Source organism: Vigna unguiculata, chromosome 2, assembly GCF_004118075.2.
Source record: "Vigna unguiculata cultivar IT97K-499-35 chromosome 2, ASM411807v1, whole genome shotgun sequence".
Taxonomy (NCBI): domain Eukaryota; kingdom Viridiplantae; phylum Streptophyta; class Magnoliopsida; order Fabales; family Fabaceae; genus Vigna; species Vigna unguiculata.
The window spans coordinates 15,895,228-15,955,730 of record NC_040280.1 but is presented as its reverse complement, the minus strand read 5'-3'; the positions used below and the strand labels follow the sequence as shown (position 1 = coordinate 15,955,730).

At 37.1% G+C, this 60,503-nt stretch overlaps 2 protein-coding genes and 1 non-coding gene across 3 annotated transcripts; 2 read left to right on the top strand and 1 right to left on the bottom strand.

Annotated features, from left to right (window-relative positions):
• Window positions 1-2,278: 2,278 nt before the first annotated feature.
• Window positions 2,279-2,761, top strand: LOC114174517 (uncharacterized mitochondrial protein AtMg00860-like). Its single transcript, XM_028059353.1, has one exon. The coding sequence runs from the start codon at window positions 2,279-2,281 to the stop codon at window positions 2,759-2,761; it is 483 nt and encodes a 160-aa protein (XP_027915154.1).
• Window positions 2,762-19,448: 16,687 nt separating this feature from the next.
• LOC114174347 (putative pectinesterase 63) lies at window positions 19,449-21,152 on the bottom strand. The gene is made up of 4 exons (XM_028059184.1): window positions 20,636-21,152; window positions 20,356-20,562; window positions 20,022-20,263; window positions 19,449-19,902 (listed from the first exon to the last, which is right to left on the bottom strand). Exons 1-4 carry the CDS (start codon window positions 21,125-21,127, stop codon window positions 19,743-19,745), a joined length of 1,101 nt encoding a protein of 366 aa, XP_027914985.1. The 5' UTR covers window positions 21,128-21,152; the 3' UTR covers window positions 19,449-19,742.
• A 12,468-nt stretch (window positions 21,153-33,620) lies between these two features.
• On the top strand, window positions 33,621-33,729 carry LOC114174771. Its single transcript, XR_003602733.1, has one exon. It is a non-coding gene; the product is annotated as a small nucleolar RNA R71 (small nucleolar RNA).
• The last annotated feature ends 26,774 nt before the right edge of the window (window positions 33,730-60,503 follow it).

The following is a 60,503-nucleotide window of genomic DNA, read 5'->3' as shown; positions in this document are numbered from 1 at the left end:
CTTTTCAAAATTTTATTGTAAAGTTGCATTTTGATTAGAACAACCATCACCGCTGTAACATCCCTAAGGAATATTACTTTGAAAATATCACAAACAATTAAATAAATGAGACTAAATACGATAATATAAAAATTTTCCTCATTTATTTAATTGTTTGTGATATTTTCAAAGTAATATTCCTTAGGGATGTTACAGTTGGTATCAGAGCAAAAGTTTCGAAAATGTTTTGAAAAACATGTTTTGGGGCTTTTGGGGAGTGAGCTTGCTATGTGTGTGCATGTTATTATGTGTGTTTAAATCTAAGGAGGTAAGATTGTGTTAAACTAATGGAATGATGTTTAACAGTTGAATATGTGGCGTATCCAAGCAATGGCAGCTAACAGAAGAAGAAGGAATGTTGGCGGTGCTGATGACATTGCAGAAGCCATTCATCGCATGGTAGATGCAATGCAATAACCTATTCCAACACAGCCGAGAGTGGCCCTAGCACCAGCAAGAGCGCCAACAATAGAGGATTTTCTATGCCATAAGCCCGCAGAATTCACGGGTGGGGCCACCCCAGACGAAGCTGATGCCTGGCTTCGCAAGTGCGAAAAGATCTTTGGAGTGATGAATTGTGCTGACGAGTAGAAGCTGGCCTTTGCTGTGTACCTGCTGAATAATGACGCCGAGTACTGGTGGGCAGGCATGAAACAACAGATGCTGGTTAGGGAGGAGCCAGTAACCTGGGAGAATTTCCGAACCCGCTTTTTAGAAAAATATTTCCCAGATACTGTTAAACAGGACAAGGAAGCAGAGTTCCTGGCTCTACAACAGGGAAACATGTCGGTGCAAGAATATGTTAACAGATTTGAGCAATTGGCAAGGTATTATTCCCAGGCAATTACTGAAGAGTGGAGATGCCTTAAATTCGAGCGGGGGCTCAAACATGAGTTAAAGAAGGTGGTCACGCCTCTGAGAGAAAGAAGGTTTCCAATCTTGGTGTAACAAGCCAAGAGTGCAGAGTACCTAGAGAGAGGGTCGAACCCAGCAAGTCGACATCAGAAGAGTATTGCAAAGACAAGACAGGTGAAGAAACCATATAGTCGACCCCAGACTTCTCAGAGCCCTACGTGTTACTAGTGCGGTGGGCCCCATTTAAAGAGGAATTGCCCTCAGATAACCGGTGGGGTAGGAGGGTCAGGAGATCGTCGCAAATGCTTCATATGCGACAAGCCGGGCCACTTTGCCAATAACTGCCCGGAGAAGAAGAGTATCGGGGTGAAAAAGCCAACAACGTCCCCAACTGAGAGAGCTAGAGCAGCGGGAAGAGTGTTCGCTATGACTTCCACTGAGGCTACCCAGTCAGGTAACCTTATTCTTGAGCCCTGTTCGTTAATTGGCCAGTTAGTTTTGGTGTTGTTTGACTCTGGAGCAACACATTCCTTCATTTCTAATGCTTGTGTGGGGAGACTGAATTTGGTGAAACGTGATTTGGGATGTGAGTTGCTGGTGTCAACTCCTTCCTCAGGTCAGGTAGCAACCAGTTCAGTCTGCGTGGGGTGTGTGATGGAAGTGGCAGGTCGCAGATTCAAGGTGAACTTGGTGTGCTTGCCTCTGGAGGGACTGGACGTAATATTGGGAATGGATTGGTTGTCCAATAATCACGTCATAATTGATCGTGGACGACGCAGTTTGGTATTCCCAGAACATGAAGGGTTAGAATTGATCTCAACTCGAGAAGCCGTGAGAGCGCTGCAAGAAGGGGCCACTTGTTTTATGGTATGGCTAAACCAGAAAAGAAAAGCACATTGGAGACGATTCATAATATTCCTATTGTCAATGAGTACGCAGATGTATTTCCAGATGAAGTACCGGGACTGCCCCCAAGTCGAGACATAGATTTCGCTATCGACTTAGTTCCTGGTGCAGGTCCGGTATCCATGACGCCGTACAGAATGGCACCTGCCGAATTGACAGAACTCAAGAAGCAAATAGAGGATCTACTTAAGAAGAAATTTATTCGGCCTAGTGCGTCGCCGTGGGGAGCTCCGATATTACTAGTGAAGAAGAAGGATGGGAGCTCAAGACTTTGCGTTGATTACCGGCAGCTAAACAAATTAACAATCAAGAATAAGTATCCGCTACCGAGGATTGACGATCTACTAGATCAGTTGAAGGGGGCAGGAATATTCTCTAAGATAGACCTGCGATCCGGGTATCATCAGATTTTGGTGAAGCCGGAAGATGTACAAAAGACGGCTTTCAGGTCGAGGTATGCCACTACGAATATGTAGTGATGCCATTCGGAGTAACGAATGCACCGGCCATATTCATGGATTACATGAATAGAATCTTTCGACCTTGGTTAGATAAGTTTGTTGTCGTCTTCATAGATGACATACTTATTTACTCAAAGACTAGAGAAGAGCATGCTGATCATTTGAGGGTTGTATTGAAGATACTCAGAGATCATCAGTTGTATGGGAAGTTGTCCAAGTGCGAGTTTTGGCTGGACGAGGTACAATTTCTTGGGCATGTCATATCGGCCAAAGGCATTGCGTTGGATCCGGCTAAGATCGAGACGGTCCTTAAGTGGGAGAGGCCTAAGACGGTGACCGAGGTGAGGAGTTTCCCAGGTCTGGCAGGATATTACAGGAGGTTTGTGGAAGGGTTCTCAAAGAAAGTGAATCCATTGACACAACTCACAAGAAAAGATCAGCCCTTCTCTTGGACTGGAAAGTGTGAGGAGTGTTTTGAGAACATGAAGAGGTGTTTGTGATGCGTCTTATCAGGGGCTGGGGTGTGTGTTGATGCAAGACAAGAGACCGGTCGCATATGCTTCTTGTCAGTTGAAAGTACACGAAAAAAATTACCCGACTCACGACTTGGAGCTAGCAGCTATTGTATTTGCTCTTAAGTCTTGGAGACACTACCTGTACGGGTCTCAGTTCCAAGTTTTCAGTGATCACAAAAGTCTGAAATACTTGTTTGACTAGAAGGAGCTAAATATGAGACAGCGCAGGTGGATGGAGTACTTGAAAGACTACGACTTTAAATTGCTTTACCACCCAGGCAAGGCAAATGTCGTAGCTGATGCATTGAGTCGTAAGAAGATGCATGTTTCCTGCATGATGGTAAAGGAGTTGGAGCTAATTGAAAAACTCCGAGACATGAACTTGGGAATGCAATTTGGTCAAGGGGTCATACAGTGCAGTATATTGAAAGTTACTAATGACTTCTTGAATGAGATACGAGTGGCTCAGGGGCATGATACGGAGTTACAACAAATTGTAGGATGGCTGGGTACCGATAAAGGAAAGGATTACCAAATGGGAGAAGACGGTATTCTACGTTTCAGAGGTAGGGTGTGCGTGCCTGGAAGACCCGTGTTCAGGAGGGAAATTCTAAAGGAAGGTCATCAAAGTCGTCTTAGCATACATCCTGGTATGACTAAGATGTACAAGGATTTGAAAGAGTCCTTTTGGTGGAACGAAATGAAATCTGACGTGGCCAACTTTGTTGCTCAATGTCTAGTATGTCAAAAGGCCAAAATTGAACATCAAAGGCCGGGAGGTACCCTGCAACCATTGGAAATACCTCAGTGGAAGTGGGACAGTATCTCCATGGATTTTGTGACTCACTTGCCGAAATCGATCAGGGTCATGACTCAGTCTGGGTAATTGTGGACAGATTGACTAAGTGTTCGCACTTTTTACCTATAAATCAGAAATGGTCGATGGATAAACTAGCAGAAACTTATGTACGAGAAGTAGTGAGATTACATGGGGTGCCAGAAAGCATAGTGTCGGATCGAGATCCGAGGTTCACCTCACGGTTTTGGCAATCCTTGCAAGCAGCCCTGGGAACCCAATTAAGGATGAGTTCAGCGTATCATCCCCAGACGGATGGTCAGTCTGAGCGTACTATACAATCATTGGAAGATTTGTTACGGTCATATGTGCTAGCTCATCTGGGAAACTGGAACGATGTGTTACCTTTGGTGGAATGATGCCGAAGCCTTTCTTTCGCCTCCTTCCCTGCTGCTTAGTCTGTTGATTAAGATGTGGGCAGATGATGATTTTGATTGAACTTATACTTATACGCCCACCAACTTCCACCTTAGCTTTCACCAACTAAACGAAAGGGAACTGCTGGCACAAGTCTATCCTCTTTCCTGCAGTCCTAAGCTAAGTCCCTGTCCTTATCTATGGGCTGGAGATATGAGAGTTTTGGATTATGAAACAAGAGCATTCTAGACTTCTCTGTCTATAGCTCTCTCCTTTGTCTATTATATTAATGTCTCACATATAATAACAACTATCATGTTAGTATTGGAATGGCACCGTACGAAGCATTATATGGTCGTAGGTGTAGAACACCGCTGTGTTGGTATCAGGATGGGGAAGCCCTTGTGCTTGGTCCCGAGTTTCTACAGCAGACAACTAGAAAAGTTAAATTAATCTAGGATCGGATGAGAGCCACGCAGAGTCGGCAAAAGTCCTATGCTGATAAAAGAAGGCGGCCATTGGAGTTTGACGAAGGTAATCATGTGTTTCTATGGATTACCCCAACCACGGGAGTTGGAAGGGTTCTAAAATCGAGGAAGTTGACACCGCGGTTTATAGGACCTTATCAGATTACGCGAAGAATTAGGCCGGCAGCCTACGAAATTGCCTTGCCACCTCATCTAGCGAACTTGCACAACGTATTCCATGTTTCTCAGTTGAGGAAATACGTTGCAAGTCCAGACCATGTATTAGAGGATGATGATGTACAAGTGCGGGAAGATTTGACCATACCAACTGGACCGGTTCGCATCCTTAACTCTCAAGTCAAACATTTGCGGGGTAAGGAGATAAAGACGGTTAAGGTGCTTTGGGATGAGGCAACTCAGGAGATGACCTGGGAGAATGAGGATCGCATGAAGTTATCCTATCCACATCTGTTTCCTGGTAAGTTTTGTTTTCGAGGACGAAAACTTTTGAAGGTGGGGGGAATGTAAAACCCGGGAAAAATTAAATAATTAATTAAGTAATTAATTGGATACATGTGGGTAAGGAGAGTACTTCGATTGTGTGAGAGGACTTGGGTTCGAGTCCTATGTATGTTATTTTTGTGTGTTATTAAATTTGTATTATTTTTGTGTATATTAAAACGTGTTGGGGGTTTTATGATTATTGAATTGTATTGGGTAGTATGAAATACGAATTAGTTGCATTGGTTAGGCATTGAGTTGGCATGTGCATGGGTGTGGGTTCAAACCTTGGGAGACCAAAGGAAACTTCATTTTTGTCATTTTTGGTTTTGATTTGAAGTTCAAGGGTTAAGGAAAAGCCCTAGCAGAAGTATCAGTTAGGGGTAGCTGGAAAGCAAGCCAATTAGTGAGCTTGAAAGGTCATTTCCCCTTCTTAATGCAGTTTTTCGTTTAAGGTTTTAACTCACCATTAAAACACCACTAAAGAGCCTAATTGTGTGGGAAGGGAAAGTTTTCTGCAGAGGGTATTGTGAGGTAGACAGAGAGTGCGAAATTCAGTGAGGAACTAAGAGTGTGGGTGGATCAGTGGGGGCTGAATTGAGAGAAGGCAAGGGAGATCAATTGGAGTTCAAGGAAAGAAGTAGAAGAATATCGGAGAAAGCTTTAATCCAGGTTAGGGGAGTTGTTTTGCTTGTATATATATATATATATATGTATATGTCGTTCATGCTTTTCTGGACCAAATGGAATGTGTAAACTGATGATTCACTGTTCTTTTCTGCGTTTTCTGGAAAAATTCCAGAAATCGCTTGGCGGGGTTGAAGGACCGCCAGGCTGCTCATGCCACCAGCGCTTGTTTTCTGGGTTTTGATATGCACCGCCTGGCGGCTAAGGGTAGCCCACCAGGCGACACGAACTGGGTTACCCAGTTTCTTCTGATTCTTGTTATTTTTTTGATGTGCGAGGTTCGGGGAGAATCTGGTGATTTGAATATAACTGATTTGATGGATTGTTGATTGTAAAATTTATAATTGGTGGATTAATACATGAATTATAATGGAATTGGGAAATTAGGGTTCATGAGGAATTAGAATTGGAAAACATGGTTGATCGCGATAGGGAGTTTTGTTGATTGAAAATAGACATTAATGTGATTAGGATATGAATGTTGATTGTTGTGTGGAGGTGGAGATATGTTAGAATTAATGCTAAAGGAATTTGGGTTAGTAGTGAATACTATGAATGCTGGAAAATGTGGCAGTGTGCGAAACTGGTATGAACCGCCTGGCGGTCACCCAAGTTTGGTGATGTTGCTAAAAAAATGTGTTATGGAGAGTCACAGGGGCGGATTTCTGGAAGATTTGGGTTAAAAGTCAGTAAATCTCTTTTCATGAATTAAGTGAACATACTAACATAGGAGGACTAAGGATTTATTTGTGGTATGACTTAGATGTAAGTGCAATTAGAGAAGAGTACTGCAAACTGTACTTTGTATTGTGGTGAGTGATGAGCCTACTAGTTACACCATAGGGCATGTTCTTGTACTGTATTATGCGAGGCATATCGAGATGAGAGGATTGAGATTCGGGTCTATCTAATTGTACTTACTACATTCTGGTTTGATGTTATGTCTTGTAAAGTTATGAATGAATGAGTGATGGAAATATTATGTAAATGTGGGTCTATTAAGACCTGTAAAAAAGTGCCAAAAAACCAGTAGCATTGCGCTACTGGTATAGCGCCTGGCGGCGCGAGGTGAACCGCCTGACGGTAGAGTGAAAGACAAGTGGCAGTGGTCACTTGTGACCGCCAGGCAGTTTTCTGCCAGTATCTGCCTAGCGGTGTCTAGGCGGTACCAGGCGGTTTGTGTGGCTGTATAATTATCTTCTTTTGCTTGATTAGTGAACTCAAAGGACTAAGTTCGCTTCTTTTATGCTTGGGTTGATGGACTAAGTCCAATAGAGTTCTGGGACGTGCTTGAGTGGTGGAACGCATGATGGGGATGGAACTAGATGAGTTCCCGTCGGCTACTATTGGACGAGGAGTCCTTAGTATGGTGATTGCATGCGTTGTGCGCACGATGGGCAAGGAACTGTGATGTTCCCGTCGGCTACTATCGGGCGAGGAGTCCATAGTATGGTGATTGCGTGCGTGCTAGAGTCCAAGTTGTGTAAGCTTGGATGTGTTACTACAGGCGAGGAGTCTGTAGGGTTGGACTATGAGCAGGATTGGCTCGTAGGGTTGGACCACGAAAGGGATAGTTTCGTGGAAGCATAGTGAAAGTCCCAGGACCTAGTTTCATGCAGGGGACTCAGGAAGGAATCTGGGATCAGGGTGAATAACTTGTAATTAAAATGTATCTGTAAATTTTTATTAGGATGGGTATCATATTTAATTTGTTTAATATGCATAACTCACCTTATCTATGTGTGCATGGCGATGATCGGATGATTCGTTATCCGGGAGCAGATGACTTGACAGGTGAGCCAAGAGACGCTTGAGACCAGAGAGAGGGATGATTTGGGCTTTTTGAAGATTTAAACTTTTTGATGTATTTATGTTTTGGACATTAGCCGTTTTGGCTTTATGAGTTGTAATGTTTTTGAATTGTGAACGGTTACAATGTTTTGATAATACGACTTTAATTTCCCGCGTTTTGGGAATCTGCATATATAAATGAGGAAAATTTTTATATTATCGTATTTAGTCTCATTTATTTAATTGTTTGTGATATTTTCAAAGTAATATTCCTTAGGGATGTTACAACCGTCGCTGTAAAAAAATTTACCACTGCCTTCATCCTGAATCTAGAGTGCACTTGCAACAATTGGATTGTTCTTGTCCTCCTTAATCAGGGACCAACCGTAGACACCCTGCGATAAATAAATAACATATTCAAATCAGTTCAAAAAAATCAAAGACAATGAAAGAAATCAAAATAGCAAACAACATTATTGTCAACTTTTCAAAAATGGACTCAATGGTAACAGTCCTAATCTTTACCAATGGTTAGTGCAAAATTTGTGGAAAATGATTTTTGCAATGTACATCATTTAACAAAGGTCGACTAGCAACCCATAGGTATGTCAATGGAAAATAGGATATCATATACAAATCATTAATAAAAGAAAACAAATAGCTTTCGAGAGGATAAAATACCTGTACAACTGCAACATAAACAACTACATTAAGGCTACTAGAATTTTGCTTTTCACGTATAACATTACATCCACAATTCAAACCACCAATAAAAAATGTATGAACACACTCTGCCCAATTATAGTCACTCAAGTTATCCAGATTGTCTAAAATTTTTGAAGGCATATTTGAGATCGTCTTAGAGGTCTTACAAAAATAAAAGACACAAAAACATAGTAACAAATAAAGCCTACACACATTGTCCACATCATCATCATCATCCCTAGCCACAAAGATCTTAATCTTCTCACTTATGTCCCGTACTGTAATTGGGTTTGTTATCAAATAGTGAAGCTACTAAGCCACTTACATCACTATCAAACTCAATAGATTTACCAACCATACTTACACCTAAGCAGATACAAACATCATATACTGATAACCGGACCAACTGCTGCCCAGCATGAATGAAGTCCCCATCAAGAACCCACCGATACAAAACTTCCCTAATCAAGGGGTAGTTAATTTCCAACACCTTCCCCAGCTCCAAACATCACCTAAAAAGTGTAACTTGGATTCTTTTACGATGACTGGGTTTGAGTAGATTGTTGGCTTCAACCATATATTTAGTGTCACACATATGCACAATTCGGACCTATATTTACACAAGAAAACAATGTTACTCAAATATAAAAAAGAAACAATTCTATTGAAATTAACACAAGGACTGAAAAATAACTTGTTCATCCTTGTCTTCCTTCTTTGTCTTCTTGCTTTTACTGCACGCTTATGGAGAAAGACTTACTTGGCATGTACGACCCATCTCTAGCAATTGTAAACTTAATCGACAACTTTAATGGCGAATAATTTACTCCGACAAACTCATTGCAAAATATTTACCACAAGTCATCACATAATTATAAAAAACCAACATAATTATGAATATAGCTTAAGTTACAATTCAGGTAAATGACATCAATCATACATTAATTAGAAGTACCCCATATTGACTCAAAAACATGATTGTTCAAAATTACCCCATACCACTATAACATGATTGTTCAAAAACTATAGACAACTCACGTTCTACCAAAAACTACATAACACGTCATCATTTATGTGCACAAACATCATCATATAAAATTAGGCAGATGGAATCACCCTACACATCTTCAATAATGACAAAATGCATTCAACTACATATGTGGTTGCCTTTAATCACTTTGATGTTTTTACTCACTTTGCTGAGTTTACTGAATTTGGGACCATAATCTAAACGCATATCACACTACAACACCACCATAAAAGTCAACAAACAATTTTATAGAGCACACTTGCAATCACATACCATTATGCACACCCAAAAAAATTTAAAAAGAACAGGAATCAATGATTATAACTTTGCAATCAACAAATAAACAACTCAAACCTCAAAAACAATGGTGCAACAACCAAAGGGCGACGAAACAATGGAAGAGACGCTTCGCCTCACAGATTCAACAAAATAACACTTCACCCCTTTTATTTTGCTCCACAAACCCTATTTTCCTCTACAATTCCAACTTTTGAAAGCACTGACCTATGTTCCTTTAGTGAAATGAATGAACACGGAAATTTTAATACAAGGACAAACACAATAACAACTATAGAAACCACAAACATAGAAAGAAAAAAAAATCAAAACTTTCAATGTAAATCCTTATTCTTTTTTATAAAAATGTAAATACTTCGGCTACAATGGTGTGTCCAGGACCCTACAAGTTATAACTTGTTTTTTTAAAGGAAAATGATTTAGTGCACACAAAACTTTACAACTTATTTTACAACATGATGTGGTAGTACTTTTTTATTTTATTTAATTTTGAATTAAAGTACACATTGGGTAAGGGAATGGTTCGAAACCAAAAAGTGTTCGAATAAAAGCGATTTTGAAAAAAGCTTCATAGTTTGAATTGGCCTCCTTTTCTTCTTTTACTTATGGAGAAAGTGTTGAACCCTTTATTTCTTTGAAAATAGTTTCATTCTTTGTTTCCCTTCTTATTTTTTCTATGTTGTTGTTATTGGTCTTAACGGTGTGTGTATACCCATTAGACGAAAGTATCGTCGGTTCGTCGTCCGTAACCATTGGCGTGGAAAGGAGCCGTTTTTTGTTGGAACCCCTGTTGTGCAAAAGTTGTTAAAACCCTGTGGAAGCTCGATTTCCCGGTAAGTTTTGAAATCCCTAAACCTAAATTAAATTTTTTGGGTCTGTTTTGAATTGGGTTTTTTGTCGTTGCTATTTTTGGAGCCATTTTAAAGGTGTTCCACGTGAGTCCTATTTCCCACTTGTTGCGCCTTGACTAAACTATTACATTACTTACTTAAGTTATGCGCTGACCACAATATATGTTAACCCAGGTGTTAATAATTGCCAACCCTTATTATTGAAATTACACTTCTGTGAAGGTTGTGAACAAAGCCCACATACTTTTCCTAGGTGGTGTTTGTTCACATAACTCCTTTTCCTAGGTTTAACAACTTTTCCACAAAAGGGGTTCCAACAAAAAATGACTCATTTCCATGCCAATGGTTACAGACAACGAATCAACAAAACTTTCGTCCAGTGGGCATACACACACTGTTAAGACCAACAATAACAACACAGAAAAAATAAGAAGGGAAACGAAGAATGAAACGGATTTTCAAAGAAAAAAGGGATCAATACTTTCTCCACAAGTTGAAGAAGACGATGACTTAAAGGAAAAGAGGAGGCTCGTTGAAACTACGAAGCTTTCCGCAAAACCGCTTTTGTTTGAATACTTTTTCGTTTCGATCCATTCCCTTACCAATGTGTACTTTAATTCAAAATTAAATTAAATATAAAATTATTGCCACGTCACGTAGTAAGATAAGTTGTAAAGTTTTCTGTCATTATATCATTTTCCTTTTTTAAATGCTAAGTTTCCTTTTCTTTTTGAGGTACTGTGTTGCGTGATGATAGAGGAGGTCTTTTATGCGTGTATGGCTATGAAGACCGGATACATGTACAGACTCGGATACGACACGAATACGGAGATACGATTAAATTAGAAAAATATAATGGACACGGGATACGATATATGTATACATATTAGTTTCAAACTTTAATCTATTGGAAGATACATACCACACAGTTTTCTTAGTACACATATCTTAGTGTTAAGCTAAGTTTAGTTTGGATAGGAAACCTACCATAGTTACTTTGTGGTAGACTTTGTATGTGTTCCTTATTTTTGCATCATGTGACCATAAATGAGAAGTAAGCCATCCATGGACCATTTTATTTGCTTGTTTCTGCATGAAACTTATGCCCACGTTATAGGCCTTCACCACTAAAAATTCTCATATTACATTGAATTTTTCTTGCAAATTTGTTATAAGAATTTACAAGAAAACACTTTTTTCTGCTATTTTTTCTAAGAATCTTAATTGGCCGGTAATTCCTTTATGGATAATTATTTCCTAAAAAATCATAAAATTCGTAATTATTTCCTACAAAAAATTTTGTAAAAAATGTTTATAAAAAACATTTTGCAAAAAAATTGGCAGCAATTTCCTGCAATTTTTTTTCATAACAAAGTTTATAAGTATTTTCTACAAAAAAAAAAGTTTCAAAACATAATTGGTAGGAAATATGAGTTTATTTAGTAGTTCTTATTTTTACAATGATTCATGAAACCATTACCTCATTCTCTTTTGGCTTGTTGTTTCTATTAATTAAATATTAAGCATTGGTTCTTGTGGTGAATAGGAGTTACATGAAAATGGAGTGAGCTAGTGGTCTTAACATGAGAAGCAAATTTTTCGTGAAGAGTTAAGTGAGTTGCATAAGGGGAAGTGGTTTGGAGGCTTGTACCAAGGCTCGCGTTGTTTTTTATTTTTTATTTTATTGGTTTTATCATTATTAGGGCTATCAGGTATAAGTATCGATGAGTAGAGGTAGCTTCTGGTCCTAGTTTTGGGAACTTATGTATGAACTTCACTCCTACATGGGAGTGAGTGTGAAAGGTAAGTCGTTGTAGGGTTCTCCTTCATACCTAGAGAACTAAGGATGACTTTTTCGCCTGTGCAAGTTAGTGGAAAGGATCCTCTTCGCTTGTGTGAGGTAGTGAAAGAGGATGAGTTTGAGTGTTGTACTCTCTCGCCTGTGCGAGGCAGTTGACAGAGGAAAAATGTTTCGCTCTAAGTTCCAGCTAGTTATTGAGTATAGTGCTCGGTGTGTGATTCACCGAAGTTGTTACTCGTAAGTCCTTAAGGAGTAGGGGAGACATGTCTAGTGTTGCGAAGACGAGACGACTCGAACCATAAGGTTTTAGAAGAACAGATCATGTGGTAGGGAACATGTGACAAGAAAGTAGAGTAAGGTAGTGATTATCATGCTGAAGTATTTTTACTTGGTTGGATGTGATGTCTAGTATTACTTGCAATGTCTTTGGAGGTTTGTAGTTTGAGAAATATGTCACGCATTATTGTAGAGTTTTTGGTTTTGTGAGGATAAATTTTGCTTTGGAACTTTGGGGTAAGAATTATGGTTGTGGGTTCTGCTTCTTTGGAATGCATTTGCAGGATTTAGTATGATCATATATGTGTAGTAAGGGAGCTAATCATTATTTATTTATTTTTTTGTTTTTGGTTAACTGCATAGAAATATTTTGAAGTGGGAATATGGAATTGTAAGGTAGGCTATATTTTTCTTTTATAAAATGTTTGAAGTTGGGATGATAAGATGAATTTTCTAGATGATTATAATATTATTTTTGGATGTCTCTTCTATTTTATGGATGAGTTTATGGTGAGATGATGATATCATGTTGTTGACGTAATAATTATGTTGGAAAAATTGGATTCTCTTGTAAGGTGAAATAATAATTTTTCTTTTTTTCTTAGGTGTAATCTTTGGGTGGTAGAATAGGTGATCTAAGAATTTATATTGGTACGGGAAATATTATTGTCGTGGTTAGAAAATATTTTTTTAATGTTAAGTTGATATGATAAGGTATTATGATTGTTGGGATATATGAAAATTTTTGTTATTAATATGTATTTTGATGGCATTTGATAAATATTTTTGTGTGGACAGCAAAACATTTGTTATGAGAAATTGTTGGTTGCAGAGATTGCTTATGATAGGTAAGTTTATTGATTTTGGTTCATGTTCATTTGCAGTTGTGGTAGGGATTCTTGGCATGTGAAATGGTTTGGTATTTTATGATTGAATTTGTTGTTGTGAATATGATGTTGAAGTGAATTGGTGGTAAAATTATGTGCCTAACTTATAAGTGCATAATTATATTTGGTTCATTGTGGTTGTATGAATTGGTAAATGAAATGGATTCTCATAAGAGCATCGTTTACTTGAGGGCAAGTTTAAATTCATTATGTGCATTTTTCAATTCGTAGTTATTTAATTAGTTGATTGAATCTTTGTTGCGGTGATGTGAAATACACCTAGAATGGAAGATTGATAGGCATGGTTCAAAGTTTTATGGGTGGTTAAGTGTGGATTAGTGTGGTACAGTGCTATAGGATGTATTTCCAAGTTGGATGTTTAAAGATTCATAAAATTGCGCAATTTCACATCAGTTTCATACGTTGGGAGAGTGTGTTTTTTTTTTGTCTGCACAACTTTAGTAAAATTAAGTTTCTCGATTAGTTAACCATTAGATTGAGCTAAAATTTTGACAATTGATTTCCAATATGTTTTTCTTCAGTTTGACCAGTGGGATCATCGATTAGAGGTGAAAAGTAGCATAGTTGGTTAGAAACTTCTCATGGGTTATTGGTCAAGGGCTCAATTCTTAGTGTGTGCATTTGGAGCAATTATATTTTTACAAATGTAAGACCCGAGAAAAACATAAAGTAATTCGAGTGAGGTTATAAAGTGACTTATATTTTAATGAGAACTTTTGTTGGTGTAGTGATCAGGGGGCAATAAAGAGAAACACATGAAAAAATTAATTGATTGATTTAAGCTGTTATTTTATTCATTTTAATTAGTTATTTAATTATGGAATGTAACTATATGTGTTTATAATTTTGTGGTGTGCATATTATTATGAGAAAGCATGTGGCTTAATGGTTGGAGGTATGTGTTGGTGTGCAACAATGAAGGGGTTTGAACCCGGCTGACCTAAATAAGGGTGCACTTAATAGGTTGGTTTTATATTTTCTTTTCTTCTCTCCAACTATTGTTACCACTAAAAAGAAGAAAACGACTAAGATGGTTGGCCTAAATATGGATTCACTTAATAGGTTGATTTTTTTTTCTTCTCTCCAACCGTTGTTACCACTAAAAAGAAGCAAACGACTAATATTCTTTTTATTCCGCTTTTATTTTTTTCTAGATGCAAGTAACCACAAAAGCAAAGAAAATAAGTGGCTTTGATTCTAAGGTTTGGAAGGGAGAGTGAGGGATAAGAGGGTAAGGCAATAATGAGGTTAAAGGGCTAACAAGAGAGGGGGACTTGAATGGTGGAGCGTGGAGGTTGAGGTTGGGAACAAAATGTGTCGAGAAGAATTATCAAGTAGGGGAAGTTGACCTTGTTTTTTGATTTTATTTTATGCTTGCCATAGATGCTTGAATGTCATATGTTTCCTTGTTTTGTGTGTTGTTATTCAAAGTTTTATGTGAGCTAAATGGGTTTTGGGAAATTAATCACGTCCTAGTTCCCAAGCAAATGTAATAACGGTTTTGTTTAAAAACTGTGCAACTGGTTTCCGCTATATCATGACCACACCATTTAGGTAACTAAATGAAAATTAGTGATAGAAAACTGTTGACAAAAAGAAGAAGATGGACATCTTCCTCCATTAAGGAGTTTTGATGATGATGATGACTTATGAAGAAGTATGGAGGACTTGATGATGATGCATGGAAAAATATTGAAGACTTAAAAGAATGCTTCGATTCAAGAGATACATTGAAGACTTAGGAGTTTAGTTATTTAGGTCATGTAATATGTGTGTGTTATTTGAAATAGTTAAATTAGTATGTCAAGAGTCAAAAGGCAAAACTCAAGTAGTAGAGCACCAAGAGAATTTTATTTATTTGCAAAACTCACTGGAATAATCGATTATTCTTAGTGATAATCGATTATCTCAATTAAAACTGATTTTTGAGAAAAGCCTCTAGAATAATCGATTATCACTACTGATAATCGATTATCACCTGTTGATAATAGGTTATCCTGACTGATAATAGATTATCACAGCGAGAAAAATATTTTCATAAAAGTTTATCTGATAATCGATTATCAGTTATGATAATCGATTATCTATGGTAGTTGCGACTTAACTTTTCATATTCTTAACCTAATTTCTAAATAGGCTTCTATAAATAGAGTGATAGGCTTTCATTATCAAAATACAGAAGTTAGAGAAGTCTGAGTACTTGAGAACTCTCTGTGGGAAGACTTTAAAAAAGCTAGTGGGGGTAGAGCAATAACTTTCATCAAGTGGGATCTTGAGTGATTGAGTGCTACTACTGTTGCTAGGAGAAGTCGATCATCCTTTGTGTGATTCAAAGGAGGTGTTCATTCCTTGTGTGTTTCAAGGAAGGTGTCTTCATCCCTTGTAGATTTCAAGGGAGGTGTCTTCATCTCTTGTGTGATTCAAGAGAGGTGTTTTCTAAACCCTAATCTTTCTTATCATTGATTGTAAGTTTGGTTTATTTTAGTGATTGAATTAATCTCATTTTTGAGAGATTAACAACTAGACGTAGGGTCTTTTGATCCAAACTCGTATAAATACTTTGTGCAATTTTCTCTTCTCTACTCTCTTTATTTTATTATGTTTATTAAAATAAAGGAAAGAATTTTAATTGATCTTTGATATTAAAAGGGAAAATTTTGAAAGCATAATTTTTATTAAGAACCCATTCACCCTCCCTCCTGGTTTTTGCCCAAACGCCAAACATTCCGCTCCGCGATACCAACAAAAACTAACTCAAACTGGATGGTGAATGCTCAACATCCCAAGCTTGGAAATGTTTGCTTTGTAATTGGTGCGATGGAGGACCTTGGTAAAAATGTCAGCAAGTTGATTGTCTGAACGAATTGGAAGAAGATGAAACAAGTTATGTTGAATCCTTTTGCAAACCACATGACAATCAATGTCAATGTGCTTGGTAGGTTCGTGGAAGGTGCGGTTGTGAGCGATGTGTCTTGCTGATTGACTATCATAGCACAACAAGGAGATTGGTTTGAACTTGTAAGTCCTGGAGGATATAGCTAATCCACTAGATCTCACATGTAGTGGTTGCAAGATCCATATATTCAGCTTCTAAAGAGGACCTAGAGATGGTGCTATGCTTCTTAGTTTTCCAAGAGACCAACGAACCACCTAGAAATATGCAAAACCAGTAACGCTTCTTTCGGTTTTTGGGCATGTAGCCTAGTTAGAGTCATTGAATCCCTTAATCTGGATATCAGTTACAACAAGGAAGAAAATACCATGACCTGGATCAACCTTAATGTATCTGAGGATATGTTAAGCAACTTGGTGATGGTGTATGGTTGGTCCATGCACAAATTGGCTAAGTAAATGTATAGTAAAACTAATATCAGGCCCAGAATGAGTGAGATAGAGAAGCTTCCCTATTAAACGTTGATAAGATTCTGTTTTGCAAGTAGGTTTACTAGTGTCAAAAATGACTTTAGTGTCACCCATAAGAGGGGCCAGACATGGTTTGCTGTTAAGCATTCAAGTTTTGATTAAGATGTCCAAAGCACACTTCCGCTGACATAAGTGAATTCCTTTCCTTGTTCTAGCCACCTCAAAGCCAATGAAAAATTTTAATTTGCCAAGGTCCTTAATTCTAAAAGCTTGATGGAATAAATTCTTACTTTTGTTGATGACTTCCATGGAATTCCCAGTTAAAATCACGTCATCTACATAAATTGGTAAAGTAGTAAAAGTATCACTAGATTTCTAAACAAAAATAGAATGGTTAGATTTTGACTGAAAAAATCCAAGTATTATAAAAGAAGAAGATAGTTTGGTAAACCATTGTCGGCTTGCTTGCTTAAGACCATATAAGGATTTGGTTAAACGACAAACTTGCCCCTGTTTAGATATATTCAACCTAGGTGGGGTGTCATATAAACTTCTTTGTTTAGCTCTCCATGAAGGAAAGCATTATCAACATCAAGTTGATGTAGGTGCCAGTTTTTGGCAAATGCAAGGGCTAGAAGAATTCTTAAAGTGCTTAGTTTAGCAATAGGCGAAAAAGTGTCAAAACTCCTTCAAGGTGAGAATACCCCTTAGTAACTAACCTAGCCTTACACCTCTCTTAGTCCCATCAATAATGTATTTAATTTTAAAAACCCATTTACACCCTATAGGTTTCTTACCACTTAGCATATGAGTTAAGACCTAGGTGATAACGTTGTCGTTGACGCGATCAAATTAATACTACTTATCTATAACAACTTCAGTCTTGTTAAGATAGTAGTCAATAAAATAAAAAGGGTAAAGTAACCTAAAGTCGTCTCCCAACGAACACAAAATTTCTTTTTAACAAATTAGTTCTTATAAAATCTATACAAAAGAGTTAGTCAAAGAAAATAATAAAAATATAAGAGGATTAAGATAAACAAGAAAGAAATAGAAAAGATAAAAGGAGATAAAAACAATAGTAAAGAAAATAGATTGATTCCATTGTTTTTTCAAAATAGATTCATCATCGGTTATCTAAAGATTATTGCTCAATTAATTATTGTTGTAGATTTGCAAATTAATCAATGTAAAGTCTCAAATAATTTGTTGGCGTTCTCACTTTTAACCAAAGTACAGTCTCAATTAAAAGTGAGAACTTTTAGATTATCCATAGTAAATTCAACCAAAGTACAGTCTCAATCAAATTTTACTATGCATAATCATGTCTATTCTTTAATCTCCTCACCAAATAAAAAGCTTAATTAATCAAAGTAAAGTCTCGATTAATTTTAATTAGAGTAAATACCTTTAATCAAAGTAAAGTCTCAATTATTGGTAAAAACTCATTCAATCATATGAAAGTTTCTAAATAAAATCAAAGTAAAGTCTCAATTAAATTTAAAAACCCTTGAACTCATATGATCAACATGCATATAGATTTAAAATCATTACTTTTTACGTGTTTCAAGGATAAAAGACATAGATGAATTAAAACCTCAACAATAATTATTTTAATATGCTTTCCTTCATTTATTTTAATTATTTTATTATTTTTCCATTTAATATTATTTTTCTTACTATTATTTTTCTTTTAAACATTTTATATGTCGAGATGAAATTGGGTGTTGACACTGGGGAAGAGAATGAGTACCCTAGAGAGGAGGACTACCGAATCATAGCAATCAAGAGTGTATAATTGAATCTAGGAGTGTTTGGAGTTGAAGTCTTTATAAATTATATATTTGGCTCTATAAGAACAATAACCAAATTTTGGTGTGTGCAAAAATAAGTTGAGAGGATATATTTTTCTCAACTGATTCCACCAAAATTAATAACAAAATCTTAAGGAAAAAAGATAAAAAATGCCTTTAGAGTAAATAGAAACTTTATTTAAAAATCTAATCGAATACAAATATTTCCTAATTCGTCAACAATTGTGAAATGAGCTCATATTTAAAGGAGGAGAGATATCAGGCAAGAACTTATAGAAAGAAGGTGGAGTGAGAAAAGAAAAAAAAAATAAAAATAAAAGAGACACCGAGAGAGAAAACAATGAAGGAAAGTCTCACACCCAATTTTTGTATTTTCAACATGATTTTATCTATTTTAAATGTTTTATTAAATAATTGTCTAAAATAACGAAGGAAAATCTCAAACCAAATCTTTATATTTTCATCTTAAGTAAATGTACGTAACTGTATGTCTATTGATTTTAATCTTAATTCTTTTATATAATTATAATTGATAAATAATACTTATTTAAGTTTTACTTAAAGAAATATATTAATGGAAATACATTCTAGAGTGACTTTGCGTCTTTAGTTATTGTTGTTTTTAATTTTATTTATTTTGAATTTCTACTCAATAATTTATTTTTAAGCATATAGGTAAAATACTTTTATCCACATATTATTTAAAAGTTACTTCAGATATAACTTATTCTTGTAAATCCTATTCAAAACTTATTTTAGTACCTGAATTTGATAACTGAATTTCAAGCACCTTATTTAGGTAGTTAAATTCAGTAGCTTAGTAACGTATTTCTTATAATGTTGATGCAATAATTTTACAATATTGAGAAGGATTTATTGTACGTGCAACTTACTTTGTTGATGTTCACCATCTTCAATTTCAATTTGATTATGTATTTAATTAATTACAAATATAATCACAATAGGGCTTCAAATTAAAATATAATTCATATTATAATCGTAATTACAAGGGCATAATAACTAATTTAAAAGTATTATGCAATAAGAACGAGAAGGTTTCTTGAGTGATGAATTTTCTGAAGGGTGTTAAGACTATGCATGCACTAGGTGGCTATGGACTAATCATAATATACAATGATCTCACCTATAATTTGAAAATACTAAGCTAGACGAAATAAATTATAGGACACCACAATCGGAGAAGGTGACCAATATTCCAGCAATTCATGATGCACTAGAATGTGTTGAGTAGTAGTAATTAATCATACTTTGGGAGGAGGAAGTAACCATTTTGAGCCTTCTATCATACCAAGACCAAGGTAATGCTTAACCTCTGCGTATTTAAGTTTCCTTGTCAAATGAGAACGCCCTGTGGCATCTGCACCAGGTCCTGTGTTCATATACTCTCCAAAATAAAGAGTTCTGCAGTTGATCAAGTATGAAAACGAAATATTGTTTAGAAGTTTATAATTAAAACAAAGAAATAGGAAGTATTATGCATCACAAAACCATTGTCATGAAAAATTAAATTAGAAAGTTACTTGTCATATTCCTTGTGATTATTGTTACTCCACCCTGCCTTGTTGAAAATGTTGCCCATGTTACAGTAAGAAAAGATCACTGTGGAATAACCAAACCATGCTCTTCCCAAGTAAGCACCTGTTCCAGTTCCAGTAAGTTCACAATGGACAAATGAGAAGCCATTGTCCTCTTTCTTACTTTTTCTTGCTTGTGCGGTTATAAAAGTAAGCCCTGAATCACCTAGCGTTCTTATTTCACAATTCTGCATCAGAAAATAAAACCTCAATATTTATTGAAACTATATTTTGAGCACCATATATTAAATGTAAATGGAGTTTAGGAATTTTTATATACCACATATAATGACTTTCCACTTCCAAAAATGTAATCAACAGTTCCTTGAATGTAGCAGTCTTTGAAAAAATGTCTATTTGCATCATCCAATAATGTGTCTTGGTAACTATAAATCTGGCAATTATAAAATGTGGCTTTGTCTCCAGAAATTCGTAATGCAACTGCTTGACCTTTTACCGTGTTTAGACCAGGTCTTGGTGCGGAGTTCTAAAACATCAAATTCGTAAACCACATAAGAAATTTTTTAACAGAAATGTTGAGGCATTCATAGTATACTAACCCGGATTATTATGTTTGCCCCCACAAAATAGTCTGATAAAACAGACAATGTCCCACTTTCAACAGTGCCATATTGTTTTGCCGTGCCTCCATAGGTCAATGTTGGCATTTGCCCTGGGGTCCCATAGAAGGTGATGAAAGGTTTGTTATTTGGAACAACGATTTTCTCTTTGTAAGTTCCAGGTCCAATATGCAAAATTACACGCTTCTTGTTCCCGTTAGGTATGCTTTTAAGGGCATCGGTGATGGTCTTGAATTGCCCTTTGCCATCTTGCCTTACCTTAATCACCGTCTGACCTTGTTCAGCAGCTACTAATTGACTGTCTAGAGTACCCTTTCTGTTATTTAAAGGCTTTACATTATTTGAAAACCATTGTCCTAATTGAGTCTTATCAGAAGGCATTGGTGTATCGGCAGACAACACAACCTGGGTTGTCAGAAAAACTACCATCAGAGTCAGCTGAATGCTAAATCTTGTAGGTTTTGAGGCCATATTTGAAGTTATTTTCTTTTTTATGTTTTTTTTTTTTTTTTTGTTTTGATGAATACACAATTGCAACTCAATTTATAAGAGGTACAGAACATTAGGGACTCTAAGTTTGAAACATTGCATATATCTAGGAGAGTTATTTTCATTCAATGGCCCTTCTCGTTTGAAGCTAAAATTAACTCGGAAGTTAAAAGTTGAGGCAACTGAATTGTTACAGTAGATCATACACGTATATAAATTGAAACAGAAAATATTTTCTCCACACATAAAATAGCACAATATTTTTGTGCAATAACAATAGGTCATAAAGAAATTAGGAAATATTAGAAGGTAGATTTTTATACATCATTAGGTAATGGAAACTTAATATATTTTGCTATTCCTTATGATTCTTTTTTTTTATTAAAAATGCTAGAAGGATCATAGTTAGCTATAGCTCCTGTAAAATCCCAGAAAATGGTATTTTAGAAGTGATAGTGGTTTAAAAATAGTGAGACTCGATTATTTTAATATTAAAAAGGTTTTAGTATAAATAGAATTGTTATAAACGAGTTTCATTATTTTAAAACACATCATCTCTCTAGAAACCACTTTTCTAGAGCTCTCTGACTTCTCTCTAAAAGTTCTGTCTTTCCGGTCGTCTGATTGAAGAACCGAGACCGTAGGATTGATCCTCTCGGCAAGCTCTTCAATTTGGACCGATCAGTTTCTCCGTTCGTGTAAGTTAAGTTTCCGCTGTCTTTTTGGTCTTTTCTGTTTTCTATGGCATGTAAACCCTCTTTCGCTTGCATGTGCTGTTTTATTTATCAATATGAGTCTCTGCTGATCAGTGATCATAATGATATGTCCTGATCGTTCTTGTGATGTTTCTATATGTAGATAGAGCATCTTGTGGAGTTAGAGACGTTTGACGTTTATAGAGTTGTTTAAGCAGGAAACCAGGTAAGGGAAGCTAATGTCTATTATGTCTCACAAACCTGTTAAGAATGTTATTATATGATTATTCTGTAATTGACTGATATATGCTTGTTTGTAGTTGTAGATATATCAATATTATGTGGTTTAAGAAAATTCTTTAAAAGTCATTAGCTTACCCTTCTTCTGTGTTTTTGTCTTGTGTTGTATGTTTTCCTTTTGCGATGATCACCTATTCGGTGGGAGCAGTGGTGGATGCTGTTTCAGAGGCACCTCTGGAGGTTGAGGAGTCATCTTTTAGGTCGGAAGGAGGTCTCAATGAGAAGTTGTTGTAAGTTGTTAGCTTGTGTTTAGGATTAGAAAGGTTTGGTATGTATAACTGATATATTTATATAGTCTGATCATTTGTAAGACTGTATTAATATACTTTATACATTTGTTTATTTGTTTTGAATACTAAGGTGGAATATCCTATTTTATTAGTTTTAAGCTGCTAAAATTGGGATGTCACATTTTGGTATCAGAGCAGTTCGTCCTTAGGATGACTTGAGGGTTGTGGGTTCGTCATGTCTTGTAGGTTTAAGTACTCGGGTTTAGTAGAATTCGTTTGTGAAACTAGAAGTATTAACAACAGAAAACATCTTGATATAGTAGTGAGGGTGCACACTCATGACTAGATCAGAGGTAGTTTTCCTTTCTTAATTCTAATGGTTTGGGGATATAAGAGTGATAGACCAAAGGTTTTGGCTGTTAGTAGACGTTAGAGTTTTGTTTTTTATGTTATGGTTTGTCTTCATTGCACTTCTGTGCCTTGTGTTTAGTGTCTATAGTGATAAAGAGATGCAGATTCAAGGTCAACTTGACCTACTAACCTTTATGAAGGTTGGAAGGGATCTCTGAAACAACTTCTTGCCTCAAAGATATGAAGTTGTTGTATGATGCTTATCGATGAGTGAGGGAAAGCTATGTTTTTGGTGTGTAGACTAAGATGTTGGAGTTGAGCAACAACGTGTGGAATGAAAGAGGTTTAAGACAAGTTCTTGGGATCAGATACCACAAGCTTTACAAAAGGAGTTAAGTCTAGAGGTTAGCATAGGGGAAGATATCAGTGTGTGCCAGTGAAACAATGTTTGAGAAAATTAACTTGGTTTTACCTTCGGGTAGTGTTCAGGTTCAGAGATATGTAAATATAAGAGGTTCGAGGAGAAATGTCATTTGATATAGTCATATGACCATATCCATTGATTTTCTTGGATTGGTAAAAGAGAAGCAGATGGAAGATCCTAGGTCGCAGGATAATGAGGTTGTATGGCACAGAGAGAGCTAAGAAAAGCAGGAGACACCGAATGTGTGTAAAGACGACAAATCTCTTGTGGGAGGTTAAGATGGAGTAGAGTTTGAGGATCAATCAGGTAGGCTAATGTTTCCTAAGTAGATGGAGAAACAAATTGTGGATGATATTGAGGTGGCATAAAAGTTTTATGCTAGGTTAAAAAAAATCAGAAAAAGATGATTAGATCTTTTCAGTTGGTAGCAGCGTCAAAGTCGAGTATAGTAGGGATGTTGCAAAGAAAGTAGTTCACATGAGAAGAAAAAAAAAATTGACCTTGGTATGAGGAAGAGGAATTCAAGTATTGAAAGATGAAGCGCATTGTTGAGTTTAATCTTGTGAGAATGGCATAAACTAGTAAAGAAAGAGCACAGTCAAGGAGAAGAAAAGTCAGGAGTGGTCGAGATGGTGTTCATTGTAGTTGTTGCTGGAACAGTGAGCGCAAATGATTAGATTCAAGGATACAAGGTATAAAGGTGGTGGCTGGACTAAAGGTTTGAGTTTCGCTTAGGCTAGGATATTTTTTACTGTCGTTGATATGGTAAATGAGTCATGGTTAACTACAAGAGGGGAGTTAGATTTTAAGTTAGTGGTTTTGTTACAGTTGCAGACAAGTGAAGTTTTCTTGGGTGTGTGGTTTGTCTCGTGGTGATCAAAGGATTCAAACTGAAAGTCAACGTAAATTGTTTCCTTAGCAAAGTTTGGAGTATAATCTCCAGGGTAATTGGGTTTCTTTCCAAGCTCATTCTTGAGGATTGTGATGTCAAAGGAAGTCATGTTCCTTATTTCAAGAAGGTGAGTAAGTGGATGTGCATCAAGTATGGTATAATGTTGAAAAGAGAAAACAAAGTGTTACATTTATGAGTGTTTATCTAGAAAAGGCCATTGAAGAACAGACATGAGAGATCTTTGTGTTGGAGAAACTTTTTTGGGTATGTTCTGAAGCAGATACTAGATCTAACCTTGAAGTAGTGAGGTTGTTATTGCATTGGAGTTTGAAGCAGAATCAATGTCAACAGTTCCTTACTTGAGGGTTTGTTCTAAAAGCGTGGAGTAGAGACGATAGGTGGAGTAGTTAGTGGTTCAGTTGTAGTGTGTCACCTTAAGGATTACAACATAACAATTTGGAAAGAGAAGTGGTGGTACGTTAAGATATACAAGCGTAAGTGTGTTTAAAAGAGGTGAATCTTCTATGATGGATGATTAGAAGGAGCGGAAACATGCGGAAGGAAAGGAAGTTCTAAGAGTGACTCCAAGCAAGGTTTTTTCAAGTAGGTTGTTGTTGTTATCAAGGTTTTGTGGCAAGTTTCTCATGTATGAAGAGTTTCGTCAAGATGTTGAAGAAGAGCAGAATTGGCGTTTCAAAGTTGATCATTCTTGGTACAAGTAAGTCTTTGAGGTCTTTAGTGACTAAACAACTAGATGTGAGAATGCTTGTTGATCAGAGTCGCGCAGTGGAATGATGATAGGGCATGCTTATCAATAGTGGGAGTACATGACTAAACCACTTTTCTAGAGCTCTCTGACTTTTCTCTAAAAGTTCTGTCTTTCCGGTCGTCTGATTGAAGAACCGAGACCGTAGCCCAAACAAAACGTGATGTCCAACCCAGGCAGACTATGCAGCGCAATCATCTCTTCCTGGTTGACCTCGAGTGCCTCTCGCATCTGCTCACATTAACAAGTTGATGATCATCAAAAAAGAAGAATGACCACATACAAGACAATCAAACAAGCAAACAGGGTAAGCTAGAGTAGATACCATACATCAAGTAATCACATGATATTACACGATCCAAGCAGTACATATATCATCCAATCATGTTATGACTTCTCAAGCAATACACTAGACTCTGACTGGACTCATCCGGATATGTATAATCTAGTCAGATTCAGTGGATGCTTGCACTTGTGGTGGATACCTCTGCTCACCCCTGAGCTGTTCACCCCTGAGCTAAGTGTTACAATTGTTATAATGTTTCAATCCTCCACACACAAGGTTAGCCCTTAATGAGTTTCAGGCCTCCTACTACTCTCACCACAAGAGTCAGTTCGTTCTAAGTGAGACTAACTGACTCCTTAGAGTGTTAGAATGCAACCTTACCTTGAATCCTTACCAAATTATACGGATGGGGCACCACCATGAACACCCACTAACAGGAGTCATGGAATTACGTCCCGATCACTGAAGCACGATCCTAAAATCTCACCTAGAGATTTCAAGGAATTACGCACTGACACATAACAAATATATTCAAACAATCAAATAACAATAATCAAGCATTCAAACCTCATGTCAACCATTGTAACCACTTCCCATTCGTATTCCATGTTGAATCCATACCATCTCATTCTTCCCAATTCACACATATAGAATTTCATCTCATATAAGATCACATGCATCATACGACTCATGCATAATCATTCTCCTCATGCTTTTAATATAACAAATCAGCTCAAAATAGTTGCCAATCATCAAAGAATAGAGAAAACAACAAACATTCCAGTACCCTCGCCCAGCTCCTCGCTCAGGCCCAAAGCTCTCGCTTAGGCGAGAGGGACTCTCGCTCAGGCGAGCTCCCTTTGCCCAGGCGAGAGCTCGACAATTTGGAATAGGGGCCAATCGCACTAGCTCGCTTAGGCGAGTGATAGAGGCCGTACCCCACCAAATTAAAACATATTAAATGCAGTACATGAAAGTGAACCAAGTCGTCTCCCAACGACCAATATTTTCATTCAAAGCGAATTTTCCAGATGAACACAACAATAAAACACAGAGGGGGAGGTTGGCAGACAGATTCGGAATGCTAATCAATAGATTAATTTAAATGCTACAGTGACTAAAACCGTATTGACATCCCTGATTCAAACGCAATTTCACTTATCATAGGCCACCAAATTAACACCAACCCTGCCTTGTCTCAATCCACTAGATAATAATTCACTAAGCGAAAATTACAATCTAGCTTCATTGTGCAATTAAGCAATGCACACATCCTTAAATTCGTGACAGCCAAGCTACATACATTAAGCATGAACGTATCTTAAACAAAACACATGCAAGTACTCTGTAAATTAAGCATTGACAGATTCACCACATGCATTCCACGAATTCAGAACAAAAACATGGCAGATTTCATAAAACAAGCACAACCTCAAAGCTTCATTGCATTTTTCATCAAGGAGTCAATACACGAATTTAGCTAGACATGGAAATGAGTAATTAAACACTTCAAAACTGAAATCACAAAAATCAGAACCAAGAACCCTAACTTATCAAATCTGAAAACGCAATTTAAGAGCAAAAATTGAGATTTCAAAGCTAAAATGGAATGCAAAACAGTGATATCATATATAAATGCGAAAACCCCATGAATGGGTATTGTTCCAAGTCAATAAAACCCAAAAACGAACTGCCCAAGCAAGAAAACGAATTTCAACGTAAAACCCTCAATGGGTGCTGTCAAATATGCATAAAAGCGGTAAAAATGAGCCAAAAACGTGAAAAACTGCAAGGGGGGCGTCCATGGAAGCTTGGAGAACGAAAATGGAGGTTTTGAAGAGAGGTTGAAGATGATGGGGCGGCTGCCTCCTTCTCATGCAGACCTAATTCGTGGTCATATCACCCATGCCACTCAGAATTACAAAACTGCCATTATGAGCCGCAGAGTTACAAAAATGCCATTCTAGGCCTCAAATGTTGACCCATTGACTTTGCTGACGTGGAAATGACATGGAAATGATGTGGCAATGATGTGGAAAGTTTCTTCAACTAAATATTAATGTCCAAGCTCCAAAATTGCTTCACCCAAATACCTAAAAAATAATTAAAAACAAAAATTAGGCCAAATAATGTGAAATTAGTCCAAATTCGGAACAGTGGCCCAATAAAGCCCAACAGATGAAAACACTCTAATGATGAACAATTAAGCACTAATCAACTGTCTAATGGGTACACAAAGGCTAGTGAAATGGAAGAAAATAATGACTCATCAAAATCGACCACACTTACCCTTTTGCACTCCTGGGCAAAATTAAAGAGTAAAGCAAAGCAAGGACATCACAAACATAACAAGAGAGACAAAAAGACACAAGACAAACAGACACATGACAAACGGACTCGACACAGACAAATGGAAACACATCTAACACAGAAGGATTCAAAGCTGCAAGGTATCCGTGAACATCATCCAAGCAGTTCAAAACATGTCAAGTACTCAGTTCAGCTTAAGGAGAGAATTGAAAGCAACATAACCTCACGAAATATGCACTGTATCACTCAAATCTCTAGGCTACTGTTTACTCTCAAAGCACCCTTGAAAAACAAACATCAAACAGACTTGGCAAGCCTCTAGAACGAACAACCAAACCAGAAACACATGCAGGTCAAGATCAGAAGGACTTTTCAAGGTTGTAATGGGGCTGAGGACAAGGTGTGGAACATATGGATAAGTAGCTAAGCAACCAAGGAAATAGAGGAGCAGTGGGGAATAAGTCTCAATCAATCATGAAAGTAATCCCAAAAACTAACACTTCCAACTTCGGTTCTCACACAATGCTCAAATCCAAACTCCTTTTTATTTCTTTTCTTTATTCTCTTCTTTTTTTTTCTATACAGAGAACATGCAGAGAAACAACAATTTTGAAATCCCACTTTGGTGTACAAATGAGCAATTCCAAGAACCAACAACAAGTGCGCGCACAACCACACTTGTTGTGCGCGACCACACTTAATTGAGCACCCATTCCCAAAACAATTCCAAAGCTCCAAAATTTCCTAAGGTAGGAATAATCATGGTTTTTCAGGCTAAGGGCTTGTAATGAGCTGTAAAACAATGAAAGGGTATGCAGGCTCAAAAAGGGGTATCAACGGAAACAGTTCAAGGTAGGCTCATCTGGTTGTAGGCTCACAGAACAAAATTGCCTAAATCATATCCCAACATGCATGTGAATCAGAAAGGCATTTAGAAAGAGTCAAGCCAAGGCCACTGTGCAAGCATTCAAGAGGCATATATCACACAATCAAAGAACAGAGAGTGGCTCAAATTCTTACACAGGGTAAACTAATTCCAAAAGCAAGTTGACATGCAAAGACAAAGCAAGGATAACAGTTCACAGAATAACCAACAACTCATCCTCCAAAGTGAAGTGAATGTCCCAAACAGAAACAAAAACATCACACTAATTAACACAAATTAACAATAATGAAACAAACAAACAGAAACAACAACAGATAGACAGACCTGGACAAGTGCAATAAAAGTAAAGAAGAAGGGGAAAGAAAACTCCCTAAATCATGGTGAAACAGCAGTGGGGTCAAGCAGGGAAGTTTCCTCCACAACAGTATCCACCAAGGCAGGATTGTTGAGGAATGGCTTAAGACGATGCCCATTCACTTTGAAGCTCTTATCTGTGGACTGGCTTTTGATTTCAACTGCACCATAAGGATAAACATTAGTGACAACAAAAGGACCAATCCACTTTGATCTCAACTTACCCCCCATGAGTCCAAGTCTGGAGTTATACAGTAAAACTTGCTGACCAACAACAAATTCCTTTCTAGCAATGGAGCTATCATGGAATCTCTTGGTCTTCTCCTTGTAGAACATAGAGTTCTGATATGCCTCCAAACGGATCTCATCCAACTCGTTCAACTGCAACTTCCTTTCCTCCCCAGCTTGATCAAGAGAGAAGTTGCATGACTTGACAGCCCAGTAGGCTCGATGCTCTATCTCCACTGGAAGGTGGCATGGCTTACCAAAGACAACCCGATAAGGAGACATCCCTATAGGTGCCTTGTAAGCAGTCCTGTGAGCCCATAGAGCGTCCTCAAGTCTATTGCTCCAATCCTTCCTGTTGGGCTGCACAATCTTCTCCAAGATCCTCTTGATTTCTCTGTTTGAGATCTCAGCTTGCCCATTAGTTTGAGGGTGATATGGTGTAGAAAGTTTGTGCACAACCCCATACTTTTGAAGCAAAACCCCCAAGGATCTGTTGCAAAAATGGGTGCCTTGGTCACTAATAATAGCTCGAGGAACTCCAAACCTGCAAAATATGTGAGACCTAACAAAATCCACAACAACTCGAGCATCATTAGTTCTAGTGGCTTTGGCTTCCACCCATTTTGAAACATAATCAACAGCAAGCAAGATGTAAGTGAAACCAAAAGAGACAAGGAAAGGGCCCATGAAATCTATACCCCAAACGTCAAACACCTCACAAAATAGCATGGGTTGTTGAGGCATCTATTGTCTCCAAGAAATGGCTCCTATTGCTCGTTGGCATTCCTCACATGTGCTACAAATCCTCCATGCATCTTTGAAGATGGTGGGCCAATAAAATCCGCAATCTAGCACCTTACGAGCTGTCCTTTGTGTGCCAAGGTGACCACCAGGTGCAGATGAATGACAAAATTTGAGGACCGAGTCAATCTCATGGTCCGGAATGCATCTTCTGGTAACCTGATCACTGCACATTTTCCACAGATAGGGTTCATCCCAAATGTAATACCTAGCATCGCTCTTGAGTTTATCACATTGAGCTCTGGATGCTAGGGGAGGAAAAACAGAAGCAGCAAGATAATTAACAATGTTAGCAAACCAAGGTGAGGAAGAAGTAGAGAGTGTCAACAAACTTTCATCGGGAAAGTCATCCCGGATCGGTGTAGCATCATCAGTAGACCTCTCAATCCTGCTTAGGTGGTCTACAACCAGGTTTTGTGCTCCGCTCCTATCACGGATCTCAAAATCATTGGAGCCAGAGCATCCATCTTATCAGCCGAGGTTCTGATTCTGCCTTCTTCAACAGGTACTTAAGAGCTGCATGGTCAGTAAACACAACAACAGGAGAACCAAGCAGATAAGATCGAAACTTTTCAAGTGCAAAAACTACCGCAAGGAGCTCTTTTTCTGTTGTGGTGTAATTTGATTGGGCAGCATCTAATGTCCTGGAGGCGTAGTAGATTACCCTCGGCTGCTTATCAATCCTTTGAGCTAGAACAGCCCCTAATGCATAGTTGGATGCATCACACATAAGCTCAAATGGGGTTGTCCAGTCGGGCGCCTGAATGATTGGAGTTGTGGTCAGGGCCTTCTTGAGGCAATCAAAAGCCTCTTTGCATCCTTCATCAAAGATGAAATCAACATCCTTTTGCAATAGGTTGGACAGTGGGAGGGCCTTCTTACTGAAGTCTTGAATGAAGCGCCTGTAAAACCCTGCATGGCCAAGAAAAGAACGAACCTCTCGCACAGAAGAGGGGTAAGGTAACTGTGAAATAATTGAGATCTTGGCAGGGTCAACTTCAATGCCTTTTTTTGAAATTATGTGCCCCAATACTATGCCTTGTTCTACCATGAAATGACATTTCTCAAAATTGAGAACAAGGTTAGATTGGATGCACCTGTTTAAAACTCTGTCTAAACTATCCAAACATGCATCAAATGAGGACCCATATACAGTAAAGTCGTCCATAAACACCTCTATGCATTTTTCAAGAAAATCACTAAAAATGCTTAGCATGCACCGCTAGAATGTGCCAGGGGCATTGCATAGGCCAAACGGCATTCTCCTATAGGCAAAAGTGCCAAAGGGGCAGGTGAATGTGGTTTTCTCTTGGTCCTCAGGTGCAATGTGAATTTGAAAATAACCAGAAAACCCATCAAGAAAGCAATAGTGGGACTTACCTGCCAAGCGCTCAAGCATCTGATCAATAAAAGGCAGGGGGAAATGGTCTTTTCTGGTTTCTTGGTTTAGCCTTCTGTAGTCAATGCAAACCCTCCAACTGTTTTGCACTCTTGTTGGAATTAGCTTCTCTTTTTCGTTCTTGACTACAGTGAGGCCAGTCTTCTTTGGAACAACATGGATGGGGCTAACCCACTGACTATCAGAAATGGGGTAGATGATCCCAGCTTGTAGAAGCTTGGTCACCTCCTTCTTTACAACATCCGAGATGGCAGGGTTGAGTCGCCTCTGTGGCTGTCTCACTGGCTTTGCTCTATCTTCCAACAATATCCTATGCATACATGTTGATGGGCTAATACCAGGGATGTCAGCCAATGTCTATCCAATTGCCTTCTTATGCTTCTTAAGAACTTGCAACAACCTCTGCTCTTGTTCAGCAGTGAGAGAGGTGGAAATGATGACAGGCAGTTTGTTCTCCTCCTCTAAGTAGACGTACTTGAGGTTGTCTGGCAGTGGTTTCAACTCTAGAGTACTGGATGCTGGCTGAATATCAGGAACCAGAAGGGAGGGAGAAATGGGTTCCACAGCCTGTACCTGAGCATAACAATCAGATGCATATGTACTTCCTGCAACATGGTTAGTGCAACCTGATTGTATAACATCAAAGTGAATAGGTACAACATCCAGAGAGTCAAACTCTGTACATTCAACATTATCCACATCATATTCAGCATCATCAGAATCAGAATCAGAATTAGAATCAAGAACATCAATGCATGCAAATTCAGATAACTCAGACACGGATGAATGTTTTAATGTATGCAAAGAGTGGAAATCAGAAATCAATCCATCAACAGCATCATCAATAATATCCACGTGAAAAACAGAATGATCCTCAGAAGGATGTTTCATGGCATCCAGAATGTTGAATCGCACAACAATATCATCAAACTCCATGGACAAAGTACCTGCATGGACATCAATTTTGGTTCGTGCAGTTTTCAAAAATGGTCTGCCTAAAATGATTGGTGCAGAACCATGTGAAAATCCCTCTTCCATGGCAAGAATGTAAAAATCAGCAGGGAAAATCAATTCACCAACACGAACCAAAACATCATCAACCAAACCTGCGGGGTGGGCAACACTTCTATTTGCCAACTAAATCACCACACCCGTAGGTTGCAGGGGTCCAAGAGAAAGAGATTTAAAAATAGATAGAGGCATTACATTTATTGAAGCACCAAGATTAAGCATTGCATTTTCAAATTTATTGTTACCTATGATGCAAGGTACACAAAATGTACCTGGGTCCTTGCACTTCTCAGGAATCTGAGGAACAGATTTACCTATCAATGCTGACACATTTCTGCCCATGCTGATCTTTTCGTTTCCCTTCAGCCTCCTTTTGTGCGTGCATAGCTCCTTCAAGAACTTTGCATATCTAGGAATCTGTTTAATGGCATCCAACAGAGGTATGTTGACCTCCACCTTCCTGAAAGTTTCCAAGATCTCCCTGTCAACCTCTTCCATCTTTTTGCTTGGAATGGCTCTTGGAGGGAAAGGAAGAGGTATGGAAGGTGCAGCAGTAGAGGTGGAAGGTGTAGAAGTCGATGTGGAAGGACCAGCTGCATGAGCATGACGCTTTCTCTGAAGTGTGGCAGGGTCGGCTTCCTTTGGAGGTGTAGGCTCGAAAGTGGGAACTTCAATGTTCTTCCCAGATCTCAAAGTAATGGCACTCACATTCCTAGGATTTTCCACCGTCTGTGATGGAAGCTTGTCAGAATTCTGAGCCTGTGCCTGGTTTAGCTGAGTGGCCATTTGCCCCATTTGATTTGTCAAACTTTGGATTGAGGCCCTAGTCTCCTGCTGAAATTGCATATTTTGAAGGGTCATCATCCTGACTAACTCCTCCAACGAAGTAGAAGAAGAAGGTGCAGGTGCTGCAGCAGGAGCTGGTGTGGGTACAGGTGGAACATGAGCAGCTTGTGGTGCAGGTGCAACTCTTTGTTGTGGAGGTGGTTGCACATTTTGAAATTGTTGGGGCTGCTGGTTACCCTGGTTTCCCCATCTCAAATTAGGGTGATTCCTCCATCCTGGATTATATCTGTTGGTTGACAAATCATGGTGGTTTTGTTGTTGCTGTTGGGGCCTATTGTTGTTGAAAATATTTGCTGCATAGGCCTGAGGGGTATCCACCGGTGTAGAAGAAGAAGGCTGTTGTTGCAATGTTGGGCAAGAGTCTGTAAAATGATCAACAGATGTACAAAGGCCACAAACTCTTGCAGCTGGAGCTCTCTGATTGGAAGCAAGTTGATTGACCAGTGTAGTAAGAGCATCAATCTTACTTTCCAACTTCTTTGTGTACCCGGCTGCTCCTACATCATGAACACCTCTAACAACTGTGGCATCACTCCTTGTGCCAAATTGTTGAGAATTTGAAGCCATGTTCTCTATCAGTTGTCTGGCTGCAGCTGGGGTTATGTTACCAAGGGCACCACCACTTGCGGCATCAATCATATTTCGATCCATGTGGTGTAAGCCTTCATAAAAATACTGCAGGAGGAGATGTTCAGAAATCTGATGGTGTGGACAGCTTGAACAGAGATTCTTGAACCTCTCCCAGTACTCATAAAGGGTCTCCCCAGATTGCTGCTTGATGCCAGAAATCTCCTTCCGTATGGCTGTTGTCCTTGAAGCAGGAAAGAACTTGGCAAGGAACAATCTCTTCAGGTCATCCCAGCTTGTGATGGACCTAGGTGCTAGGTAGTACAGCCAGTCTTTCGCATTACCCTCCAAAGAATGAGGGAAAGCCTTCAAGTATACATGGTCCTCTTGTACATCTGCAGGCTTCATGGTGGAACAGACGACATGAAACTGCTTCAAGTGTTTGCACGGGTCCTCACCTGCAAGACCATGAAACTTTGGCAACAAGTGTATTAAACCAGTTTTCAGCACATATGGAACCTCCTCCTCAGGGTATTGTATGCATAGACTATCATAAGTGAACTCTGGTGCAGTGAGCTCACTTATGGTTCTCTCATGAGGTGGAGGAGGTTGAGCCATGTTATCAGTATGAAAATGCTCAGAATATACAGTATGCTCAGAATGCAAAGAATGAGGAGTGTCAGGAATGTGATGAGAATCAGAAGAATCAGGAAATGTCACTGAATATTCGGCATGCAAAGATGGATTCCTAGGATGCCTACTTCCTCTGTGGAATGTCCTATCAATTTCAGGGTCAAATGGTTGTAATTCACTTGGGTTTCCCCTAGTCATGCACCAAAAAGCACTAATTGTAGTGATATTGGCATTACAAAGGGTATAACTACAAGTATACTCAAACGACCTTCAAATGACTTGAAAATTGGTAGGATATTCCTTTGAGTGGTCAAACAGAAGCACAAAAAAAATCAGATCAAAACTCAAAGCACAAGTATTTTTTCAATTTTTCAAAAGTAAAAAAATGAAGAAAAATCACAAAAAACATTGCTGAAATGTAGAAAATGGCATTTTCTGGAGAATCTGAGTTTGCAAACCGGCGAAGCGGGTTATAACAAGGTAGGAAATCAAATTCTACCCCAAATCCATATAAAATAATAGTGATTCTGATAACCAGAGCAAAAGTTATGGTCCTCTGAAGTTTCACTAAAAATCAGTCCAAAAATTTTTTGAATCTCTTAACTCAGACCATACCAACTGCTCTAGCTATTTTTCCTATCAAGTTCAACGTCTTAGAAGTGGGGGAAAAAATTTCAAGTCAAAACAAGCTCCGTAGCTACCAAAACAAAAATCTAGAAGTTAAATGCCAGATTCGGACACTATTCAAACACTATTCACTACTACAAATGACACTATTCATGCGCGTCGCGACACTATTCACTACACTACACAGAAACACACAGGAATGGAAACAGGCACTGAACTTAACACAACATTAACATCACAATGAACATAGACCAACTCAACCACATTTGAACTACACACACACACCAAAACACAGAACACAAACACACTGGAAATTTTACTTTGAACGAAACGATTGGTCCCCGGCAGCGGCGCCAAATTTGATAGAGGTCGTACCCCACCAAATTAAAACATATTAAATGCAGTACATGAAAGTGAACCAAGTCGTCTCCCAACGACCAATATTTTCATTCAAAGCGAATTTTCCAGATGAACACAACAATAAAACACAGAGGGGGAGGTTGGCAGACAAATTCGGAATGCTAATCAATAGATTAATTTAAATGCTACAGTGACTAAAACCGTATTGACATCCCTGATTCAAACGCAATTTCACTTATCATAGGCCACCAAATTAACACCAACCCTGCCTTGTCTCAATCCACTAGATAATAATTCACTAAGCGAAAATTACAATCTAGCTTCATTGTGCAATTAAGCAATGCACACATCCTTAAATTCGTGACAGCCAAGCTACATACATTAAGCATGAACGTATCTTAAACAAAACACATGCAAGTACTCTGTAAATTAAGCATTGACAGATTCACCACATGCATTCCACGAATTCAGAACAAAAACATGGCAGATTTCATAAAACAAGCACAACCTCAAAGCTTCATTGCATTTTTCATCAAGGAGTCAATACACGAATTTAGCTAGACATGGAAATGAGTAATTAAACACTTCAAAACTGAAATCACAAAAATCAGAACCAAGAACCCTAACTTATCAAATCTGAAAACGCAATTTAAGAGCAAAAATTGAGATTTCAAAGCTTAAATGGAATGCAAAACGGTGATATCATATATAAATGCGAAAACCCCATGAATGGGTATTGTTCCAAGTCAATAAAACCCAAAAAATGAACTGCCCAAGCAAGAAAACGAATTCCAAACGTAAAACCCTCAATGGGTGCTGTCAAATATGCATAAAAACGGTAAAAATGAGCCAAAAACGTGAAAAACTGCAAGGGGGGCGTCCATGGAAGCTTGGAGAACGAAAATGGAGGTTTTGAAGAGAGGTTGAAGATGATGGGGCGGCTGCCTCCTTCTCATGCAGACCTAATTCGTGGTCATATCACCCATGCCACTCAGAATTACAAAACTGCCATTATGAGCCGCAGAGTTACAAAAATGCCACTCTAGGCCTCAAATGTTGACCCATTGACTTTGCTGACGTGGAAATGACATGGAAATGATGTGGCAATGATGTGGAAAGTTTCTTCAACTAAATATTAATGTCCAAGCTCCAAAATTGCTTCACCCAAATACCTAAAAAATAATTAAAAACAAAAATTAGGCCAAATAATGTGAAATTAGTCCAAATTCGGAACAGTGGCCCAATAAAGCCCAACAGATGAAAAACACTCTAATGATGAACAATTAAGCACTAATCAACTGTCTAATGGGTACACAAAGGCTAGTGAAATGGAAGAAAATAATGACTCATCAGCGAGCTCTCATGTACAAGCTAGTAAAACGGATCTGAGCTAGCTTGAAGATGATGGTGCTCTAAACTCTAGCAGAGCTTCTGTTTTGTAAGGGAAAGGAGTCAAGGTTTGATTTTGGCAAAGTGAGAGCAGAATAGGAGTCTTGGCTGCTTTAGGGGCCTTGGCACCCTATGGGCCAGCCATTAGGCCCATCTGCTTAGGACAGGCCCTTAAGACTCAGGGCAAAAAAGGAATAGAAATAAAAAGGGGTCTTATATTCTCCCCAACAAGAAAATTTTCAACCTCAAAAATGAAACTTACCAGGTAAAAAGATGCGGGTGTGATTTCCTCATATCCTCCTCTAACTCCCACGTAGAGTCACATGTCCTCTGATCCCATATGACTTTGACAAGACTGACCGATTTTTCCCTACGTTCCTCAACTTTTCTATCCTCTAACGCGATTGGCGGTACTTCTATAGTGAGGTCCTCTCGGATTCGTATATCCTCAGCCTCTAACACATGAGCCAGATCAAACACATAGAAAATATTTTCTCCACACATAAAATAGCACATTATTTTTGTGCAATAACAAGGAAATATTAGAAGGTAGATTTTTATACATCATTAGGTAATGGAAACTTAATATATTTTGCTATTCCTTATGATTCTCTTTTTTTATTAAAAATGCTACAAGGAAAATAAATTTATTTTTATAAAGTATCATAGTTAGCTATAGCACTTGTAAAATCCCAGAAAATGGTATTTTAGAAGTGATAGTGGTTTAAAAATAGTGAGACTCGATTATTTTAATATTAAAAAGGTTTTAGTATAAATAGAATTGTTATAAACGAGTTTCATTATTTTGAAACACATTATCTCTCTAAAAACCACTTTTCTAGAGCTCTCTGACTTCTCTCTAAAAGTTTTGTGTTTCCAATCGTCTGATTGAAGAACCGAGACCGTAGGATTGATCCTCTCGGCGAGCTCTTCAATTTGGACCAATCAGTTTCTCCGTTCGTGTAAGTTAAGTTTCCGTTGTCTTTTTGGTCTTTTTTATTTTTTATGGCATGTAAGCCCTCTTTCGCTTGCATGTGCTATTTTATTTATCAATATGAGTCTCTGCTAATCAGTGATCATAATGATATGTCCTGATCGTTCTTGTGATGTTTCTATATGTAGATAGAGCATCCTGTGGATTTAGAGACGTTTGACGTTTATAGAGTTGTTTAAGCAGGAAACCAGGTAAGGGAAGCTAATGTCTATTATGTCTCACAAACCTGTTAAGAATGTTATTATATGATTATTCTGTAATTGACTGATGTGTATGATAGGTGAATTGAGATGTGATGTTTGAAAACGATAAATGCTTATGTTTTATATGTTGTTTGAGAATAATTGTATGTTATGGGTGCAATTGGATGCAATTGATGTGAATATTTTGATAGAATTAATGTTTGATACTCGAATAGTCTTTGGTGGAGGTTTTGAAGTTGTATGGACTGGTTGAATAGGTATAATTTTGCTTAAATCAAATTCTGTAGAATTATGCAGATTTGCTGACTCGCGGGGCGAGCCTACTCGTTGGGCGAATTAGTTTATCTGCAGAATTATGCAGAACACTGATTTGTATAATTATGCAGATTCGCATACTCGCTGGGCGAGTGCTACTCGCTGGGCTAGCATAGGCCAGTGGCTGGGCTAGTGCTACTCGCTGGGCTAATTTCCAAGTCAGGAACTTCCAGACCTGGACTAGTGGCTGGGCGAGTGGTACTAGCTGGGCGAGCTGGGGCTAGTGGCTGGGCGAGTGTGTCAGAACCTGAAACTTGTATTTTTGAGTTAAATTGGGTGGTACTTTAGTTATCATAGAAGCTTTGTAATTATTATGTATGATGAGTATATGATATGAGATTGCTTGTATGAGACTGAGTTGAGATTGGTTAATGCTAACCCAAGGAGGATTAGCAGTGATTGTGGTAGTGTATGCATTGAGGTAGGGATTGTCTTGACAGTTATCCTGACGCTCTAATAACCATTCAAATTCTCAAGTAGAGAGGAATGGGGTATGTGGTGAGAGGAGCAGGAGGTCCTAGCCTAGGGGTTTTTCCTTGACCATAGGTGTTAACGGACTGACCTTGTATGTGGTAGAGTTTTGACTCTTAATCTGTCGCTCTGCAGAGCATGAGATGCCACTTCAAGTGCATAACTAACTGGATCCGACCTCAATGCATGTATCCGGATTAGTTGAGTCGTAGTTTAGAAATATATGTGTGTGAATATATGCTTGTTTGTAGTTGTAGATATATGAATATGATATGGTTTAAGAAAATTCTTTAAAAGTCATTAGCTTACCCTTCTTTTGTGTTTTTGTCTTGTGTTGTATGTTTTTCTTTTGCGATGATCACCTATTCGGTGGGAGCAGTGGTGGATGCTGTTTCAGAGGCACCTCTGGAGGTTGAGGAGTCATCTTTTAGGTCGGAAGGAGGTCTCAATGAGAAGTTGTTGTAAGTGGTTAGCTTGTGTTTAGGATTAGAAAGGTTTGGTATGTATAATTGATATATTTATATAGTCTGATCATTTGTAAGATTGTATTAATATACTTTATACATTTGTTTATTTGTTTTGAATACTAAGGTGGAATATCCTATTTTATTAGTTTTAAGCTGCTAAAATTGGGATGTCACAACACCATACATATTAATATTTATTTGCAATTTTAAGCTTTAGAATTTCACTAATACTCTCAACAAGAAAATATTCATGTACTCTAATGGTCAATAAATTATAATTTTTCAAGTGTTGTAGAATGTATTTATGAACACACTTTGTCCATTTTCTCTTCATTAGTCAAAACATGTTTTTAAGTCTGTTATTTTGGAACCGCCTAAAAAATTTTCTCAAGCCACTTTGTGTAAATTCTTGTGATAATACATGATATTATCCCATTATTTTCATCAAAACTTCTCCTAATTGAAGAAAAAAAATATAACCACTTTAAAAGACCATAAACAATGCTTCCAACATTCAATTTCCAAAAGGGTATGTAACACATAATTTGAGAACAAACCTAATCTTAGATTCCTTCCTATAAGGAGCACTAACCTGAAAGCTAGAGACATGAAACATCATTTTTTATAAAAGAGTATATATAAGAAGCCATTAAGCAACAAATATATCTTTTGTTATACCTAAGTTCCATTTAAAATCTAATCATTTGCTTAATCAACAACTTACCATTTTCAAATGGATTATTTGTTATAGGCCATGGTGGAGTAAACATCTCAACAAGACCTATTAGAATAAAAGGCTAAAAAGCAACATGAATCAAACTTCAAAAGATAAAATATTCACTTATTTCTTGTTAAGAAGTTACAATAAATGACTCTCAAGAAAATGCATGTTAAATCTAATTCACAAGATATGATTATAGCAAGTCTAGTTCTAGACTCATCATTACACATATAACAAAATAACTATGACATGCACATTAAATAATTTATATAAAATATGTAAGCATGTCACCACAACAAAAATTAGTTTTAGTTGAGGTTATATTTAGCGTTTCTGAGGTTTTAACCCCAATTAAAAGTATTACTTGTAGTTTGACTTACTCCTAGTAAAACCAACATAGCTAATGGATTACTAGTAGTTTTTAGTAACCCGTGGGAAAGAATAATTTCCCGACGATTTAGAACCCCTATAAATTACCGACGATTTTGAACCCCCATTACTTCTCAAACCCCATTATTTCTTAGGGCTTTCAAACCCATGCTACGTGCATGTTTATTTTTAGTTTTTTTTCATGGGGGTTTCAAAACCCTGTTAATTTTATTAGTTGTCTTTTTTAATGCATTTTTTTAATATGCATAAATTGCTTTTTTTAATGCACATAAATACCTGAGACAATTAAAAAAAAGACAAAAGACAAATATTCTAAAATGATTGTATTATATTGAATATAACATTAACTATTGGATATAGATAAAAAAGTTTACAACTTGAAGCTAAAATAATGTAAAATAACACTAAATTCGTTAAAGAAATTGTTTTCCAAGCACTGCTCCTTGACAACTCCAACACCCATCACTAATGATGCAAATGAGACTAAACCATTGTTGGCTCCTAACATTGTTGGACACACCCAATTTGCCCTCTATGAATTATCTATGTTTCAATATTCAATTTCGTGGTTTTGTTTTGGTTCCACCCTAACTGCATAAACAAGAATTTCAACATGATTCAATGAAGTTTCATTGGTTTTCTGGCCATTAAAGGAAGTCGTGAATGATATCACTTAACAATGGCATAAACATCATTTTCATTAAAATACCAAAATTCAGAAAAAAACTTCTTGTCGAAATCCTCCTAGTTTGCTTAATTGTGCTGAAATTTTATGCTGAAATTGATTCATTAATATTGTTCAAATTGCCTTGAATCAATATTATGATGTTGAACTGTCTATTCACTCTGCCACTCAATGCATGTCAATTAGGTTTAATTTCATTTTCTTACTTAGCTTTAAAATTTTTTGATCTCATGTTTTGTCTTAGGTTTTTGTGTAGCTGTTTTACATGTTCGTTAATTCCATAGCAATTGTACCTATTTTTTTTTAGTATTGTTCACTGTTTCATATTTGCTTCAGTCCACGTTTTGTTTTCATTCAAGTAATTAGGTTCATGTGTCTGTTCTATATGTTCGAGAGTTGCTCTTAGATCTTTAGCAACTATTTGCAGTGCATATTTTCATTGTTCTTGTTCATTCGTGCTGATTTTTTTTTCTTGCATTTTCTATTCAGTTTGAATCTGTTGCTGTCTGAAATTCATCTGTTGGCCAATGATTGATTCAGACCGAAGCACTTCATGAGCATTCCACCACTGTGTTATCTGATTTGTATCAGAATATCTATGTGCACTAGTGGAAAAAGAGGAATCTATGATGACTTATTATGACAGGTATAAGCCACCTATCATAATAAGTTGACCGGTGGCATTTTTTTAATAAAAGTAATAGTTATTATGACTGGTAAAAAGGAATCTATCTTAATAAGTGAGAAGGGAAAATTTATTATGACAAGTGTAGAGGACCTATCATAGTAGATAGGCACAGTGGCAAAATTGAAATTATGTTAAAAATATATTATGACAGATTTAGAGAAACCTGTCATAATATCTTCAAATCCCTAATTTTTTTCCTTCCCTCTTTTTTCTCTTTCTCGTCTCCATTTTCTCTAAAATTAAGAAGCATAATTTCTTTCTCGAAACAGTCATTCGTGCACCGTTCTCACGCCATTCGCTCACCGTCCACTCGTCGACCGTGCGTCATTCGGACTCTTCGTACGCCATCCGCGCGCCGTTCGCACTGTTTGTGCACCGTCCGCGAGCTGTCCGCTCGTCCTCCGCGCACCGTCCGCGAGCTGCCCGCGCGTCTTCCGCACACTGTCCGCGAGCTGTCTGCGCGTCCTCCGCACACCGTCCACGAGTTGTCCGCGCGTCCTCCGCACACCATCCATGAGCTGTCCGCGCGTCCTCCGCACACCGTCCGCGAGCTGTCCGCGCGTCCTCCACGCATCGTACGCCATTCACCCTCCTTATGTTGCTCTTTTTCACAAAACCAAATTAAAAAGGGTTCCAAGTAACTGATATAATTTTTTGTCTTTATCTTAGGAACTCTTCCTTCTATTGTGCACCTTCTGACTCTTCCCTTCATCCTTGATTCTCCCAGGTTGTTGGTGAGTTATTTTCACACAAGCAACCAAGTTTTTTTCTTTGTTTGTTAAATGATTAGATTTAACACATGTCATCTTCTGCAGGCTAAGGTTTGTCATTGGAAAGAGTGTGAGTCTGCTTTATAACGCCTAAGGGGAAAGCTTGTTGATGTTTATCAAGAGGCCGCTGAAATCAGAGTATACAACAAGTTCTTGTTTGCGTTATGTTTATCAAGGGGAAAGCATGCTGATGTTTATCAAGGTTGTAGGTTTATTATATACAATTTCAATTTTTGAGTTTGTTTAGACAACTTAACTGTATGGAATTGGTTTGGTTTGGAATTGTTTGGTCTGGTGATATGAAAGTTATTTGCAGGTGAATTGAATGGAAAGGAAAATGGTAAAATAGAAAAATCATTAAAAAAATCTGACTTACTATGACGTAGTTTGCACTGCCTATCATAGTAAGTCTGACTTAGTATGACAAGTTTTTGTAGTGTCATAAAAAGCGCGCATTTTCTATGACTCCTGAAACTATGACACCAGAATACCTGTCATAGTAAGCTCGTTGTACCTGTCATTATAAGCCCATTTTCCAGTAGTGGTGGAAACTCAAGCTTGGTCATGTGAATGCATAGGCTGTGTTAGCATCTTGTTTTGAGCAGTTTGTATTCATTGACTCTATCATGTTTCATTATTGATATATGTTTTTGGGTGCTATTGCTCGCTTATTACTTTGATTAAGTTTGGGCGCTGCCTTAGTCTAGCATCCACGGGTTTTGTGTTTCTTTTTGCAATTCAGATTTGCTTTGATTGACTCATATCCAGATTTTGAAAATATTGATTGGTCTCTGGCAATTTGAATCTGAATTACAAACTACAATTGTGTCTATTTAGTTTGAATGCCAGTATTTGTGTTTATATTTCTTTTCAGTACGGGTTTAGTATCCATTGTTCTTCAATTTAACCATATGTTTACTTCTCCATGTGTGTTTAGCCTTGCGTGAAACAAAGCCGCTCTAGGTGATAGTTGAATCTAACTTGTTCATGATATGTTACTTTGAATTAGTTGTTCCAGTGATGTTTCTTAATTGTTGCACTAAACCGAGAGATGAGGAATTTGTGTCCAATAGCCTACTTCTCATTGTGGTTTGACAACATTGTGGAATGAATATTAGATTCACTGTGAAACATTGAGTTTGGCTATATCAGTTTCAGTGCACCACATCTTTTCAATTCTGCTTCACTCTCTTTGTATCATGTCCAGTTTGCTGATATATTAATTGCATCCAGTTTTCATGCAGCTGTTTCATTTTGTTTGAATCACAGAGTCAATTTTGTTTGAGTAAAATCTGATGCCTAATTCTGCTAGTCCCTTGCACTAGCCATGACTTTCTTTGTTGATTCTTTGTTGAGTATTGATTGAAATCAGATTCATATGCATTGCTGTGATGCAATTTTTTATGTTGAATGTTTCTTCTTGGTGCACTACTAATTTTAGCCATATTAATTGTCTTGAACTAGGCTCAATTTATATCTGTTATGCAGCGTTGAATCTTTAGTTGATTATGTTGTATCTGTTTATTGTTGTTTGACAATTTCAACATATGTGTTTATTGATACCTGATTCATGGTTCTGATCTATTGTTGGCCAATGGAAGTGTTACGTGAATCTGTCTTGTTCTATTTGGACTTTGTGTTGTTTGACAGTTTCAATTCTACACTTTACTATAGTGTTGTTTCTACATTGCACTGTCTGAGAATTCCTTTGTTTTATAGTGTGCTTTTCAGTTTTTGTTTCTATGTTGAATCAACTTTGAACTCTGCCATATGCATTTGATCATTGAAACTGTTGTGAGTTGTTGTTTAAGATCTTTGAGAGTTAAAAGAAAAAGAAAGAAGTCTAGTGAAAAAGAAATATGATGAGAAATACATGGAACGTAATTCTGGTCTGCAAAGTGAATTTTTGATAAAATGCTTTGAGTAAATAGTGTGCAACACCATCACATATTTGCTACTTTCCTCTTCAATTTTAATTTGCATATGCTCTTTATTCAACTTGTTTTTTAGTCTTGTTTGATTTTGGTTTTGTTAATTATATTCTAGACACCTTCGTAGGTTCATTTTGTGTGCCTTCTTTATTTGTTAGCTTGTTTTCTTGATTGTCTTTGTTGGCTCTCCTTTGAGTTTGTGTATTAAATCCATCACTTGATGTTGTCCTTGCCTCATCTTTGAGCTTTTATTATTTTTTTGATTTTTTACTCTCACGCAGCAACTTACTTTACTCTTATTCTGTTTTGGATTCTCCAATCTCACTGTTTTTGGCAGCCTTGTAGGTGAAGCCTCTTATTGGAGTAGTGGAGTGGTGAGTGAATCTGTTGGGGAATCAACTGCCGAGAGGAAAAAGGAGTGAGTTGGGACTTGAGAGCATCAAAGTGGAAGAAACACTTGAGGGATATACTTTGATGGTTGGACCGAGAGAGACATAGCATAGTTCTTTTATTTTGTGTTGATTATATTTTCATGTCACAGTTTTTGTGTTGTATTATTTTTAATTTCAATTTTTTTGTTTCATTTGGCTTAGGTGGGAAAATGCTTTAGAGCAATCCCATCCTTAGTAAAGTTTGTAATAGTTTTAACGTGTGTAGTGCGAAGCATCAAGGGGTTCCAAAGGCGTTCATGTTCTTTGTCTGTTTGCTTTCAGTTGTCGTTCCACTATAAAAGGTGAATGCCATTTCGTTGTAAGGAAGCTTGGATGAATGAGAGTGGTTGAGTTTTCCCCCCTTTCGTCTCAGCTCAAACAACAAACCCTAGATTAGGTTTTTAACCTCGTCGGGTTTACCAAAACAGTGAGAAACTAGAGAGATTCGAGTGTAATCGCCATTTACAAGTCTTCCACTGTGTTTCCCCTAACTTTTCGGCGAATCCCACGATAGAGCACCCTCATCAGGTAGTCGTGCCAGGTGATACCTGAAAGTAAGTGGAATCATAGGTACTTGGCGCCTGGCGGCATGTGTCCCCCGCCAAGCAGTCTGGAAGCACATTTCACCTGGTGACTCAAGAGAAGCGCCAGGCGACAATGCAGATGCAGGGTGTGTGTTTTGTTTGCTTTTGGATGTGTGTGGTCTGCAAGGCTTTGGGGATATGTCGAAGGTTAGCTTGCTGATGTTCCTTGAGTTGTGGCTTGGAACGTATCCCATGAGTTGTGGCTCGGATAGAGGTTAAGCACGTGGTATTTCTTAAGTTGTGGCTTAGAATGGCATCTCTTGAGTTGTGGCTTAAGATGGCGGATGAACACGAGGAACTCATGAGTTGTGGCTCGTACGAATGGGTCCAGATAGATTGCCCTCCTTAGTAGCTCGCTGACGAGTTTGCTAGTCCTGGGATGTTACGAACTATGTTCATATTGGGAACTCCACCTGGTGCTATAGAGTATGGTCTGTAGCTGGTTTCCCGCATGTGCTCTACAAGTTATGGCTTGTAGGTGTGGTAGCAAGACATCTTGAGATATTCATCTAAAGACTTAGACCATGGATGACATGGTGGTGGCCATGTGATATAGAATCAAAGGACGAAATTCCTTTGGTGTGGTTGTTTTTATACCTACATGTTTTGTATATAAGTTTGTTTAATTGTTAACTCACCCTATCTACTTGTGTTTGGTGATGATCGTGTACGCGGTACACGGGAGCAGGTGATGTTGTAGGTGGATCTGGTGAGGCATAGAGCCAGAGCGGGGGCTAGCTTGGGGAAATTTCTATAGAGTTTTATTATTGCTTTAATAATTTTGAGAGTTTTGTAATCATTGAATTATTGGACTTAACATTATAGTTTGAGTTTTTATAAATTATGGATTTGAGGTATTTTATGATGAATTAAATGTTTTAAATTTTCCCAAATTTTTGGGAAATGAAATTTTAATAAATGATGTTTATCCATATTTCCTTATTTTATTATTTAAATTCGTAATATTCGATTGGGATGTTACATTTAATGCCTCTCACATGTGTTATGAAGTATGGGAACAAGTCAAATTATTGTACACCAATGACACTCAACATCTATATGGTGTTTATCACGACCTTTTTAATGTTGTTTCTCCTCACACTCAAGACCCTATTGATAAACCTCTTGTCGCCTAGAGATTTAATCAAAAATTGATTTGCTCACTAATACTAACTAATATATCATAGTGATAAACCAATGATCAATCTGAATGATAGGCAAAGGCAAATGAATGATTTATTGAACTTGTCTTGTGAAAATGAGGAAATCTATCAAAATCTTTTGAAACTGAACTCAAACGAAATTAAAATGCCATGAATATATTAAAATGTAAATTGTTTGATGAAATGCCTAAATGAACTACAATGAACCTAAGGTGTTTGATGAAAACCTAACACTAACTAAGTGGGCCAAGGTATGAAAATACAATGTGATTATCCTAAATGCAATCTAACTTTGCAGAATTTCTCTAATACCTAATTCAAACTTAATTGAACAACTTAATTGAATTGACACACAAAAACACAACAATCACGAATTCTGAAATATTTCCCGATAGGAAATCTTTTGCGAAATTACAAGACAAGCTCGAATCTCAAGTTTCATTGCATGAAATGAAAATGTAATGATGTAAAACGTTTGGAAATGATCTCAATAGAATAAAGAAAAAAAAAATCATGCAAAAATATGGAGTATAACTCGAAATCCCAATTGACGAACCCTAACTAACGATTTTAAGGAACTGATGCATGAACGAGAAATTTAATGCAATGAATGATGAATTGAGTGGGGAAATGATTCAGAAACATTACACATAACATCACAATGAAGTTACAAACACTAATCAAGCACGAGAAATGCAAAATCATAGAATCTAAAATCAAGATACGAATGAAATAGTGAATGTTTTCTGTAGAATTGAGTTTTGTGATTCAAGTTGTATGGTTTATGGATGACTGAGCTTAGATCAAAAGACATTTGATATCTAAGTAAGGTGATGGTCGCACCTTCTGAAATCATGATTTTGTTATTTTGTGGTGGAGAATGAGTAATTCGCGTGGTGAAGGGAATGGATGGTGTGTTGAATCAGCATGTGAGTGACTTCTGCTGTATATATGTGAAATATGTAGACAAAAGGAAGAAGATGGACATCTTCCTTCAATAAGAGGTTTTGATGATGATGATTATGACTTATAAAGAAGTATGAAAGACTTGATGATAATGCATGGAAAAATGTTGAAGACTTGAAAGAATGCTTGGATTCAAGAGATACATTGAAGACTTAGGGGTTTAGTTGTTTAGGTCTTGTAATATGTGTGTTATTTATAGTTAAATTAGTATGTCAAGAGTCAAAAGGCAAAACCCAAGTAGTAGAGCACCAAGAGAATTTTATTAATTTTCTAAACTCACTAGAATAATCGATTATCTCAGTTTAAACTTATTTTTTAGAAAAGCCTTTGTGATAATTGATTATCATTGCTAATAATCGATTATCACCTACTGATGATAGATTATCCTAGATGATAATAGATTATCACAACGAGAAAAATGTTTTTGGAAAAGTTTCTATGATAATCGAATATCACTTATGATAATCGATTATCTATGGCAGTTGTGACTTAACTTTTCATATTCTTAACCTAATTTCTAAATAGGCTTCTATAAATAGAGTGGTAGGCTTTCATTATCAGATAGAGAAGTTAAAGAAGTTTGAGTATTTGAGAACTCTCTACGGGAAGACTTTGAAAAGCCTAGTGTGGGTAGAGCGGTAACTTTCATAAAGTAGGATCTTGAGTGATTGAGTGTTGTTGTTGTTGCTAGGAGAAGCCATTCATCCTTTGTGTGATTCAAATGAGGTGTTCATTCCTTGTGTGATTCAAGGAAGGTGTTTTCATCTCTTGTGGATTTCAAGGGAGGTGTCTTCATCTCTTGTGTGATTCAAGAGAGGTGATTTCTAAACCCTAAACTTTATTATCTGTGATTGTATTTATGATTTATTTTACTGATTACGTTAATCTCTTTGTTTTTAGATTGACAACTAGACGTAAGGTCTTTTGATCCGAACTAGTATAAATACCTTGTGCAATTTTCTCTTCCCTACTCTCCTTATTTTATTGTGTTTATTAAAATAAAGGAAGGAATTTTAACAAAACTTTTATATTAAAAGGGGAAAATTTTAAAAGCATATTTTTTATTAAGAACCCAATTCACCATCACTCTTAGTTTTTGTCCAAACGCTAATCATTCTAATGCACATCGTTTTCGACAAAATAGTGGCGCCAAAAACTAATATAAATCTAGTACTTGCAATTGGTTATGACAAGTTCCATTAAATAACAAAAACTCCATCCTACATTAATCTAACTAACCAACACCACTTGTCAATTGGGTAGCAAGTTTCTAGCAACTATCAACGGTCATAACAGGTCTATGTGACACTTTTGATCTTCCTATCATGGCTCAACCATCTCAGCAACTTTTCCAAGGTTTGAACAAATTCAGAACCTCATCTCACACTCTCTTCTGCATTATAAGACTAAAGAAACCAGTTAGAAAACACAATTCAAAGCTATACTACAATTAAGATCACCTAATTGAACCTCAACATGCAAAAATGAGATCCAAGAGTTCCATGCATTCTTTGACTACTTTTCAGTCTTCTTAAGGTCCTCATAAGTGTATTTTAATGTCCTAAAATTTTCCCCACAAGTGCCATTTCAATTGGAATTGAGAATCAAAAAGTCAACTATTGGTCAACTCATGGTCAACATTTCCATTAAAAAGTCAACTCTACCAATTTTTAGCACTTTGTCTGGATCAGGATTTTCTTAATGCTTTCTTTGGACATTTGCAACTTCTCTTCATCATTGTATCTACATCAAACTCACAAACCTCAAATTAAATGTTAGTCATACAAAATTCTACTTAAAAGTTCTTAAAATTATACTACACACTAGATTAATTCTACTTCGAAAGCCTATGTTTCCAAACCAAGACCAAACTAATATGCTACTAACTATTTATGAACCTATCTTGTATGCTAAACTAGATCTAACTATTGTTACTTCTAAGGTCTATTCTAAAAAATATGGTAAAAGCACCTAATTAAGCTATTTATGTAAAACTAACATAAAAAACTATCTAAATTGATTTTATGCTAACAACTCCGAATTAACCACTTAAACCTACCCAAAACAATGCAATTGGATAAGGAAAAACTCATGAGATAAGGGGATTATCACATCCCCACACTTAAGACCATTGTACTATTGGGCAATATAAGGAAAAACTACTAACATTCCTTTAAAAGCCTACAACGAACATCACAAATATACACCAAAATCTCTCTCAAAACCCTAGCTCTAACCTGTACATGCTAGCAAAACAATCGAGTTCAATTTTCAAAACATTCAGCCATAAAAAACAACTTCAAACAAAGAATTTCAAGTGGTGAACAATCAAAATGTAATGGCAAAAACAATTTCAACCTCATGAAATGTGTTTTCACTTTGTAAGACCCGTGAAATTTAAATAATTAAATAAATAATTCTTTAATAAATGCGGGTAGTGGCAATTTTTATGGCATTTAATGCGGGGATTTATGATGTGGAGAAGTACTAGCTCAAGTGGTTAAGAGTACTTAGTTATGTTGAGAGGACTTAGGTTCGAGTCTTGTGTTTGCTAATTGTGTGTAAATTTAATTGTTTATTGTTTTTAATGATATGCTTGATCATGATGAGTGATTATAAATTCCTAGACATATAAGAATTATCACAAATTATGAATTGGTTGAATGGTTGTGCATTGACTTTGCAATAGTGTGGTTGTGTGTTCGAACCTTAGCTTACATGAAATAAGGTTCCTTTTAGCTAAAATTGTTTTTGGCATGGATGGGAAGGGTCAAAAACCCTAGCCATCATCAGAAGCAGCTTGAAGGGCTGAAGAAACACCTTGTCATTGGCAATTGATAGTCATTAAACCCTCCTAATCATAATTTCGTTTTTTTAATTAAGTTTAATAAAATTGAGTTAGAGAGGTGAGAGAGGGGAGAAATTAAAGAGAAAAGAATAAGACAGCCTAGTGAAACATCTGAGAAGCATTTTGAGAGCATAAGGGTTGCACTTTAGAGAGGATTGAGGGTTTTTGTTGGAAGGTAACAAGGGAGGTCGTAGTTGATCAAGAAGAGACTCTAAGATTTTCAAGATTTAGCAAGGAATCCAAGATAGGGGTGTTGAACTCGTTTTAGTCGCACTTTTAGTAATTGCATAAATTGCATGGACTATATTGGTATTATGATTGGTTGTTCTAGATTTTGCATGCATTTTTGTAAAATTTCCAGAAACTTCCTAGCGACGTTGAAGGCCCACCAGGCAACCCATGCCATGTTATGTGTATTTCTGGGTTTCTGCCAGAAACTGCCTGGTGGCATGAATGGCCTGCCAGGCGACATAACATGTTTAACCCAAATTATGGGTTTTTGGTATGATTCACCTGGCAGCGACGAACACCCGCTAGGCGACGTGAGTCAATTTGTCTTGGTTTGGGTTTCTATGTGTTCTGGTGGGATTGTGATCAGGGAAAATGGTCCTTAAGGTGTTTTTAATGAATGGATGATAATAATTGCTGGATTACGATGTGGTGGGTGTTGGCACAAGCAAGCTTGAAACAAAGAATTGATAAAGCCATGTGCATGAAGATCTTAGGTGTTTGATGAAGATTGATGAAGATCCTCTTGAAGAATAAGTTTTAGTGTGTTAAATCTGTAAATAACATGTTAAATGTAGTGTGTTAGTGTTATATCTTGTTGGTAGGCTATATGACATAGGTTAGATGTCATGTGTGCCTTAGTGTGTCTCTTTTAATCTATTAAAATGGGTTTTAACAGGTTAAAAGGCTTGTTATATATAGATTTTGGAATGAATGTATTCAATCAGTTGAATTATTTTTCAATCGACTGATTTCACTTAAGTCAAGAGAAATCAGCAGACTGTTAGGAAAATTCAATCGACTATTTTCACTTAAACTAGACTATATAAGCTGTGTTTTCGCGAGTAGAGGTGTGAATTTGAGTTTTTTAGCACGAAATTGTCATTCATCTCTAGAAAGCTCTCTCTCTTTGCAATACACAGTTGGAACTCGTGTTTTGAAGTTTTTGGTTGATCTTGGAGGCATTTTGGCTTGTGAGTAGCTTGAAGAACACATGTATGGTTGGCTAGGGACAACCACCATCAGGTTTGGATGTTCTTGTGCCTCTAGTTGCTTTGCTTGATGTGATTTCAGGTCTGTAAGTGTGATTCTTGCAGTGTATGTGTCTAGATATCTGTGTGAGTCAAAAATCTTATGTGTATTGTTGTTCCAAAGTGTAATCTTGGTGTGAGATTTGTAAAACTTTTGAATATAGTGGAAACCAGGCTCAGGTTGTCCTGGTAAACTGGATGTAGCTTTGTGATTGAGTGAACCAGTATAAAAATAGTTGTGCATTTCTCTTTCCCTCATCTCACTCTCTTTGAAACTCTTTTAAAACTCAAGAAAACCAAGCAATTTGATCTTTGGTGTGATTTAATGCGTTCTTGTGTAATCTGAGGCTGTATACTTGTTAAAAATATTGATTGGAACAAGTCTTGTTTGTAAAAGATTGTTGTTTGAGTTGAATTCGCGAATTCTGTATTCTACATAAATCTCCAGTATTTTAGCCGACTAAATTGTCTTTTTAATCGACTATTTTATAGCTTCAAGAATAACTTGGTCTGTTGTTTTATATTTTAATCGACTGAAAGTGTATTGGTCTGCTGCATTTACATCCAAACTTTCCAGTCCATTAGATTAAATTGAAAAGAGGTTTAACCTTTCGAAAAAGTTTTATAAAGCCAATTCAACCCCCCTTCCCTTCTTCACTAAACTCACCATTTCAAAACTAATAGTGGGGACTTAAAATAGTGAAATTTGGATGAGAACCCTGTAGAGCTTAACACTATGGGAAAATTCTGAGTTAAGAATAAATGTTGTATGAATTACTTAAGAAAGTTGTAAATTCGCATCTAGGTTGAGATCCAGCTTTGTTGGACGTATGATTGTAGGCGGAAAAGATGGAATGAGTTATCAGGACGTATTTTCAGGTTTTAGGTTTTCACAAGTGCAACAAATTATGGGATCTACCCAAAAAATGATGCATCGCCTAGCGAGAAAGAATGTGCCACTAGGCAACAACGCAGACTCCAATGGAAATTTCTGAGTTCTTAATGCGATGGACACAAGGCGGATTCGATGATAAATTTTAGAGGAAAATAGCTATGGATAGTAGTTAACAATCTGAAGCTAAATACTTTGGTTATGGGAATGAAGGAAAGATTCAAGGAATTAGGATGGGGAGTGAATAATTGAGTATAAATTGGTATATAGTGGATGTAATAACTTGAGTTATGAAATGATATAGTGGGTAGTCTAAGTAAATACTAGCAAGGTGCTTTTGTTCCTAGTTTTGACTTGTAAGCAAGTTGATTTTAATTGTGAGTAAATGACCATGTGTCATCTTAAAGGGAAATGCGTTGTGTTATAACAGTTTGGGAAAGAGAGATATTATTTAAGACCTTGACAGAAAACCATTGGGGAACTATTGTATGAGTTTCTCTGGTGGTTGTCCTTAATTGAATCTAGTTATGGGAATTGATTAATTGGGTAAATATATGGAGATGTGAATCTGTAATAAGGTATGGGTAGGATCATTGTGGAAGATGATTGGTGTTTCCTTAGGAACTGAGTAACATGTTGTAATGGTTGGATGAATTGGAAAAATGGAGTTGGGTTAGAGAATAATCAATAACCTTGTTGTACTATTGTAGCACCTAGTGGTGAGATCTAAACCGCCAAGCGAAAGCTACAAAATAGGGGGTCTTGGAACACGTGGTGCTTGGCGATGAAGTGCGTTTTGCTAGGCGATATTTGTAGAGTCAGGGACATAAGAGGCACGAGGGGCTTGACGATAGAAGGGTTCAGTCGATAATGCAAGGGCAGGGACTTGTGTGATTTGGATGTCTGTGGACTACAAGGCTTAGGGTGGTACCTTAAGGTGGGCTTTGCTAGAGCATTCCTTGAGTTGTGGCTCGAAACGATATCCCTTAAGTTATGGCTCGGGATAGAGGGTAAACATATGGCATTCCTTAAGTTGTGACTCGAAATGGCATCCCTTGTGCTATGGCTCAGTGTGGCAGATGAACACAAGCATTCCTTGAGTTATGGCTCAGATTGGCAAGTATTATTGGTGTGAGTGTGTGAGTTGTGGCTCTTATGGAGGGTCTCCACTTGATTAAGCAATCATAGGTTGTGGCCAATGATGTGCTAATTTTATGTCTAGAATACAAAACATGGTTTGTATTGGGAACTCCACCTAGCGTTACGCAGTGTGGTCCGTAGCATGTTTTTCCTGCACGTGTTCTACAAGTTGTGGCTTGTAGGTGGTGTGGAGTTAGGGGACAGAGTTCCTCTAATGAATGTATGCATATATTTGCATTGTATATATATATATATATATATATATATATATATATATATATATATATATATATATATATATATATATATATATATATATATATATATATATATATATATTTATATTGCTAGCTCACCCTATTTGCTTGTGTTTGGCGATGATCGTGTAATTCGTTACACGGGAGTAGATGATGTTGCAAGTGGTTCCAGTGAGGCCAAGATCGAAGCAGGGTAACATGGGGATTTTATGTTTCACCTTATTTTTGTTAATTTTGTAACTCGATTTTATAATCATTGTTCCTGCAGAGAACAAACAAGATAAGTTAGGCACAAGCGTCACCTTACCCATGTAGTCCGCTATCTCCTCAGTTGGCCTCTTCCCGGTTGGTACATGTCGGTTTGAACCTAGGAGGTGTTACCTGCAGAGGGGACTCCGAAGCTCAAGTGAGTCAAAACTCTCAAAAAGGTCAAATCTGTGATTAATGAATCTGTACCTTTAATTACTGGGGTCCACGTGTATTTGTAGAGCATTAATTATGTTTGGTTATCCCATGGGCCGGGCCTTGGCTTGGGCTCTAGCTTGGGCTGTAAGTGGGCCTGGGCCCTAACCCATGCCCTTAGGACCTATTGAACACGGGGGGCTTCGATTTTACTAAGTATACTGAGGTTGTCGGCCTAAACCAACTACTTTCCTTGGCGGTCTGTGTTGCTCATGTGCCGTCTTAAGCAAGTTGTTCTTCTAGACGTCTAGGTTACCGGTTTTGGCCGGCTAGGCCAGCTTAGACCGATTACTTGAATGCTTTGGTATGGTGATCGTTTTATCATTATTTTGTTAAGTTGGCTTGGTGTGGTACACCAGTCCCCCAGCCTTGACCGACATAGGTGTCGGTTAAGGTTGATATGTGTTGATATGCTAGCGGAACCGACTAGGTGTGATACAATCAGTTTTCAAATTGTAAAAACTCGGAGCTTAATTTACGATTATAGTTATTATAACGATTGATGTATGGTTTTAATTTTTCCATGTTTTAGGAAATGACATTATAATAAATGAGGTTTTGTTTTATTTCCTATTTTAACTTTTTGTCTAAGATTCCAAAACTCAACACTTTTACAAAGTTCATAAAATCCAATATATACCTAGCTACCTTTAAACCGATTCTACCTATAATTACAAGTAACTAAAACTTCCTACAATAGGTCATTTGTAGTACAAGGGCGGAAAAAGAAGGCACCCAGATTCCAAGAACATCACAAGACATCAAAGCTTATCAAATAACACATAGAGTAGCTCCCGTTACCTGGATTTCCCGTTCCAAAAGCATTCCTAGAATCCTTCTTTATCTGAAATGGTCCAACCCTTGCCTCTACCGAAAAGAACTCTCACTATCCCTCTTTACTCTCCTTAGGTCCCAAACTTAGTCCTCTCATAAGCCTCTCTCAACTGCCACATGAAAATTACCTCTCCCCTTACTAAACCATCTCCTAATTTATTTTTCAGCCCTAGAAATTAATAAACAAAATAAAAAATGAAATAAAAAAATATTAATGGCAATCAAATGTCATGGAGGTTTCTGCTCCCATAATTTCCCTTGCACTGCCTTTTCCTCTTTGGCTTCTCTAGAGACAAATACTGTTTCCATATCCTCCACCAATGTCACAAAAATAATAAGGCATAAAAATACACTATTTAGTGCTAGCCAAAGTTCAAACTCTCATCCACCCAATTACCAAGCATATGCACAACCAACAAGCCATTACATGTTTCATGACATTTCATGCACACATACAATTATAATTATCATAGCACCAATCATGCATACATGCAAAATAAAAATACATAATTAAAACATCATACTAATAATATACACAAGATTCGAACCCAAGACTATTAGTTTTGAAATGGTGATTTAAGCAAAGAAGGGGGGTTGAATTGGCTATTTAAAACTTTTTCGAAGGCTTAAAATTGTTTTCAATTGAATCAAATAGACTAGAAATTTAGGATGTAAAAGCAGCAAACCAGTACATTTTCAATTGGTTAGAAACTAAAAATAACAGACTAATTTGTTCTTGAGCTATGAAACAGTCGATTAAAAAGACAAATCAGTCGGCTAAAACACTAGAGATTTATGCAGAATTTGCAAATCTAACTAAAAACAATCTTTTACATACTGATTTACAAAGTGGGTGAGACGAGGTAGAGAAAATTGCACAGTTGTTTTTATACTAGTTTACTCAATCATATAGCTACATCCAGTTTATTATGACAACCAGAGCCTGGTTTCCACTATATTCAAAAGTTTTACAAGTCACACACCAAGATTACACTTTTGAACAAAGAAACTCACAAGATTTTTGACTCACACAAAAATGTAGACACATACCCTGCAAGAATCATACTTACAAACCTGAAATCACATCAGGCAAACCAACTAGAGGCACAAGAACATCCAAACCTGATGGTGGTTGTCCCTAGCCAACCATACATGTGTTCTTCAAGCTACTCACAAGCCAAAATGCCTCCAAGATCAACCAAGATCTTCAAACAACGAGTTGTGGCTGTGTATTGCAGAGAGAAAGTTTTCCAGAGAAGAATGACAAAGTTTCGTGCTTAAAAACTCAAAAACGTACCTCTGCTCTCAGAAACATAGCATATATAGTCTGGTTTAAGTGAAATTAGTCGATTAAAAAATAATTCAACTGACTGAAAGCATTCTTACCAGAAACTATATATTGCAAGCCTTTTAACCTATTAAAACCTATTTTAAAAGATTAAAAGAGACGCACTAAGGTACACAAGACATCTAACATATGTCATATAGCCTACCAACATGATATAACACTAAAACATTACATTTAACATGTTATTTTCAAATTTAACACACTAAAACTTAATCTTCAAGTGGATCTTCATGAATCTTCATCAAACACCTATGATCTTCATGCACATGGCTTTACCAATTCTTTGCTTCAAGCTTGCTTGTGCCAACAAAGACCTCCAAACACCACCCAACACGTTCAACCACTTAAGTTAACATTGATCCTGGCTATAATTGAACAAATCAATTCTTTTAGGTGTACCTCTAATCCGCAATTATTGTTAATGAAATATTTACTCTTTTATTAAATTTTCCCAGGTCTTACAAGCATGATCAGTAAGTACAACCACTTTGTAGCCCAAAAGATAATCCTGAACTTTGTCTAAAGCAAAGATTATTGCCAACAGTTCTTTTTCAGTGGTGGTATAATGACTTTATGCCACATAAAGCGTCCTAGAAGCATATGAAATTACATGAGTAAACTTATTAATTTGTTGCACTAATAATGCGTCAAGAGCATAATCTAAGGCATTGCACATTAATTCAAACAGTTTACTCAAGTTTGGTGATTGAAAAATGGGTGCCTCACTTAATCTTTTACTAAGCTCCATAACTACCTCCTTGCAAGAGTCATCAAATTCAAAACTCACCTCCTTATTTACCCTGAAATGAAACTTCTCATAGTTTAGCACTAAGTCTTTCTCTAGTGTAGAATCGCGTTTTTAACTCGCCTTATAGGCCTCGGTTATTGCGGAACCAAAGCCTATAAGGACGCGGTGGCATTTTTGAAATTTTTTGAACTTTTTTGCCTCGGGTCCCTTTCCAACCGAAGCCTATAAGGGTTTATATGCTTCGGTTATCACTCAACCGAGGCCTATAACTCTTCAGTGTTCCCCAAAATTTCAAAATTGCCACTAACAGCAGAGGCTTTGGCTTCGAGTGAAATAGGACCGAGGCCTATATGACTTTATGCCTCGATTATTAATGGAACCGAGGCCATAAACCTTATTTAAGATTCCAAATTCGCGAACCCTGCACTGTTCATCTTCTCTGCGCGAACCCAAATTGCGAACTGGTTTTTCTCCTCTGCGCAACTCCCCCAAAACACAACCAGACCGGGAGCCAACGCGATGTCAGACCACCACGTGCCACAACGACACGAAATCAGGCTGCTGCTACGCGTTCAGATCCATACTTCAATGACAAAGATCGACACTGCTGTGAGCGAAGACGCAAACAGCTTCTGTTGCAACGCCATCAACCTCACCATTGTTGCTCTGTCTTGCGAACCAGATCTGCCTTGCGCCTTCGGCAACCACCACGAGTCACGCTGCTGAAGGAACATCACCTGCGACTTGCGCGCGACTGCATCATCGACACCGCCATCGGAAACCTCTACCACTGCCATTGCAGAATCACCACTACAAGTCGCGTGCCACTGCAAAAAAACCCCTCCCGAGACGCGTGCTCCACCATGGCAGCAGAGTATGAGGATGCAGATAGAGGCAGTGCAGTGAGTTCAAAAGCAAGTTTGAAACATTTTATTAGGGTTCTAAACCCTCGAGAATCAGTATACCAAGATAGCAGATTTGCGGATTTTCAGTTCCAGATTTGGCTTCGGTCCTTTGCAACCGAGACCAAAAGACACTCGCTTTTGGCGTCATCCCAATATGCCTCAGGTCTAAAACCGAGGCAGAATAACAAAAATAACTGGGGCCAAAAGCCCTTACTGCACTGATCCACTATCTCTTCAACACATTTTCTAAGTTGTTTAGACATTCTTCAAAAGACCTTCCAAATATAGTGAAATCATCCATAAAAATTTCCATATAGCTTTCCATCAAGTTAGAGAAAATGCTTATCATACAACGTTGGAATGTAGTTGGGTCATTACATAACCCAAAGGGCATTTGGCCATTGGTAAGTTAGATGACAAAAACTATGCGACTTAGGCATCTGACGTTAAACTTTGGCTTGAGAGTCAAGGGTACTCTCAAAGTGACTAATAATAGTGCATGTTAACTATAATCATTATCAACCACTTTTCATCTTCAATTTAATTGTGAATTTAATTCTACTTTATTGTTCAAGAGTCTCTTTATACTTGTTGAAAGTAGAAATCGCCATTATGTGGTCATCTAATCATAGCATTGACTATGCATATGCTCTTATTCAGCATGTTACAAAAGAAAAGTTTATGAGTTCTTAGTTTATGAAATTTTTTTAGCTTAACAACACTCTTTTAGTGCCATTTTGTTAATAGTAGTATTTTAGGACATTTCTAGTACATTTTAGCTAATTAGGTTATTGGTAGTGATTTTTTTTAATTAGTGAGTTTTATACCAAGTTTAGAAAAGATAATTAGTTGTTCTTTTTATAGGGTAAGGGATAGGATAGTTGTATCGGGATAGTTTTATTACTTTTAAATTCTTAGTTGAAGTTTCAATGTAGTTTTGATTTGCTTATAGTAATCCTAGTAGTATTGGTATTATATATGTGTAGTAGTTTTGGTCTAGAATAGACTAAGACTAGTTATAGTTAATATAGTTTTGTTTAGTTAAAGTAAATTTTAAATGGATATCATTGCTGACTTGGTTCTTTCACCTTTGTTTCAAGTAATTGATCTTAGATTAGTGGCCTTGACCTAGTTAAAAACAAGTCAAGCACAAAATTCAGAAAAGAGAAGAAAATTATATGAAGAAAAAGTTGCCTAAACTTGAATGAGTTTACCTTTTGAAGACACTAAAATACACTTGTGCAAAGGTGATTGAAGAGGAAATTCGAACAAAGATTCACTCAAAACCAAAGAAGAATATCTAAGTGAGTAGAGATGGCTTTTACCTAGAAGGATAAACACTTGCCAATACGCCAAAACTGTCAATAGAGAACGATTTTTTTGTTCATAAGCAACGCTTTTTAGCACTTTCTATTAACAGCGAGCACTTACAAGAAAGCGTTATCTAATGAAATTCAATAGACAACGCTTCTCCAAATAAGCACTATCTACATGTCAATAGACAACGCTTCTCTAAATAAGAAGTTATACCTAAAGAGGTTAAACTTGTAAGACTTGAATAGTGGAATGCCTTAAGTTGTGTGTTTGAGATGGAAGTAGACGTAACTCGTGTGGTTGGGTGAACCAGTATAAACTTTGTCTTAATATTTAATATTGATGTATTTTCTACTGAGTTTTTCATATTTAAATTGTGCGAAAAAAGTTTAAGACTCTATTCATCTTCTTTCTTGTAGAACAAATTGCACCTTCAATTATTACTTTACTTAACCCATAACTATTGACCTTTCCACGGGTCAAGTAGACAAACTCTCAGTTTTTCTTGGGGGTCACCTCCATCCAAGCTTAAAATCTATTGACAAACAAACTATATGAAGAAAGACTCTCGAGGTAATGAGTCTTATGGAAGACTTAGCATCATCTGAAAAAAGAAACAATTATTTTGCTTTTGGCATAGTGCATTGTTGCATCACTACTTCAAACTCTTACATGCTTGTTGCATATCATCCACATATGCATATATCCTCTATCTTTACCTTATATTACTTTTAATATATATTTATCATTAATTTATATCCTAGTTGGTAGCAAAGTTAATATATAAAGGACTTTTTTAGTTATAATATATTTAATCTCTTTAAATTTTTAAATCCTTTTAATTAAAATTTTAACATCACAAAATATTTTTAAATACAATTGATTTTTTTAAAAAAAAGTGTATCTAGATACTTGTCCATGATTTGTGATGTATTGTCGAAATTAAAACTATTTTTTTTTGTTTGATGCAATATGAACAGTAACGCAACAATTAATTCCTTTCTTTGCTAATGTTTTTATTTTAAAATTTATTAAAAAAGGGTCAACACTTAAAATTAAAGAAACAAAGTGATTCAAGTGAATGTTTCAAATCTATAATGTAATTTTCATTGCTATTTTCTTAAGTTGGCTACTGACTAAAGTAGTTCCCTGTATAATAAACATAGGTATAAATTTAGAAAATATAATATCATCATTATGTTTTAGCATTTACTATG

Coding starts and splice junctions, on each gene's coding strand:
- LOC114174517 (XM_028059353.1), top strand. CDS start 2,279: ATGCCATTCGGAGTAACGAATGCACCGGCCATATTCATGGATTACATG.
- LOC114174347 (XM_028059184.1), bottom strand. CDS start 21,127: ATGGCCTCAAAACCTACAAGATTTAGCATTCAGCTGACTCTGATGGTA. Junction 20,563..20,635: donor GGGCAAACATAATAATCCGG/GTTAGTATACTA, acceptor TTGATGTTTTAG/AACTCCGCACCAAGACCTGG. Junction 19,903..20,021: donor AATCACAAGGAATATGACAA/GTAACTTTCTAA, acceptor GATCAACTGCAG/AACTCTTTATTTTGGAGAGT.